Source organism: Rutidosis leptorrhynchoides, chromosome 9 (genome assembly GCF_046630445.1).
Source record: "Rutidosis leptorrhynchoides isolate AG116_Rl617_1_P2 chromosome 9, CSIRO_AGI_Rlap_v1, whole genome shotgun sequence".
NCBI lineage: Eukaryota > Viridiplantae > Streptophyta > Magnoliopsida > Asterales > Asteraceae > Rutidosis > Rutidosis leptorrhynchoides.
In genome coordinates this window covers 82,879,185-82,951,273 of record NC_092341.1, presented here as the reverse complement: position 1 = coordinate 82,951,273, position 72,089 = coordinate 82,879,185, and the positions used below count along the sequence as shown (strand labels likewise).

General features: G+C 33.8%; 4 protein-coding genes across 5 annotated transcripts; 3 read left to right on the top strand and 1 right to left on the bottom strand.

Annotated features, from left to right (window-relative positions):
* Positions 1-40,149: 40,149 nt before the first annotated feature.
* Positions 40,150-42,483, top strand: LOC139867477 (serpin-Z10-like). Its single transcript, XM_071855843.1, has 3 exons — positions 40,150-40,268; positions 40,479-40,844; positions 41,510-42,483. Exons 1-3 carry the CDS (start codon positions 40,197-40,199, stop codon positions 42,299-42,301), a joined length of 1,230 nt encoding a protein of 409 aa, XP_071711944.1. The 5' UTR covers positions 40,150-40,196; the 3' UTR covers positions 42,302-42,483.
* A 593-nt stretch (positions 42,484-43,076) lies between these two features.
* On the top strand, positions 43,077-44,222 carry LOC139868214 (serpin-Z7-like). Its single transcript, XM_071856544.1, has 2 exons — positions 43,077-43,160; positions 43,800-44,222. The coding sequence occupies exons 1-2, from the start codon at positions 43,077-43,079 to the stop codon at positions 44,220-44,222; spliced, it is 507 nt and encodes a 168-aa protein (XP_071712645.1).
* An 86-nt stretch (positions 44,223-44,308) lies between these two features.
* On the top strand, positions 44,309-48,063 carry LOC139868213 (serpin-ZXA-like). Its single transcript, XM_071856543.1, has 4 exons — positions 44,309-44,485; positions 46,091-46,147; positions 46,198-46,563; positions 47,272-48,063. The coding sequence occupies exons 1-4, from the start codon at positions 44,309-44,311 to the stop codon at positions 48,061-48,063; spliced, it is 1,392 nt and encodes a 463-aa protein (XP_071712644.1).
* A 2,955-nt stretch (positions 48,064-51,018) lies between these two features.
* LOC139866045 (uncharacterized) lies at positions 51,019-55,228 on the bottom strand. Of its 2 annotated transcripts, none has more exons than XM_071854173.1 (11): positions 54,625-55,228; positions 53,742-54,224; positions 53,564-53,651; positions 53,379-53,441; positions 53,125-53,288; positions 52,920-52,995; positions 52,734-52,793; positions 52,268-52,393; positions 51,959-52,168; positions 51,768-51,859; positions 51,019-51,642 (listed from the first exon to the last, which is right to left on the bottom strand). In XM_071854173.1, the coding sequence occupies exons 1-11, from the start codon at positions 55,077-55,079 to the stop codon at positions 51,405-51,407; spliced, it is 2,055 nt and encodes a 684-aa protein (XP_071710274.1). In that variant the 5' UTR covers positions 55,080-55,228; the 3' UTR covers positions 51,019-51,404. The 2 variants fall into 2 exon arrangements, with proteins under 2 accessions (XP_071710274.1, XP_071710275.1); XM_071854174.1 differs by having other exon boundaries at positions 52,025-52,168.
* Between the last annotated feature and the right edge of the window lie 16,861 nt (positions 55,229-72,089).

Sequence of the window (72,089 nt, the reverse complement as noted above, 5' to 3'; positions counted from 1 at the left end):
TATAGTTTTGACACGATAAGCAAAGTCTGTAATGTTAATGTTTTCAAAAACTTTGAATTGTGTTCATGTAATCAATTACCCTTCGACTATTCCCGACGATTCACGAACAACTATATAAATAGATGCATATAGATATTATTGAAATAATATATGATTAAACTGTTAGAATTAAATATGTAAAATAGCATGCGATGTAATGGAAACAATATTTATAAATATATAGATAAATATATAATTATGTATATAAATATTATTTGTAAATATATAAAGTTATATTAAATCTAATTGTTTAAAAATATCTAATATAATTGTTTTAGTAATTAAACTTACTAATTTTAAAACTGTTTTTATATAGAATGTGAATATATTAAAAATAAATGATTTCGAGCTTAATTAGTAAACGTTCGTAACACTCGGTTGACGTTTTGTTAATTTTAATATAGATATAGTACTTGTTCATGACGGATTGAAATAAAAGTTGAACTGTAAATTGATTTCGAAGATCTTAGATTTGTTAAATATATTTTTACCCTTTTAAGTTTGAATATTAGTACTCCGTACATATAAATTGGAACAGAAATTAAATATTTTTTTGAACCTTTTTGATCAGATTTCAATCAGGTAATGAGTGAAATAATTAATTACATTTAATCTAAAAATTTGAGATTTTTAGGAACACTTTATTGCATTAACTGTTTAGCATTGAACACGATATACCCATCCCCGATCAAGTGTCGGCAGAGAAAAGTCCATATGCATGTTACTGTGTTTCCAATCATTTACCTAAACAAAGATTAATTAATATAATTATTATTAAATATTAATTACTATTATATATATTATATGATAGATATATCTATATATATATATATATATATATATATATATATATATATATATATATATATCTACATACGTATGAAGGGAAGAGGGAGAAGACACAAAACTACCACCGTCCTCCTCTTCATCACCTCCGGCCACCACCACCACCACCATCACTGTAGACAACCTCGAACCGCCACCTCCACTTCAAACCACCGGTTAACCACCTTTATATATATGTGTGTATATATATATATATATATATATATATATATATATATATATATATATATATATATATATATATATATATATATTGTTTTGTTTCACGATCATAATCAAAACACCACTATCAAACCATCAATTCTGTCATGGTTGCTAATCGATCCAGATGCAAACCACCGCAACCTCACCACCCCCATCTAAATCTCTCTTTTCTGTGTTGTTAGAAAAACCCATCACCACCATCATCGTGAAATGCATACGGTTCCTGTTTTGATGTTTCCATTATGGTAAAGATGAATGATGACAGAGATATTGATGACGTATATGGTGGTAATAAAGATCATAAAAATAGTTATGAAGATGATAACGTTACACGATAAAAGATGATGATCGAAGATTAATGTTGGTGATGAAGATAATATTGATGATGATATTTTTTTTTCTTCGTGATCAAGGATTAGACGTATGATGATGATGTTTCATTGATAATAATGGTCCTGTAAAAATGATTAACGAAAATGAATTGCTGAATGAAGTCGTGATATACAATCATAATATGGGTTTATGATGAAGATGATAAACAGTTCTTATATGTTAAATAGTTAATCATGCGAGATATAACAAGAAGTAACGAGCAGTTCATTGGTTGGAAGTGTGTCTGGGAAACAAAAGGTCCTGGGTTCAAACCCAGGCAACTACATTATTTTTTTTATTAGAAGAAGAGGGACTGTGGGCCGGATATCCTGTTTGCTTGGGCCGAAGTTTATTTTCAGTAGGGCCGTAGGAAATAGATTAAATATAAACGGGTTCGTACTAAATAAAAAAAAAACTGAAATGGATGAGTGGGTTTAAGTGCTTTAGGGTTAACAAGAGGTTGCGGGTTCGATTCTTGTCTGGGGCATTTCTTTTTAGGAAGGAATTTTTAATGGTTTAAATTTTTATTTCATTTCCCTTATCATTATAATTATCATTTTTTATTATTGTTATTATTATTATTATTATTTAGTTATCATTATCAATTTATGTAGTAAATACTATCCTTACAAAAATGAATATAGTTATTATTATTAATATTAATAACATTAGTATTATCGATATTAGGATAGTTATTAATAAAAAGTATTATCTTTACAACTATATTAGTATTGAGAGAATCATTATTAGTAAAATTATCATTTTATCTTTATTATTAAAAACATCATTGTTAGTAAAATTATTATTATTATTAAAGTTATTATTTTTATTAAAATTATCATTATTTAAAATTAACATTTTTATTATTATTATTATTATTATTATTATTATTATTATTATTATTATTATTATTATTATTATTATTATTATTATTATTATTATTATTATTATTATTATTATTATTATTACTACTACTATTATTACTATCCTTAATCTAGTATTACTGTTAAATTAACAGATAAGAGATCTTTATATGAAATTATATTTAATACACATAACTTAACTATATCACTATTGTTATTTACTTAAAATAAATAAAATGAATATATGTAATTAAATAATGAAACCTATAAGTTATTAATATAAAAATTAGATCACTAATAATAATATACATATATTTTGTTCGATTACGCTTATATGATTTAATAGTTATACAATTAATATAGGTTCGTGAATCCGAGGTCAACCCTGCATTGTTCAATATAGACATATGTATTTTTACTACAAAATACATTAGGTGAGTTCATTTTGTAGTGACCCGAACTTTTCCATGTTTATATATATTAATTGAGATTGATATTTACATGATTAAATGTTTCCAACATGTTAAGCAATCAAACTTGTTAAGACTTGATAATTGAAATATGTTTCATATAGACAATTGACCACCCAAGTTGACCGGTGATTCACGAACGTTAAAACTTGTAAAAACTATATGATGACATATATATGGATATATATATATAGTTAACATGATACTATGATAAGTAAACATATCATTAAGTATATTAACAATGAACTACATATGTAAAAACAAGACTACTAACTTAATGATTTTTAAACGAGACATATATGTAACGATTATCGTTGTAAAGATATTTAATGTATATATATCATATTAAGAGATATTCATACATGATAATATCATGATAATATAATAATTTAAAATCTCATTTGATATTATAAACATTGGGTTAACAACATTTAACAAGATCGTTAACCTAAAGGTTTCAAAACAACACTTACATGTAACGACTAACGATGACTTAACGACTCAGTTAAAATGTATATACATGTAGTGTTTTAATATGTATTTATACACTTTTGAAAGACTTCAATACACTTATCAAAATACTTCTACTTAACAAAAATGCTTACAATTACATCCTCGTTCAGTTTCATCAACAATTCTACTCGTATGCACCCGTATTCGTACTCGTACAATACACAGCTTTTAGATGTATGTACTATTGGTATATACACTCCAATGATCAGCTCTTAGCAGCCCATGTGAGTCACCTAACACATGTGGGAACCATCATTTGGCAACTAGCATGAAATATCTCATAAAATTACAAAAATATGAGTAATCATTCATGACTTATTTACATGAAAACAAAATTACATATCCTTTATATCTAATCCATACACCAACGACCAAAAACACCTACAAACACTTTCATTCTTCAATTTTCTTCATCTAATTGATCTCTCTCAAGTTTTATCTTCAAGTTCTAAGTGTTCTTCATAAATTCCAAAAGTTCTAGTTTCATAAAATCAAGAATACTTTCAAGTTTGCTAGCTCACTTCCAATCTTGTAAGGTGATCATCCAACCTCAAGAAATCTTTGTTTCTTACAGTAGGTTATCATTCTAATACAAGGTAATAATCATATTCAAACTTTGGTTCAATTTCTATAACTATAACAATCTTATTTCAAGTGATGATCTTACTTGAACTTGTTTTCGTGTCATGATTTTGCTTCAAGAACTTCGAGCCATCCAAGGATCCATTGAAGCTAGATCCATTTTTCTATTTTCCAGTAAGTTTATCCAAGGAAATTAAGGTAGTAATGATGTTCATAACATCATTCGATTCATACATATAAAGCTATCTTATTCGAAGGTTTAAACTTGTAATCACTAGAACATAGTTTAGTTAATTCTAAACTTGTTCGCAAACAAAAGTTAATCCTTCTAACTTGACTTTTAAAATAAACTAAACACATGTTCTATATCTATATGATATGCTAACTTAATGATTTAAAACCTGGAAACACGAAAAACACCGTAAAACCGGATTTACGCCGTCGTAGTAACACCGCGGGCTGTTTTGGGTTAGTTAATTAAAAACTATGATAAACTTTGATTTAAAAGTTGTTATTCTGAGAAAATGATTTTTATTATGAACATGAAACTATATCCAAAAATTATGGTTAAACTCAAAGTGGAAGTATGTTTTCTAAAATGGTCATCTAGACGTCGTTCTTTCGACTGAAATGACTACCTTTACAAAAACGAGTTGTAACTTATTTTTCCGACTATAAACCTATACTTTTTCTGTTTAGATTCATAAAATAGAGTTCAATATGAAACCATAGCAATTTGATTCACTCAAAATGGATTTAAAATGAAGAAGTTATGGGTAAAACAAGATTGGATAATTTTTCTCATTTTAGCTACGTGAAAATTGGTAACAAATCTATTCCAACCATAACTTAATCAACTTGTATTGTATATTATGTAATCTTGAGATACCATAGACACGTTTACAATGTTTCGACCTATCATGTCGACACATCTATATATATTTCGGAACAACCATAGACACTCTATATGTGAATGTTGGAGTTAGCTATACAGGGTTGAGGTTGATTCCAAAATATATATAGTTTGAGTTGTGATCAATACTGAGATACGTATACACTGGGTCGTGGATTGATTCAAGATAATATTTATCGATTTATTTCTGTACATCTAACTGTGGACAACTAGTTGTAGGTTACTAACGAGGACAGCTGACTTAATAAACTTAAAACATCAAAATATATTAAAAGTGTTGTAAATATATTTTGAACATACTTTGATATATATGTATATATTGTTATAGGTTCGTGAATCAACCAGTGGCCAAGTCTTACTTCCCGACGAAGTAAAAATCTGTGAAAGTGAGTTATAGTCCCACTTTTAAAATCTAATATTTTTGGGATAAGAATACATGTAGGTTTTATAAATGATTTACAAAATAGACACAAGTACGTGAAACTACATTCTATGGTTGAATTATTGAAATCGAATATGCCCCTTTTTATTAAGTCTGGTAATCTAAGAATTAGGGAACAGACACCCTAATTGACGCGAATCCTAAAGATAGATCTATTGGGCCTAACAAACCCCATCCAAAGTACCGGATGCTTTAGTACTTCGAAATTTATATCATATCCGAAGGGTGTCCCGGAATGATGGGGATATTCTTATATATGCATCTTGTTAATGTCGGTTACCAGGTGTTCACCATATGAATGATTTTTTATCTCTATGTATGGGATGTGTATTGAAATATGAAATCTTGTGGTCTATTACAATGATTTGATATATATAGGTTAAACCTATAACTCACCAACATTTTTTGTTGACGTTTTAAGCATGTTTATTCTCAGGTGATTATTAAGAGCTTCCGCTGTCGCATACTTAAATAAGGACGAGATTTGGAGTCCATGCTTGTATGATATTGTGTAAAAACTGCATTCAAGAAACTTATTTTGTTGTAACATATTTGTATTGTAAACCATTATGTAATGGTCGTGTGTAAACAGGATATTTTAGATTATCATTATTTGATAATCTAAGTAAAGCTTTTTAAACCTTTATTGATGAAATAAAGGTTATGGTTTATTTTAAAATGAATGCAGTTGTCAAAACCCGTCCTTAACCATAAGAACGTGTTAGATAACGTATGATTTCATTGCGAGGTATTGACCTCTATATGCGACATTTTTTTAAAGAAAAACTGCATATATTATACATTACAAACCATGATCCTTATTTTTGATACAAGCTTTGGACAAAATAAAGATGATTATCGTTTAGCAATAATCTTCGACTTACAAACTTTACAAATGATAATAACAACCCGATTTCTAGCATATTTTACAACACAAGTTCTTGGATATGCAGTCTTATTTCTGACACAAATATGCGTACGCAAGATCCTGTTTAGATTCAACATGATGCAGCGGAAGCTTCTAATTATCACCTGAGAATAGACATGTTTAAAACGTCAACATAAAGTTGGTGAGATATAGGTTTAATGCCGGCAGCGATATAAATATAGACCACAAGATTTCATATATAAACATTTTAATAAAAATATTCTAAGTGGTTGAGCACTTGGTAACCATACTTAACATTTAATCACGTCGCATATTCCCTTTATTATGAAATCTTACTACACCGTACCAAGTGTAGTCACGAAACGAAGTACTGTGCAACCGTTGAATACTGGTCGTCCAGTCCGGTTGGGGTTGTCAGGCCCGATAGATCTATCAACAGGATTCGCGTTTACAATACCGCTGTAAATAACAGTTACCAAGCTACAGGGAAGTATGCCAGTGGTACAACTCAACGTAGAATATATTTTTCAGTTACTTGTGTCCATATCGTAAAACATAAAATACATGTATTCTCATCCCGAAATATTTAGAGTTTAAAAGTGGGACTATATACTCACTTTCGTCTTGAAGATATATATATAATTTGACTTGGTCTCCGGTTGATATCACGAACCTATTCATATATAATATATCAATACCTTTTCTTTTTAAACAAACGTCACATATATATACTTGTTATACTTTTAATACTTTGAATAATTCCTTAGTCCGTAGTTAGCAGTTCGTTGTTAGTAATTCAATTTTAATGGTTCATTTTTAGATGTTTAATATACCCGCAATGAAATAAATAAAACCCCCAACGAAATAAATAAAACCCCATCGTATATGTATTGGTCGAGATTAATCTTGACCCATGGTACCGGTGTTGTCAAATGACGTGTTGCGTACATAAAGTACCGGTGTTGTCAAATGACGTGTTGCGTACAATCATGGGATCTTATGATTAATCTTCTCGTGTTGTTTACGGGTGATCCTGAACCATATAAAATTGGATTATAAGTACATATATATAAAATATCATGTTAACTTAAAAAGATGTGATTTATTTAATTTTTTCCCAATTATTTTCGTGGCTAAACTAGTCTTGGATATCCGATTTTGTTTCGGTCATAGTTTCTTCGTTACAACTCCGTTTTCGTTGATTCAACTTGCCATCTCCTTGGATCGAGTCCCTCTTTAAGACTATGAACTGTAAATACCTTAGTTTGTATTCAAAATCACACGGCATAGGTCAAACTTTAGTGAAACTTATGAAGTTAATCATTTTCCATCATGTAAACAACCTCAAATGATTATTTTTCTAAAAATACTTATACTTTGAGTTAAATCATGAAATTTTTATGTGTTATCATATTCATAGTAAAAATCATTTTTCCAGAAAATAAACCTCCAATTCAAAGTTTAAGATGGTTTTTAATTATCCAACCCAAAACAGCCCCCAGTTGCACTCCGACGTCGTAAATTCAGTTTTTAAGGTGTTCTTTGAAAAACCAAGTTATACCTTGTTAAGTTAGCATATAATTAAGATATGTTACAGGTCTTGAAGTATTTTAAAAGTTAAGTTAGAAGGATCTATTTAGTTTGCGAACAAGTTTGAAATCATTCAAACTATGTTCTAGTTTATAAACTCTTATATATATAGCTTTAAATATATTAATTGAAAAAGAGTTGAAGTAGAGTTTTTTACCTCAAGTTTAAAATGTAAAGTTGCTGGAAAGAAGTAGTAAAATAAAAGTTGAGAGAGTTCTTGCAAGTGTGTGTGAAAATTGAAAGTAAAATTTGGAAAATGAATGTGTAAAAATGAGTTAGAAATGGTGCTTATTTATAGGCTTGAAAATTTGGTTTTTAGTGAAAATATCTAAGATAAGTTAAAATTTATTATGTCATGAATGACATATTATTCCAATAATTGAAGATTTCTATTGGTATATACCAATAGTAAATACTTCTAGAAGCTGTGTATAGTACCCTAGATATACGTATAGGATTATTGAGGAAACGGAACGAGAATTCAAATATAACTATCTTTTGTAAATATACTTATATTGTTTTATGTATAAAAGCCCTTTAAAAATGATTAAATACATTACTTATACGATATATGTATAAACATTATAAATCATCAGTATTTATGTCAAATAACGTTACGTAGGTTATTGTTTTGAAAACTTAAGTTAGTAGTTTCAAAATATACTTATGACTTTTTGTTATTAATACAAAATGAGATATTAAAACATCCTTAGATCATGTTAAATATGTATGTATAATTATCATATATTGTATAGTTCGTGATATCATCGGTCAAACTAGACGGTCAAACGTTGTGTAAAACTCTTTTCAAAAACATAAGTCTCAACAATTTGGATTGCTTATCATGTTGGTAAGGTTTAATTTATGTAAATATTAATCTCATAAGTATAGAACGATCGGAAAAGTGCGGGTCGTTACAGTACCTACCCGTTAAATAAATTTCGTCCCGAAATTTTAAAATTGTACCTATTTTGCGTCATCGAGAAACAAGTGTGGATACTTTTGTTTCATCTGATCCTCTCGTTCCCAAGTAAACTTAGGACCTCTTCGAGCATTCCAACGAACCTTAACGATTGGTATGTTGCTCTGCTTGAGCTGTTTAACTTCACGATCCATGATTTCGATTGGTTCTTCGATGAATTGTAGTTTCTCATCGACATGGATTTCTTCAAGAGGAATGGTGAGATCTTCCTTTGCAAGACACTTCTTAAGGTTCGAGACGTGAAAGGTATTATGTACTCCGGCGAGTTGTTGCGGTAACTCGAGTCGATAAGCTACCGGTCCAATGCGTTCAATAATCTTGAACGGGCCTACGTACCTTGGGTTCAGTTTACCCCTTTTGCCGAAACGTATTACACCTTTCCATGGTGACACTTTTAACATAACCATGTCACCGATCTAAAACTCTAATGGTTTCCTTCGAACATTGGCGTAGCTCTTTTGGCGACTACGGGCTGTTTTCAATCTCTCCTTGATTTGTACTATCTTCTCAGTCGTTTCGTGTATGATCTCGGGACCAGTTAATTGTCGATCTCCTACTTCATTCCAACAGATAGGAGATCTACACTTCCTTCCATACAATGCTTCGAATGGCGCAGCTCCAATGCTCGCATGATAACTATTATTATACGAAAATTCTGCTAACGGTAGATACTTATCCCATCCGTTTCCAAAATCGATCACACATGCCCTGAGCATGTCTTCAAGAGTCTGAATCGTTCTTTCACTCTGCCCGTCGGTTTGCGGATGATATGCGGTACTCATATCTAAACGAGTTCCTAGTGCCTCCTGCAGTGATTGCCAGAACTTTGAGGTAAATCTACTATCACGATCGGATATAATGGAAATAGGTATTCCATGCCTTGAAACTATTTCCTTTATATATAATCGTAATAATTTCTCCATTCTATCTGTTTCCTTTATAGGCAAGAAATGTGCAGATTTGGTAAGACGATCAACAATTACCCAAATGGTGTCGTATCCCCAGGCAGTCTTTGGTAACTTCGTGATGAAATCCATGGTAATACCGTCCCATTTCCATTCTGGAATTTCTGGTTGTTGAAGTAACCCTGACGGCTTCTGGTGTTCTGCTTTGACTTTGGAACAAGTTAAACATTCCCCAACATATGTTGCAACGTCTGTCTTCAAATTAGGCCACCAATAATGCGTCTTAAGATCTTGGTACATCTTTCCAACTCCAGGATGTATCGAATATCTTGTCTTATGTGCCTCGTTCAATATCAACTTCCTTAATCCACCCAACTTCGGTACCCAAATACGATTTGCAAAATATCGAATTCCATCTTCCCGCATAACGAGTTGCTTCTCATACTTCTTCATTATTTCATTTCCTATATTTTCTTTAGTAAGTGCTTCTCGTTGAACTTCTTTGATTTGTGAGTTGAGATTCATGCGAATTTTTATGTTCATCGCTCGTACTCGAATTGGTTCTCGTTCCTTTCTGCTTAATGCGTCAGCCACTACATTCGCTTTCCCGGGATGATAGCGAATCTCACAATCGTAGTCATTTATTAGCTCGACCCACCTACGTTGCCTCATGTTCAGCTGTTTCTGATCGAAAATATGTTGAAGACTTTTATGATCAGTAAACACAGTGCATCTAACCCCATATAAGTAGTGTCTCCATATCTTTAACGCAAACACGACTGCTCCCAGTTCTAGATCATGCGTCGTATAATTCCGCTCGTGAATCTTCAATTGTCGAGATGCGTATGCAATAACTTTCTTTCGTTGCATAAGAACACAACCAAAACCTTGTCGCGAAGCGTCACAATATATTTCAAAATCATCGTTCCCTTCAGGTAACGATAAAATAGGCGCCGTAGTTAACTTCTTCTTCAGTATTTGAAATGCGTTCTCCTGCTCCGAGGTCCATTCGTATTTCTTCCCTTTTTGCGTTAATGCTGTCAACGGCTTAGCTATTCGGGAAAAATCTTGAATAAACCTTCTATAATAACCGGCTAAACCCAAAAATTGGCGTATCTGCATTGGTGTTTTAGGAGTCTCCCATTTTTCAATGGCTTCAATTTTTGCTGGATCAACCTGAATTCCTTTGCTACTAACAACGTGGCCAAGAAATTGCACTTCTTTCAACCAGAAAGCACACTTAGAAAATTTAGCGTATAGCTGTTCTTTTCTCAACAACTCTAATATCAACCTTAAATGCTGCTCATGCTCTTGCTCACTCTTGGAATAGATAAGAATGTCATCAATGAAAACGATAACAAACTTATCTAAATACGGACTACAAACTCGATTCATGAGGTCCATGAATACAGCTGGCGCATTCGTCAATCCAAACGGCATGACCAAAAATTCGTAATGACCATAACGTGTCCGAAAAGCAGTTTTCGGAATGTCCTCTTCTTTGACACGTAGTTGATGATAGCCCGATCTTAGGTCGATTTTCGAATAAACACATGATCCTTGGAGTTGATCAAATAAGTCGTCAATTCTCGGTAGTGGATACCGATTCTTGATAGTTAACTTATTTAATTCACGATAATCTATACACATTCGGAAAGATCCGTCTTTCTTCTTGACGAATAAAATTGGAGCTCCCCACGGTGAAGTACTTGGTCGTATGAATCCACGATCCAGTAATTCTTTTAACTGACTCTGAAGTTCTTTTAACTCGGACGGTGCAAGTCTATATGGAGCACGGGCAACCGGTGCAGCTCCTGGTACAAGATCTATTTGAAATTCTACAGATCTAAATGGAGGTAATCCCGGCAACTCTTCCGGAAAAACTTCAGGAAAATTTCTTGCCACAGGAATGTCGTTGATGCACTTCTCTTTTTCTTTCTTTTCGACTTTATTAACATGTGCTAAGATAGCATAGCACCCTTTCTTCAAGCACTTTTGAGCTTTCAAATAACTAATGAGTTTTAGCTTTGAGTTACCCTTCTCTCCATAAATCATCACCGGCATTCTATCCTTACAAGGAATGCGAATTGCCTTCTTGGCACACACAACTTCAGCTCCTACTTTGGACATCCAGTCCATGCCGACTATTACATCAAAACTTCCTAATTCTACGGGTATTAAGTCAATTTTAAATGTTTCTCCGGCTAAATTTATTTTACAATCACGGCAAATTTTATCGGCTTTAATTAGTTTACCATTAGCTAACTCAATCATGTACTTAGCATCTAGAGGTAATGATGAACAATTCAATTTAGCGTAAAAGCCTCTACTCACGTAACTTCTATCGGCACCAGTATCAAATATAATAGATGCGGATAAGTTATTAATGGTAAACGTACCCGTAACAAGCTCCGGGTCTTCACACGCCTCTCTAGCATTAATAACAAATGCTCTTCCACGTGCAGATCCATTATTCTTCTCTGGATTCGGACACTGGCTCTTATAGTGACCTTGTTTTCCACACCCATAACAAGTAATGGTAGCCAAAGCAGTTCTATTTGCATTGGTGGCAGGAGTCTTGGTACCATTTGTATTTGTAACGAGAGCCCTACAATCTTCAGCAAGATGACCCTTTCGATTACATTTGTTGCATACCACATTACAGTAGCCAGAGTGATGTTTGTGGCATCGGTTGCATAAAGGATTTTGTCCTTTGTAACCAAAGCTTGAACCACCACCTGCACCTTGTATGGTTTCTTGTTTCTTAAAAGATTGTTGTTGGTTACCTCGATCATAATTTCCATTCCACTTTCTTTTGTTACCTGATACCTTCACATCAGTATTGGATGCTTTCTTATCCATGATGACCTGATCCATTAGCTCGTTTGCCATGGTTATAGCTTCATGAATTGTCTTAGGTTTCGATGCTGTAACGTTTGCCTTGACCTTTTTGGGCAAACCATCTTTGTACATTTCAATCTTCCGTTCTTCGGTTGGAACCAATTCAGGACATAGCAAAACTAATTCCATGAATCGCTGATTGTAGTTGGTGATTTCAGTACCAATAACCTTCAGACTTCGTAACTCATCTTCCAACTTCCTAACCTCGTTCCTTGGACAATATTCGTTGATTAACATTGTTTTGAATTCTTCCCACGGAGTATCATAAGCTACATCTCCTCCTACAGCCTTCACATAATTTTTCCACCACGTGAGTGCACTATCTTGTAAAGTACACGATGCATACTTGGTCATGTCCTTTTCAACACAACCACTGATTTTAAACACAGTCTCCATCTTTTCTATCCACCGGGTTAAACCGATTGGTCCTTCTGTTCCACTGAATGATGAGGGCTTGCAAGCTTGAAAAGTTTTGTAAGTGCACCCCACACGAGGATTTGGGTTAACTGCAGCACCTCTTGCAGCCTCGACCCATAACATTCTGTCGTTCACTCGTTGATTGATGAGTTCCTGGATTTCTTGTTCCGTCATTCGGTTCAATCGCGCCATATTCTTCTATAAGAATGAAAAGAAAATAATTATTCACATGGAATATTATAGATGTAGTGTATATTTACAGTACATTATAGCTTATTAATAATATGAACCAGGTATTATTATAAAAGCCTTTTCTTCTTATTAGCGTTTTATAATTATATCTAGGGTAGTACCTACCCGTTAATGTCCATACTTAATAGCTTAGTACAGAATCAATTACTACCATCTAAATAATACTTAACCATGGAAAATTATTGCATTTCACACTTCACTATATTACATATGCTTATCTTATATCAAACATTAAGCAAACCACACTAATAATATTATACAAAACATTATATGATCCCATGGTTTAATACGGCAGCGCATCGTTTGGTCTATTTTCTAGGACGTTTAGGTTCAAAGAATCGCTTAACGCTTATCCTGGCTGTCTGCCTATATTTTGGCTGTGGGACTGAAGAACTGGATGCCGGGATAGAACGAATAGGAATAGCGGGAATAGGGGTGGTAGTGTCTAGTGGAGTTGGTGCCACATCATCCTTATTAAACTCAGGATTTGAATTTTCTAATTCATTAGCCTTTCGTTTCTTTCCTAGTTCGAACTCGTCTTTTGTAATTTCCTGTATTTCTTCCTCGGGTTCACTTTCCTCCTCGGGTTCACTTTCCTCCTCGGGTTCACTTTCCTCCTCGGGTTCACTTTCCTCCTCGGGTTCACTTTCCGGGTTCTCTATAGTTGGTTCATCCGGAATTTGTGAGTCTTCCCCAAAGATATTATTTTCGTCATCGGATAGGTTAATGACTGGAACACCATCTGAAGATTCTGGTTCGGAGTCGCTGAACGTGATGATAAGTTTTGAGCCCGACATCTATCACACAACAACTAACCCATTAGTACTACATAATATTTACATATAAATTTTAACCAACAATGATAAGCAATGGTTTTTAAATCAAACCCGGTCAAAGTCCAGACTTACTAATGTATCCTAACGACTTATCAGTTAGACACACTAATGCAAACCTGGTTCGCTAAGACCACCGCTCTGATACCACATGTCAAAACCCGTCCTTAACCATAAGAACGTGTTAGATAACGTATGATTTCATTGCGAGGTATTGACCTCTATATGCGACATTTTTTTAAAGAAAAACTGCATATATTATACATTACAAACCATGATCCTTATTTTTGATACAAGCTTTGGACAAAATAAAGATGATTATCGTTTAGCGATAATCTTCGACTTACAAACTTTACAAATGATAATAACAACCCGATTTCTAGCATATTTTACAACACAAGTTCTTGGATATGCAGTCTTATTTTTGACACAAATATGCGTACGCAAGATCCTGCTTAGATTCAACATGATGCAGCGGAAGCTTCTAATTATCACCTGAGAATAGACATGTTTAAAACGTCAACATAAAGTTGGTGAGATATAGGTTTAATGCCGGCAGCGATATAAATATAGACCACAAGATTTCATATATAAACATTTTAATAAAAATATTCTAAGTGGTTGAGCACTTGGTAACCATACTTAACATTTAATCACGTCGCATATTCCCTTTATTATGAAATCTTACTACACCGTACCAAGTGTAGTCACGAAACGAAGTACTGTGCAACCGTTGAATACTGGTCGTCCAGTCCGGTTGGGGTTGTCAGGCCCGATAGATCTATCAACAGGATTCGCGTTTACAATACCGCTGTAAATAACAGTTACCAAGCTACAGGGAAGTATGCCAGTGGTACAACTCAACGTAGAATATATTTTTCAGTTACTTGTGTCCATATCGTAAAACATAAAATACATGTATTCTCATCCCGAAATATTTAGAGTTTAAAAGTGGGACTATATACTCACTTTCGTCTTGAAGATATATATATAATTTGACTTGGTCTCCGGTTGATATCACGAACCTATTCATATATAATATATCAATACCTTTTCTTTTTAAACAAACGTCACATATATATACTTGTTATACTTTTAATACTTTGAATAATTCCTTAGTCCGTAGTTAGCAGTTCGTTGTTAGTAATTCAATTTTAATGGTTCATTTTTAGATGTTTAATATACCCGCAATGAAATAAATAAAACCCCCAACGAAATAAATAAAACCCCATCGTATATGTATTGGTCGAGATTAATCTTGACCCATGGTACCGGTGTTGTCAAATGACGTGTTGCGTACATAAAGTACCGGTGTTGTCAAATGACGTGTTGCGTACAATCATGGGATCTTATGATTAATCTTCTCGTGTTGTTTACGGGTGATCCTGAACCATATAAAATTGGATTATAAGTACATATATATAAAATATCATGTTAACTTAAAAAGATGTGATTTATTTAATTTTTTCCCAATTATTTTCGTGGCTAAACTAGTCTTGGATATCCGATTTTGTTTCGGTCATAGTTTCTTCGTTACAACTCCGTTTTCGTTGATTCAACTTGCCATCTCCTTGGATCGAGTCCCTCTTTAAGACTATGAACTGTAAATACCTTAGTTTGTATTCAAAATCACACGGCATAGGTCAAACTTTAGTGAAACTTATGAAGTTAATCATTTTCCATCATGTAAACAACCTCAAATGATTATTTTTCTAAAAATACTTATACTTTGAGTTAAATCATGAAATTTTTATGTGTTATCATATTCATAGTAAAAATCATTTTTCCAGAAAATAAACCTCCAATTCAAAGTTTAAGATGGTTTTTAATTATCCAACCCAAAACAGCCCCCAGTTGCACTCCGACGTCGTAAATTCAGTTTTTAAGGTGTTCTTTGAAAAACCAAATTATACCTTGTTAAGTTAGCATATAATTAAGATATGTTACAGGTCTTGAAGTATTTTAAAAGTTAAGTTAGAAGGATCTATTTAGTTTGCGAACAAGTTTGAAATCATTCAAACTATGTTCTAGTTTATAAACTCTTATATATATAGCTTTAAATATATGAATTGAAAAAGAGTTGAAGTAGAGTTTTTTACCTCAAGTTTAAAATGTAAAGTTGCTGGAAAGAAGTAGTAAAATAAAAGTTGAGAGAGTTCTTGCAAGTGTGTGTGAAAATTGAAAGTAAAATTTGGAAAATGAATGTGTAAAAATGAGTTAGAAATGGTGCTTATTTATAGGCTTGAAAATTTGGTTTTTAGTGAAAATATCTAAGATAAGTTAAAATTTATTATGTCATGAATGACATATTATTCCAATAATTGAAGATTTCTATTGGTATATACCAATAGTAAATACTTCTAGAAGCTGTGTATAGTACCCTAGATATACGTATAGGATTATTGAGGAAACGGAACGAGAATTCAAATATAACTATCTTTTGTAAATATACTTATATTGTTTTATGTATAAAAGCCCTTTAAAAATGATTAAATACATTACTTATACGATATATGTATAAACATTATAAATCATCAGTATTTATGTCAAATAACGTTACGTAGGTTATTGTTTTGAAAACTTAAGTTAGTAGTTTCAAAATATACTTATGACTTTTTGTTATTAATACAAAATGAGATATTAAAACATCCTTAGATCATGTTAAATATGTATGTATAATTATCATATATTGTATAGTTCGTGATATCATCGGTCAAACTAGACGGTCAAACGTTGTGTAAAACTCTTTTCAAAAACATAAGTCTCAACAATTTGGATTGCTTATCATGTTGGTAAGGTTTAATTTATGTAAAAATTAATCTCATAAGTATAGAACGATCGGAAAAGTGCGGGTCGTTACAGCAGTCTTTGAAAAACGTCTCATATAGAGGTCAAAACCTCGCAACGAAATCAATTAATATGGAACGTTTTTAATCAATAAGAATGGGACATTTCAGTTGGTATCCGAGCGTTGGTCTTAGAGAACCAGAAAATTTGCATTAGTGTGTCTTATCGAGTTTGTTAGGATGCATTAGTGAGTCTGAACTTCGACCGTGTTTACATGAAAAATGATTGCTTAACAAATTTTGTTGGAAACTATATATTTTTAACATGTGAATATTATGTGATATATTAATCTCTTAACGCGTTTGATATTATGTGATAGATGTCTACCTCTAGAACAAGTCCCATTGACTCACCTAATAATAATGAAGAGTCAAATGTAAATTGGAATGATTCGTGGACTGATTCACAAGTTCCCGAAGAGGAACCGGAAGAAGAGTCGGAATCGGAAGAAGAATCGGAACCGGAAGAAGAATCGGAACCGGATGAAGAAATAGAACCGGTGGGGGAAATAATAAAACAGTTAAGTAAAAGAAAATCCTCAACCAACCGACCAAGGTTAATTATGGTCAATGGTGTTTCCGCCAAGGAAGCAAAATATTGGGAGGATTACCAATTCTCCGATGAATCGGATTCCGACGAGAATTCCGATGATGTTATAGAAATTACCCCAACTGAATTTAAAAAGGCAAAAGAAAATAATAAGGGAAAGGGCATAAAAATAGAGAAATCTAATTCCAACCCCGATGAACTTTATATGTATCGTCAACCCCCGAAGTCCTTAAGTTGTAACAATGACCCGGGAACCTCTAAACCACCAGGTTTTTCTAAACCGTTGTGGAAAACGACAGTTAGTATTAGGGGAACATCATATATCCCTAGAAACTTGGCAAAACGAACCAAAACCGAAGAAGAAGAAACGAGCGAGTCGGAATAAGATAGTTGTATTCGTGTGGTGTAATATATGTAATATAGTGTTCTTATGCTTTATGATATATGTAAAAATTGCTTGTATTAATAAGTATTTTTTTATGAATCTAACTCTTGTCTATTTTACAGTTTAAAAACACAAAATGGATAGACAACCCAATATTTTAAGAGACCTACCCGGAGACATGATTGATGAAATCTTGTCTAGAGTCGTCCAGAATTCCTCGGCACAACTATTTAAGGCGAGATCAGTTTGTAAGACATTCGAAGAACGTTCCAAGAATGTCTTGGTTTATAAGAGACTTTCGTTTGAAAGATGGGGGATATCACATTGGGAAACCCATAAGTTACGATGTGTTTACTTTGACGCATATATTGCGGGGAACCCAAATGCTATTTTACGCAACGGGTTAAGAAATTATTTTGACTCAATATATCCGAATATTGGACTTCGTGATTTAGAAAAAGCGGCTAACATGCAACATAAAGAAGCATGTTATGCTTACGGATTAGTAATGTTCGCTTCTCACCAAAGTGAGAACAAGAACATCGGGCTACAACTATTAAACAAAACGTTTCCACAAGTGACGGAGTCAGTAATTGGGGTAAGAAATGAGGTTTTTAGATTATTACGGGACTGTTGGACATTACGTAACCCTCGTCCCTTTGACGACGTTACAACACACTGTCTTATCAACGGCCATAACGGTTGTGTTCCACAAGACCAAGGATGGGAAGTAGTCCTAGTAAAACCAGAATGCATGACTTGTTTCTGGACGTATGAATTACGTGTCTTTATTGCCTTTGCTGAACGACTTGTGTACTAGCTAGAATTATTTTCACAACCATCTTGTATCAAATTTATTGTGTGCTATATTTCATGCTATATGTAAAATAAGCGGTATTGTAAGTTTGTAAAATATTGTGTAAAAGTTTGAACGCGAAATATTATTATAATCAGTTTTTCATATAGAATTGTAGTAGTTGAATTGTATATTAGCTACTAAGTATGAACTTAACGGGTAGGTACTACCCGAATTTAAACTTATAAAACGCTAATATGAAGAAAAAGCTTTTATAAATGAGTTCATATTATGCTACGAAATACTATTAACTACTCTTAATATTCTGTATGATTAACTTGTTCCATTTGACTATTTTGAAGGAAATGGCACCGACTACTCGACACACCGTGAATATGAATGAAGAGGAATTCCGTACTTTTCTAGCTTCAAACATAGCCGCAGTACAGGCTGCGCTACATACCAACAATAACCTTGGATCTGGCAGTACAGGAAATCGTGTAGGATGCACCTACAAAGAATTCACTGCCTGCAAACCTTTGGAATTTGATGGAACCGAAGGACCGATCGGATTGAAACGGTGGACCGAGAAGGTCGAATCGATGTTTGCCATAAGTAAGTGTACTGAAGAGGACAAAGTGAAGTACGCTACGCATACCTTCACAGGTTCTGCGTTAACATGGTGGAATACCTATCTAGAGCAAGTGGGACAAGATGATGCTTACGCACTACCGTGGTCAGCATTCAAGCACTTGATGAACGAGAAGTACCGTCCCAGAACCGAGGTCAATAAGCTCAAGACAGAACTTAGAGGGTTACGAACCCAAGGATTTGATATTACCACGTACGAAAGACGATTCACAGAATTGTGCCTATTGTGTCCGGGAGCATTCGAAGATGAGGAAGAGAAGATCGACGCGTTTGTGAAAGGATTACCGGAAAGAATCCAAGAAGATATAAGTTCACACGAGCCCGCCTCCATACAACAGGCATGTAGAATGGCTCATAAACTAGTGAACCAGATTGAAGAAAGAATTAAAGAACAGACTGCTGAAGAGGCCAATGTGAAGCAAGTCAAAAGAAAGTGGGAGGAAAACGGTGATAAGAATCACCAATACAACAACAACAGCAATTACAACAATAATCGCAACAATTATCCCAACAATCGCAACATCAATCGCAACTACAACAAACGGCCCAACAACAACAACAACAACAACAGCAACTACAACAATCATCCCAACAACAATAATAACCGCAACAACAACAACAACAACAACAACAACAACAATCAGAAGCAGCTATGCCAAAGGTGTGAAAAGTATCACTCGGGGTTCTGCACCAAATTTTGCAACAAGTGTAAAAGCAATGGTCATAGCGCGGTTAAGTGTGAAGTCTACGGACCAGGGGTTAATAGAACGAAAGGAACAAATGGTGTCGAAAGGAGTAATGGCGGAGCAAGTAGTGTCGGAGCAAGTTATGCCAATGTAGTTTGTTATTAATGTGGAAAACCGGGCCACATTATTAGAAATTGCCCGAACCAGGAGAACACGAATGGACAAGGCCACGGAAGAGTTTTCAATATTAATGCGGCAGAGGCACAGGAAGACCCGGAGCTTGTTACGGGTACGTTTCTTATTGACAATAAATCTGCTTACGTTTTATTTGATTCGGGTGCGAATAGAAGCTATATGAGTAGAGATTTTTGTGCTAAATTAAGTTGTCCATTGACGCCTTTGGATAGTAAATTTTTACTCGAATTAGCAAATGGTAAATTAATTTCGGCAGATAATATATGTCGGAATCGAGAAATTAAACTGGTTAGCGAAATATTTAAGATTGATTTGATACCAGTAGAGTTAGGGAGTTTTGATGTGATAATCGGTATGGACTGGTTGAAAGAAGTGAAAGCATAGATCGTTTGTTACAAAAATGCAATTCGCATTATACGAGAAAAAGGAAAACCCTTGATGGTGTACGGAGAAAAGGGCAACACGAAGCTACATCTTATTAGTAATTTGAAGGCACAAAAACTAATAAGAAAAGGTTGCTATGCTGTTCTAGCACACGTCGAGAAAGTACAAACTGAAGAAAAGAGCATCAATGATGTTCCCATTGCAAAAGAATTTCCCGATGTATTTCCGAAAGAATTACCGGGATTACCCCCACATCGATCCGTTGAATTTCAAATAGATCTTGTACCAGGAGCTGCACCAATAGCTCGTGCTCCTTACAGACTCGCACCCAGCGAGATGAAAGAACTGCAAAGCCAATTACAAGAACTTTTAGAGCATGGTTTCATTCGACCAAGCACATCACCGTGGGGAGCTCCTGTTTTGTTTGTCAAGAAGAAAGATGGTACATTCAGGTTGTGTATCGACTACCGAGAGTTAAACAAACTTACCATCAAGAACCGCTACCCACTACCGAGAATCGACGACTTATTTGATCAACTACAAGGCTCGTCTGTTTATTCAAAGATTGACTTACGTTCCGGGTATCATCAAATGCGGGTGAAAGAAGATGATATTCCAAAGACTGCTTTCAGAACACGTTACGGTCATTACGAGTTTATGGTCATGCCGTTTGGTTTAACTAATGCACCAGCTGTGTTCATGGACCTTATGAACCGAGTGTGTGGACCATACCTTGACAAGTTTGTCATTGTTTTCATTGATGACATACTTATTTACTCAAAGAATGACCAAGAACACGGTGAACATTTGAGAAAGGTGTTAGAAGTATTGAGGAAGGAAGAATTGTATGCTAAGTTTTCAAAGTGTGCATATTGGTTGGAAGAAGTTCAATTCCTCGGTCACATAGTGAACAAAGAAGGTATTAAGGTGGATCCGGCAAAGATAGAAACTGTTGAAAAGTGGGAAACCCCGAAAACTCCGAAACACATACGCCAGTTTTTAGGACTAGCTGGTTACTACAGAAGGTTCATCCAAGACTTTTCCAGAATAGCAAAACCCTTGACTGCATTAACGCATAAAGGGAAGAAATTTGAATGGAATGATGAACAAGAGAAAGCGTTTCAGTTATTGAAGAAAAAGCTAACTACGGCACCTATATTGTCATTGCCTGAAGGGAATGATGATTTTGTGATTTATTGTGACGCATCAAAGCAAGGTCTCGGTTGTGTATTAATGCAACGAACGAAGGTGATTGCTTATGCGTCTAGACAATTGAAGATTCACGAACAAAACTATACGACGCATGATTTGGAATTAGGCGCGGTTGTTTTTGCATTAAAGACTTGGAGGCACTACTTATATGGGGTCAAAAGTATTATATATACCGACCACAAAAGTCTTCAACACATATTTAATCAGAAACAACTGAATATGAGGCAGCGTAGGTGGATTGAATTAGTGAATGATTACGACTTTGAGATTCGTTACCATCCGGGGAAGGCAAATGTGGTAGCCGATGCCTTGAGCAGGAAGGACAGAGAACCCATTCGAGTAAAATCTATGAATATAATGATTCATAATAACCTTACTACTCAAATAAAGGAGGCGCAACAAGGAGTTTTAAAAGAGGGAAATTTAAAGGATGAAATACCCAAAGGATCGGAGAAACATCTTAATATTCGGGAAGACGGAACCCGGTATAGGGCTGAAAGGATTTGGGTACCAAAATTTGGAGATATGAGAGAAATGGTACTTAGAGAAGCTCATAAAACCAGATACTCAATACATCCTGGAACGGGGAAGATGTACAAGGATCTCAAGAAACATTTTTGGTGGCCAGGTATGAAAGCCGATGTTGCTAAATACGTAGGAGAATGTTTGACGTGTTCTAAGGTCAAAGCTGAGCATCAGAAACCATCAGGTCTACTTCAACAACCCAAAATCCCGGAATGGAAATGGGAAAAAATTACCATGGATTTCATCACTAAATTGCCAAGGACTGCAAGTGGTTTTGATACTATTTGGGTAATAGTTGATCGTCTCACCAAATCAGCACACTTACTGCCAATAAGAGAAGATGACAAGATGGAGAAGTTAGCACGACTGTATTTGAAGGAAGTCATCTCCAGACATGGAATACCAATCTCTATTATCTCTGATAGGGATGGCAGATTTATTTCAAGATTCTGGCAGACATTACAGCAAGCATTAGGAACTCGTCTAGACATGAGTACTGCCTATCATCCACAAACTGATGGGCAGAGCGAAAGGACGATACAAACGCTTGAAGACATGCTACGAGCATGTGTTATTGATTTCGGAAACAGTTGGGATCGACATCTACCGTTAGCAGAATTTTCCTACAACAACAGCTACCATTCAAGCATTGAGATGGCGCCGTTTGAAGCACTTTATGGTAGAAAGTGCAGGTCTCCGATTTGTTGGAGTGAAGTGGGGGATAGACAGATTACGGGTCCGGAGATTATACAAGAAACTACCGAGAAGATCATCCAAATTCAACAACGGTTGAAAACAGCCCAAAGTCGACAAAAGAGCTACGCTGACATTAAAAGAAAAGATATAGAATTTGAAATTGGAGAGATAGTCATGCTTAAAGTTGCACCTTGGAAAGGCGTTGTTCGATTTGGTAAACGAGGGAAATTAAATCCAAGGTATATTGGACCATTCAAGATTATTGATCGTGTCGTACCAGTAGCTTACCGACTTGAATTACCTCAACAACTCGCGGCTGTACATAACACTTTCCACGTCTCAAATTTGAAGAAATGTTTTGCTAAAGAAGATCTCACTATTCCGTTAGATGAAATCCAAATCAACGAAAAACTTCAATTCATCGAAGAACCCGTTGAAATAATGGATCGTGAGGTTAAAAGACTTAAGCAAAACAAGATACCAATTGTTAAGGTTCGATGGAATGCTCGTAGAGGACCCGAGTTCACCTGGGAGCGTGAAGATCAGATGAAGAAGAAATACCCGCATCTATTTCCAGAAGATTCATCAACACCTTCAACAGCTTAAAATTTCGGGACGAAATTTATTTAACGGGTAGGTACTGTAGTGACCCGAACTTTTCCATGTTTATATATATTAATTGAGATTGATATTTACATGATTAAATGTTTCCAACATGTTAAGCAATCAAACTTGTTAAGACTTGATTAATTGAAATATGTTTCATATAGACAATTGACCACCCAAGTTGACCGGTGATTCACGAACGTTAAAACTTGTAAAAACTATATGATGACATATATATGGATATATATATAGTTAACATGATACTATGATAAGTAAACATATCATTAAGTATATTAACAATGAACTACATATGTAAAAACAAGACTACTAACTTAATGATTTTTAAACGAGACATATATGTAACGATTATCGTTGTAAAGATATTTAATGTATATATATCATATTAAGAGATATTCATACATGATAATATCATGATAATATAATAATTTAAAATCTCATTTGATATTATAAACATTGGGTTAACAACATTTAACAAGATCGTTAACCTAAAGGTTTCAAAACAACACTTACATGTAACGACTAACGATGACTTAACGACTCAGTTAAAATGTATATACATGTAGTGTTTTAATATGTATTTATACACTTTTGAAAGACTTCAATACACTTATCAAAATACTTCTACTTAACAAAAATGCTTACAATTACATCCTCGTTCAGTTTCATCAACAATTCTACTCGTATGCACCCGTATTCGTACTCGTACAATACACAGCTTTTAGATGTATGTACTATTGGTATATACACTCCAATGATCAGCTCTTAGCAGCCCATGTGAGTCACCTAACACATGTGGGAACCATCATTTGGCAACTAGCATGAAATATCTCATAAAATTACAAAAATATGAGTAATCATTCATGACTTATTTACATGAAAACAAAATTACATATCCTTTATATCTAATCCATACACCAACGACCAAAAACACCTACAAACACTTTCATTCTTCAATTTTCTTCATCTAATTGATCTCTCTCAAGTTCTATCTTCAAGTTCTAAGTGTTCTTCATAAATTCCAAAAGTTCTAGTTTCATAAAATCAAGAATACTTTCAAGTTTGCTAGCTCACTTCCAATCTTGTAAGGTGATCATCCAACCTCAAGAAATCTTTGTTTCTTACAGTAGGTTATCATTCTAATACAAGGTAATAATCATATTCAAACTTTGGTTCAATTTCTATAACTATAACAATCTTATTTCAAGTGATGATCTTACTTGAACTTGTTTTCGTGTCATGATTTTGCTTCAAGAACTTCGAGCCATCCAAGGATCCATTGAAGCTAGATCCATTTTTCTCTTTTCCAGTAGGTTTATCCAAGGAAATTAAGGTAGTAATGATGTTCATAACATCATTCGATTCATACATATAAAGCTATCTTATTCGAAGGTTTAAACTTGTAATCACTAGAACATAGTTTAGTTAATTCTAAACTTGTTCGCAAACAAAAGTTAATCCTTCTAACTTGACTTTTAAAATAAACTAAACACATGTTCTATATCTATATGATATGCTAACTTAATGATTTAAAACCTGGAAACACGAAAAACACCGTAAAACCGGATTTACGCCGTCGTAGTAACACCGCGGGCTGTTTTGGGTTAGTTAATTAAAAACTATGATAAACTTTGATTTAAAAGTTGTTATTCTGAGAAAATGATTTTTATTATGAACATGAAACTATATCCAAAAATTATGGTTAAACTCAAAGTGGAAGTATGTTTTCTAAAATGGTCATCTAGACGTCGTTCTTTCGACTGAAATGACTACCTTTACAAAAACGAGTTGTAACTTATTTTTCCGACTATAAACCTATACTTTTTCTGTTTAGATTCATAAAATAGAGTTCAATATGAAACCATAGCAATTTGATTCACTCAAAACGGATTTAAAATGAAGAAGTTATGGGTAAAACAAGATTGGATAATTTTTCTCATTTTAGCTACGTGAAAATTGGTAACAAATCTATTCCAACCATAACTTAATCAACTTGTATTGTATATTATGTAATCTTGAGATACCATAGACACGTTTACAATGTTTCGACCTATCATGTCGACACATCTATAAATATTTCGGAACAACCATAGACACTCTATATGTGAATGTTGGAGTTAGCTATACAGGGTTGAGGTTGATTCCAAAATATATATAGTTTGAGTTGTGATCAATACTGAGATACGTATACACTGGGTCGTGGATTGATTCAAGATAATATTTATCGATTTATTTCTGTACATCTAACTGTGGACAACTAGTTGTAGGTTACTAACGAGGACAGCTGACTTAATAAACTTAAAACATCAAAATATATTAAAAGTGTTGTAAATATATTTTGAACATACTTTGATATATATGTATATATTGTTATAGGTTCGTGAATCAACCAGTGGCCAAGTCTTACTTCCCGACGAAGTAAAAATCTGTGAAAGTGAGTTATAGTCCCACTTTTAAAATCTAATATTTTTGGGATGAGAATACATGCAGGTTTTATAAATGATTTACAAAATAGACACAAGTACGTGAAACTACATTCTATGGTTGAATTATTGAAATCGAATATGCCTCTTTTTATTAAGTCTGGTAATCTAAGAATTAGGGAACAGACACCCTAATTGACGCGAATCCTAAAGATAGATCTATTGGGCCTAACAAACCCCATCCAAAGTACCGGATGCTTTAGTACTTCGAAATTTATATCATATCCGAAGGGTGTCCCGGAATGATGGGGATATTCTTATATATGCATCTTGTTAATGTCGGTTACCAGGTGTTCACCATATGAATGATTTTTTATCTCTATGTATGGGATGTGTATTGAAATATGAAATCTTGTGGTCTATTACTATGATTTGATATATATAGGTTAAACCTATAACTCACCAACATTTTTTGTTGACGTTTTAAGCATGTTTATTCTCAGGTGATTATTAAGAGCTTCCGTTGTCGCATACTTAAATAAGGACGAGATTTGGAGTCCATGCTTGTATGATATTGTGTAAAAACTGCATTCAAGAAACTTATTTTGTTGTAACATATTTGTATTGTAAACCATTATGTAATGGTCGTGTGTAAACATGATATTTTAGATTATCATTATTTGATAATCTAAGTAAAGCTTTTTAAACCTTTATTGATGAAATAAAGGTTATGGTTTATTTTAAAATGAATGCAGTCTTTGAAAAACGTCTCATATAGAGGTCAAAACCTCGCAACGAAATCAATTAATATGGAACGTTTTTAATCAATAAGAATGGGACATTTCACATTTGCTCCCTTTTACTCTTTACGTTTTTGGGCTGAGAATACATGCAAATACTTTATTAACTATTTTACAATAATTATATGCGTGAGTTTCATTAATCCCTTTTTAAATGCATTTGCAATATATATTTTTGGGACTGAGAATACATGCGCTGCTTTTATAAATGTTTTACGAAATAGACACAAGTAATCGAAACTACATTCTATGGTTGAATTATCGAAATCGAATATGCCCCTTTTTATTAAGTCTGGTAATCTAAGAATTAGGGAACAGACACCCTAATTGACGCGAACTCTAAAGATAGATCTATCGGGCCCAACAAGCCCCATCCAAAGTACCGGATGCTTTAGTACTTCGAAATTTATATCATGTCCGAAGGAGGATCCCGGAATGATGGGGATATTCTTATATGCATATTGTGAATGTCGGTTACCAGGTGTTCAATCCATATGAATGATATTTTTGTCTCTATGCATGGGACGTATGTTTATGAGAATTGGAAATATGAAATCTTGTGGTCTATTAAAATTATGAACTGATTATTTATGTTAAACTAATGAACTCACCAACCTTTTGGTTGACACTTTAAAGCATGTTTATTCTCAGGTACGAAAGAAATCTTCCGCTGTGTAATTGCTCATTTTAAAGATATTATTTGGAGTCATTCATGACATATTTCAAAAGACGTTGCATTCAAGTCATTGAGATCATCAAGATTATTATTAAGTCAATTATAGTTAGATATATTATGAAATGGTATGCATGCCGTCAACTTTTGATGTAATGAAAGATTGTCTTTTCAAAAACGAATGCAATGTTTGTAAAATGTATCATATAGAGGTCAAGTACCTCGCGATGTAATCAACTATTGTGAATCGTTTATAATCGATATGGACTTCGTCCGGATGGATTAGGATGGGTCCTTTCACCAATGATCAGCTCTTAGTAGCCCTTGTGAGTCACTTAAACATGTGGGAACCATCATTTAACATCTAGCATGAAATATCTAACAAAAATACAAAGTTATGGAGACTATATGTGTACCTCTAGTTCACGTGAACTTAACCAACCCTAAACACATTTTGATTTCAATTTTCATGCATCAAACAACTCTCTCTCAAGTGTCCTTCCATTGTTCTAAGTGTTCTTCATCATCTTCATCAAAATCTAGCTCAATCTAGCTCATAAATCCTAACCTAGATCAACATACAAAACAACAACTCAAGAAAACACCAAGAACACTTTCAAGTTTGCAAGTCTACTTCCAAGCTTTCTAATTCATTCCAAGTAATCATCTAAGATCAAGGAACCATTATTAATTACAGTAGGTTAACTCTATAAATCAAGGTAATACTCATATTCAAACTTTGATTCAATTTCTATAACTATAACAATCTTAATTCGAGTGATAATCTTACTTGAACTTGTTTTCGTGTCATGATTCTACTTCAAGAACTTTCAAGCCATCCAAGATCATTTGAAGCTAGATCAATTTTTGTCACTTCCAGTAGATTTACCTACTAAACTTGAGGTAATAATGATGTTCATAACATCATTCAATTCATATATATATATATATATATATATATATATATATATATATATATATATAACTATCTTATTCGAAGATTTAAACTTGTAATCACTAGAACATAGTTTAGTTAATTCTAAACTTGTTCGCAAACAAAGTTAATCCTTCTAAATTGACTTTTCAAATCAACTAAACACATGTTCTATATCTATATGATATGATAACTTAATGATTTAAAACCTGGAAACAGAAGAACACCGTAAAACTGGACATACGCCGTCATAGAGAAATCGGGGGCTGTTTTGGTTTGGATAATTAAAAACTATGATAAACTTTGATTTAAAAGCTATTCTTCTGGGAAAATAATTTTTCATATGAACATGAAACTATATCCAAAAATCATGGTTAAACTCAAAGTGGAAGTATGTTTTTCAAAATCGTCATCAAGACGTCGTTCTTTCGACTGAAATGACTACCTCTACCAAAACGACTTGTAACCTGTATTTCCAACTATAAACCTATACTTTTTCTGTTTAGTTTCATAAATTAAAGTTCAATATGAAACCATAGCAATTCGATTCACTCAAAACGGATTTAAAACGAAGAAGTTATGGGTAAAACAAAATTAGTTAAAAATGGTTAATTTGACTACGGGATGATTTTACAAAAATCTATACTAACCATATCCTAACTAACTTATATTGTATTGTACATGTATTCTAACATATATTATGTAATCTTGATAGACCATAGACACGTATACAATGTTTTGACATATCATATCGACGTCATATATATATATATATATATATATATATATATATATATATATATATATATATATATATATATATATATATATATATATATATATATATATATATATATTGGAACAACCATAGACACTCTATATGCAGTAATGCTTGAGTTAGCTATACAGGGTTGAGGTTGATTCCAAAATAATATATATACTTTGAGTTGTGATCGAGTCTGAGACTTGTATACACTGGGTCATGGATTGATTCGAGAAATTATATTGATTTATTTCTGTACTGCTAACTGTGGACAATTAATTTGTGGACTACAACGATGGACTGTCAACTTAACAAATTAAAATCGTTAAAACATAATAAAATATGGTATGAATATATTTCGATCATACTTTGATATATATGTATATATTTGTTATAGGTTCGTGAATCGACCCGTGGCCAAGTGTTGTTTTTCCGACAAAGGAATCTGTGAAAGTGAGTTATAGTCCCACTTTTAAAATCTAATATTTTTGGGATGAGAATACATGCAGTTTTATAAATGTTTTACAAAATAGACACAAGTACTTGAAACTATATTCTATGATTGAATCATTATACCGGATATCACCCTTTCAGCTTGGTAGCCTAAGAATTAGGGAACAGACCCCCTAATTGACGCGAATCCTGAAGATAGATCTATGGGCCTAACGAACCCTATCCAGTTTATGGATGCTTTAGTACTTCGATTTTATATACAGATGAGTGTACCTGTATATTTGGGGATATTCTAGATGCATTTGTTAATGTCGGTTACCAGGTGTTCATCATATGAATAAATTTTTATACAGATTACATGTTGATTATGAGAAATAGAAATATTAAATCTTGTGGTCTATTATTACGATTTGATAAATATATAGGTTAAACCTATAACTCACCAACATTTTTGTTGACGTTTTAAGCATGTTTATTCTCAGGTGATTATTAAGAGCTTTCGCTGTTGCATGCTAAATAAAGACAAGATTGGAGTCTGCATGCTTGTATTATATTGTTTAAAAACTTCATTCGAAGACTTAAGTTGATGTGTAATATTATTGTAAACCATTATGTAATGGTCGTGTGAAAATGCTATATTTTAGATTATCATTATTTGATAATCGTCGTAATATTTTTAAAACCTTTATCGATAAAATAAAGGTTATGATTGTTTTAAAAATCGAATGCAGTCTTTGAAAAATGTCTCATATAGAGGTCAAAACCTCGCAACGAAATCAATTAATATGAAACGTTTATAATCGATATGAACGGGACATTTCATTCGCGATCATATGTCACCCACACACACATTAGGAGGAAATCCGCAATGATGTTTGCAGTACCATTGAAGGTTATAATAAAGTTAAACTAACAATGTTATCAAATTCTAAATAAATTGTTAAACTAACAAATAAATCATTTACTTTTGGTTACTGGACATCAAATCGAGCTCTAAAGAATGTTTTTGTCATTCATGCACCACAAACAAAGCACAACACACAGTGTGTTGCCTATTGCATGATGCGTTTGGCTCGAGTTGCACTTGTGTGGTCAAAAATGAGTTTGTTGTTTATTTTTTCACAAAAACGAACAGGTAAACCAGGTCTAAACAACATCAACAACATATAAACATCAACCAAACTTAATACTTCGTATATACTACGTAAACGCTCGGAATCGATTCAAAATTCCAAAAACTTTAACGCGTGCCAAGTGTTCGATGAAATGTATTTAAGAAATAACCAATCAAACGAACAAGATATTGATTATAACAGATTGTTTGATATTGTGAAAGATGTGGTAATGTCTAATTTCTTGATCAACAACTTTATATAGGTTGGATTTGACGAGTTTATTCAAGAAAATGCGAACCGAGAGTTTTTGGTGCGTTCGTGAGTGGTATAATGTGTAAAGGGGTTTACAAATGCTTCTAGATTAAATTTATTAAGAAATCGAGTAAAGATCGAGCATCAAAATGAAAAATCACACCAAATTTGACAAATCGCACATTTAATGCGTGTTTCTGTACGTTGTGCATTCAAAAACAAACATGAGCGCCCTTTTACCTAAATCAACACGCACGGTGCATGTTGCTTGTATTTTGGTGCATGCGTTGTACGGGCTAAATATAATGTATTGGATAAATGCTTGGAAATACGCACCACATAAGAACATCTACGCATCGTGCATGGTGCGTGGTCAAGAGTCATACTGATAGTTAGGATGAATTAGGGTCATATCGTTAAAGGCATTGAAAATTAGGGGCATTTTATTCAATTTTCTTCTTGGAATTTTCTTTCGCTGGGTTGCGCCCAGTAACCATTTGAGGATTAACGAGAAACCGAGGAAACATCCGGTAAAATATAATTCATGGGCCTGTGTTGAGGATTAACGAGAAACCGAGGAAACATCCAATAAAATATAATTCATGGGCCCGTGAGGCCTCTCTTGCCTTAATTTAATTGAATAAACTTTTATTATTGGGACCGTGGTGAAATGTCCCGTTCTTATTGATTAAAAACGTTCCATATTAATTGATTTCGTTGCGAGGTTTTGACCTCTATATGAGACGTTTTTCAAAGACTGCATTCATTTATAAAACAAACCATAACCTTTATTTCATAAATAAAGGTTTAAAAAGCTTTACGTAGATTATCAAATAATGATAATCTAAAATATCCTGTTTACACACGACCATTACATAATAGTTTACAATACAAATATGTTATATCGAAATCAGTTTCTTGAATGCGGTTTTTACACAATATCATACAAACATGGACTCCAAATCTTGTCCTTATTTTAGTATGCAACAGCGGAAGCTCTTAGTATTCACCTGAGAATAAACATGCTTTAAACGTCAACAAAAATGTTGGTGAGTTATAGGTTTAACCTATATATATCAAATCATAACAATAGACCACAAGATTTCATATTTCAATACACATCCCATACATAGAGATAAAAATCATTCATATGGTGAACACCTGGTAACCGACATTAACAAGATGCATATATAAGAATATCCCCATCATTCCGGGACACCCTTCGGATATGATATAAATTTCGAAGTACTAAAGCATCCGGTACTTTGGATGGGTCTTGTTGGGCCCAATAGATCTATCTTTAGGATTCACGTCAATTAGGGTGTCTGTTCCCTAATTCTTAGATTTCCAGACTTAATAAAAAGGGGCATATTCAATTTCGATAATTCAACCATAGAATGTAGTTTCACGTACTTGTGTCTATTTTGTAAATCATTTATAAAACCTGCATGTATTCTCATCTCAAAAATATTAGATTTTAAAAGTGGGACTATAACTCACTTTCACAGATTTTTACTTCGTCGGGAAGTAAGACTTGGCCACTGGTTGATTCACAAACCTATAACAATATATACATATATATCAAAGTATGTTCAAAATATATTTACAAAACTTTTAATACATTTTGATGTTTTAAGTTTATTAAGTCAGCTGTCCTCGTTAGTAACCTACAACTAGTTGTCCACAGTTAGATGTACAGAAATAAATCGATAAATATTATCTTGAATCAATCCACGACCCAGTGTATACGTATCTCAGTATTGATCACAACTCAAACTATATATATATATTTTGGAATCAACCTCAACCCTGTATAGCTAACTCCAACATTCACATATAGAGTGTCTATGGTTGTTCCGCAATATATATATACGTGTCTATGGTATCTCAAGATTACATAATATACAATATAAGTTGATTAGGTTATGGTTGGAATAGATTTATTACTAACTTTCACGTAGGTAAAATGAGTAGTTTTTATCAATCTTGTTTTACTCGCCATTTCTTCGTTTCTAATCCGTTTTGAGTGATTCCAGTGGCCACGGTTTCGTATTGAACTTAACTTTATGAATCTAAACAGAAAAAGTATAAGTTTATAGTCGTAAATACAAGTTACAAGTCGTTTTTGAAAGAGATAGTCATTTCCGTCGAAAGAACGACATCTTGATGACCATTTTGAAAAACATACTTTCACTTTGAGTTTAACCATGATTTTTGGATATAGTTTCATGTTCATAAGAAAAATCATTTTTCCAGAAGTATAGCTTTTAAATCAAAGTTCTTCTTAGCTTTTAATTATCCCAACCAAAACATCCCCCGATTTTACTACGATGGCGTATATCCAGTTTTATGGTGTTTATCGTGTTTTTGGGTTTTAAATCATTAAGTTAGCATATCATATAGATATAGAACATGTGTTTAGTTTATTTTAAAAGTCTAGTTAGAAGGATTAACTTTATTTGCAAACAAGTTTAGAATTAACTAAACTATGTTCTAGTGATTACAAGTTTATAACGTTGAATAAGACTGCTTTTTATGTATGAATCGAATGATGTTATGAACATCATTACTACCTCAAGTTCCTTGGATAAAACTACTGGAAATGAGAAAAATGGATCTAGCTTCAAAGGATCCTTGGATGGCTTGAAAGTTCTTGTAGCAGAATCTTGACACGAAAACAATTTCAAGTAAGATTTCCACTCGAAATAAGATTGTTATAGTTATAGAAATTGAATTAAAGTTCAAATATGATTATTACCTTGTATTAGAAAGATAACCTATTGTAAGTGACAAAGGTTTCTTGATCTTGGATGATTACTTGGAATGGATTTAGAAAACTTGGAAGTAAACTTGCAATCTTGGAAGTATTCTTGATTTTATGAAACTAGAACTTTTGGAATTTATGAAGAACACTTAGAACTTGAAGATAGAACTTGAGAGAGATCAATTAGATGAAGAAAATTGAAGAATGAAAGTGTTTGTAGGTGTTTTTGGTCGTTGGTGTATGGATTAGATATAAAGGATATGTAATTTTGTTTTCATGTAAATAAGTCATGAATGATTACTCAGATTTTTGTAATTTTATGAGATATTTCATGCTAGTTGCCAAATGATGGTTCCAACATGTGTTAGGTGACTCACATGGGCTTCTAAGAGCTGATCATTGGAGTGTATATACCAATAGTACATACATCTAAAAGCTGTGTATTGTACGAGTACAAATACGGGTGCATACGAGTAGAATTGTTGATGAAACTGAACGAGGATGTAATTGTAAGCATTTTTGTTAAGTAGAAGTATTTTGATAAGTGTCTTGAAGTCTTTCAAAAGTGTATGAATACATATTAAAACACTACATGTATATACATTTTAACTGAGTCGTTAAGTCATCGTTAGTCGTTATATGTAAGTGTTGTTTTGAAACCTTTAGGTTAACGATCTTGTTAAATGTTGTTAACCCAATGTTTATAATATCAAAAGAGATTTTAAATTATTTTATTATCATGATATTATGATGTACGAATATCTCTTAATATGATATATATACATTAAATGTCGTTACAACGACAATCGTTACATATATGTCTCGTTTCAAAATCATTAAGTTAGTAGTCTTGTTTTTACATATGTAGTTCATTGTTAATATACTTAATGATATATTTACTTATCATAATATCATGTTAACTATATATATAACCATATATATGTCATCATATAGTTTTTACAAGTTTTAACGTTCGTGAATCACCGGTCAACTTGGGTGGTCAATTGTCTATATGAAACCTATTTCAATTAATTAAGTCTTAACAAGTTTGATTGCTTAACATGTTGGAAACACTTAATCATGTAAAATAATAATTTCATTTAATATATATATAAACATGGAAAAGTTCGGGTCACTACACGTGGTGCCTCTACTTCCTTATTTTAATTGAATAAGACCATTCATAGTGCAGCGTGATCGCTAGTTTTTTGCACACATCATGCCCCTGTGTGGCGTGATGGAGCAAAATTTGGCAGGCGTGATGAGTGTATCACCCCATCGAGTTGCAGACCTCAAATTCTTTCATCCAATTTTCGAGAGCCACGTGGATTTTTCAAACGGCTATATAGCTGTTAACCCATTTTCAGTTTATATTTTTTTTTATAGATACCACTCTTCTCATTTTAATTTTTCACACACTTTCTTCAATATACCACTCTTAATTCTATACTTACAAAAATTTCAATGGCAAAAGCTTTGTTTAAACTTTTTGATATATGGGATTCGGATGATGAAGACGAATTGAGTATTTTACGAGAAATGGCCGAAGAATTAGATGCTGAAGAGGCTGCAGCTGAAGAGGCTGCAAACAATGAACGAGTTACATAATCTCGAATTTACATTCGTAGAGATCATGAACTTGCAGGTGAAAACCTACACAAACACTACTTTCAAGAGCATCCAACGTATCCTGAAAATAGATTCATGAGACATTTTAGAATGAGTAGTAGATTATTTAAGCGTATCGTCAATGATATAATCAATTACGATGTCGATTCATTACCAATTAATTTTGAATTTTAAACTAAATAATGATGCTCTTGGTTGACAAGGTTTTACTACGATACAGAAATATACATCCGCTTTGCGTCAATTGGCTTATGGTACAACAGCGGACATGTTTGACGAATACTTACAAATGGCAGAAGGTACATCAATTCTTTGTCTTAATAGCTTTTGTAAATGTGTTTTGGAACTGTATGTTGATCAATATTTCAGGAAACCAAAGAGTAGCGATATAGCTCGTTTGTATAGCGTGCACGAAGAAAAACATGGGTTTAGGGGAATGCTTGGAAGCATTGACTGCATGCATTGGAAATGAAAGAATTGTCCAACTGCTTGGAAAGGGAAATATACTAGTGGTCATCAAAGTCACTGAACCATCTTTTTTAAGCGGTTGCTTCATATGATACATGGATTTGGCATGCATTCTTCAGTGTCATAGGTGCAAACAATGATGTTAATGTTTTGAATCAATCTTCGTTGTTTGATGACATCAAGAATGGAACTACACCATTTTGTCCATTTACTGTAAATGGAAATGAATACACAAATGGTTATTATTTGGTGAACGGTATTTATTCAGATTGGTCAACGTTGATGAAGGCGTATTCGACCCCAACCGATGAGCCACATGCAAATATAAAAGATTTCAATAAAGTGCATGTAAAGATGTCGATAGAACATTCGGTATTCTTCAGGGTAGATTCAATATATTACAAATGGCTAGACGACCACACAATGTCAACAAGTTGAGGCGAATATTGTATTGTTGTGTGCTCTTGCACAACATGAAAGTCGAGGGATAATGGCTACAACATTACATGGCTCGAGGAAGAATTACTTAGGACTGAAGAAGCTAATCCTAACTATGTAAGGAATCAATCTACAAGTCGTGATATAAGAGAACAAGAAATACGAGATAGAAACATGCATGACCAACTTCGACATGATCTCACTCAACACATTTGGTGTCTTCCACCAAACTTTAGAGGTTTAAATGCTTAATTTACTTTCAGTTTGTAGTACATTTAATTTGAATAAGTTGAATCAGTTGTAATTGTTGAATTTTTAATTTCAATAAATTGTGTGATTTTTAATTTGAATTTGTGTAAATTTTGCTTTATTTTTTATATAGTAATTCAAACAGATGCTTTAATTAAAGCTGTATTCAAGAGAGATGATTTAATTAAAGCTGTATTCAACCGAGATGTTTTAATTATTAAAGTTGTATTCAACATAGATGTTTTAATGATTAAAGCTGTATTCAACATAGATGCTTTAATTATAAAAGCTGTATTCAACAGTTGTATTCAAAAAAGTGCTTTAATTCAAAAATATTAGTCCAAACAGATATATTCTACCTTATTAATACAACCCCCTCATTTCTCATCAAGATGATGAAGATGACCTATGGTGCAATCTTTTAAGAAACTTCAGGGACCTGTAGTGTATTTTTGACTAACGATCGTTAATGAATTTGACGAAGATTACCTCATTTAACTCTTTTTCAAATCGTAGTCTTTTTCTTGAGCAAAAATAAAATTGAAATTCTTCTCGGGCTTAGGCAAATTGGGGGTTTACCTTAATTGTCAAATTGAATAACTTAGGTTAACTTTTCGGGCCATTTGCCCAGTTAGTCATATTGATTAAATTTCCGTTTGTGATTGAAGCCTGACTATTCAGCCGTTAAAATCAACTCATGGGTTAACAAGCAAACTAAAGGGTTGATCCCCACCATTGTTGATGGGAGTGAGGTGAAACATTCAAAAATCGTCTTAGCGAATGCATTGTATTTTAAAGGTTTGTGGTCCAAACCATTTAAAGTAGCACATACAAAGGATAAAGAGTTTCATCTTATAAATGGGGGAACAATTTCAGTCCCATTCATGACTCGCTACAAAAAGATCGAATATGGTTCCTTTCGAGAGTATAAAATGAAGATTATAAAAATTAAATATGAAAGTGAAGAAAGTAAAGACCTGTCAAACAAGTTCTCCATGTATATCTTTCTTCCAAAAAAGAAAGATGGATTGTATGATCTTGTAGAAGTGTTTGATTCAAATAATGATTTATTTCATATGGAATATAAACTTACTAAGCGGTATTTGGATGAGCTATGGATACCTAATTTCAAGATATCTTGTGAATTTAGAGCTCAAAATGTTCTGAAACAAATGGGATTGACATTACCTTTCGAACCTCTGAATATGGATCTTACTCGGATCGTGGATTCTACACATCCTGATGCTGATAAGCTTTATGTATCGAACATTTTACAACAATCTTTTATTGAAGTTGATGAGAAAGGTAGAGAAGCCGCTGCTGCAATTAGATTTAGTATGAGTGGAGGTGGTGGCCCGCCTAATCCACTGCCAGTTTTTTGTGGCGGATCATCCGTTCATGTTCATGATCAGAGAAGACACTACTCGAGCTGTTTTGTTTCTCGGTGTGGTTCTCAATCCCAAACAAAACTAGCTGGTCTCTTTACTTTTATTGCTCTTCTCTGTAATGAATCTCTATGTTTTTGGATTCGGAATATTTGTTTCTTTTTATGTAAACCCTTTTAGTGATGGGTGTAGTTGATTATGGCTATCATGAGATACCTTTTTTCGTATTTCCGTCTGTCAAGTTAGATACTTGTGGTTTTCTTGTTATTATACCGTTGGTTATTTAATTAGTTATAGTCGGTCAATAGAGAGCAGACCTATTTATAGTTCGGTGATCGACACAACCTTCGTCTTAGCGATTGTGTTGTATTTCAAAGGATTGTGGTCCAAACTTTTTATTGTAAGATTTACACAGGATAAAGACTTTCATCTTTTAAATGGGGGCACTGTTTCAGTCACCTTCATGACTAACCGTCATTTTAAGAAGATGGAATACGGATCCTTTAGTGAGTACAAGATGATAAAACTGAAATACAAAATGTAAAAGATTGAAGGAGGAGTTCTCCATGTATATCGTTCTATTGCATGTACTGGTATAAGTGACTCAGATCCGAACTATATCATATCGATTATAAACTTTTTCGGCGTTCTTTGAAGAAGCTATGGATAACTTACTTCAGGATATATTTTGATGCTCAAGATGTTATAAAACAAATGGGATTGACATTGCCTTTGTTTCTTGTCTTAGCTAATACCAGTGGCGGAGCCACACCTATTATTATGGGGTCAATTGACACCAATGAAAAATATATTGGCCTGTAAATTTTATATATTAATAGAGTAAATTTGATGGATTATTAAGGTTTGACACCAGTCCAAAAATCCATTAACAAAAAAGGATAGTTCAGAATATTTTTAGCGGCTAGGAAGTTGAGTTTAATTGGATATAATTTGTTCCACAGTAAGTAATTTGTTTTCTCTTATGTACGTATTTAATCATAATTTCACTTATTATTACTTTTTTGCAAAAAATAAAGAACGTCACCCAATACCAGGTCTCGCGCTCGGGGATCTTGATTACCCGAAGATTACCCTCTATGGCAAGTCAATGTGCTCGTTTATAGGGAGTTTCCTCAAAAAAAATAAAAAAAAATAAAAAAGATATAAAGTAAGAATTTTCATCAAAAGGATGAAAAAACCTATCAACAGAAACAATGAAACCGAGCAAGCATCGCAAATAGAAAGCGCAAACTAACGAACAACTATCTGTATAACACCAACGATTAATTTTGATATTGTAATATGACACCAACGATTCAGATTTCTGGCTTCGCCACTGGCTAATACTGTACTAACTAATCGCAGGGCGACTACCCGCTTTCCAAGAAGCCATGAGGGAGAATAACTTTGTAAATGGCAGAAATGGAACCCTTGACCTCCACATTGGAAGGCCAGGGTCTTACCATGCTACTACCACCCCCATAGTTCTATATTTTTTATTGATAGCTGTGAAATAAGTTTCTATGAATGCTAGCTCTATTGCTACTACTTCCCCGTTAACATCTTATATGCGAATGGAAAGCTAGTATAGAGCAACTCTTATTCATTGCAGCTGCAAAAAAAATTAAAAAAATTAAAAAAATAAATAGGTAAGTTTGTCCATTGTTATTAACGTCCATTCGAACAATAATAAGGTTTTGGTACATTACAATGTATTTGTAACAGGGATGCAACACTCATCATTCTTAGGAACTTCACTTAGAAACTTGGCAAATCATCACAAGATGAGTTAACCGAGCCGTCCCGTCGATTCTAATTTTTCATATTGACCTTGTTCAAATATTAAAAAAATAGGTCTTTTATATAAAAGTTTTAAATATACGTAAGGATAAGTTAAGTAAATACTAGTAAAAAATTAGGTTAAGTACCAGGATCTGGCATAACAATATTTATTTATAAGTATTATACATTGTTAAATTATATACCCCTTTGAATTATGGACCCTCTGTAACCACACATGTTACACGCCCTCAAATTCGCCCGTGTGAGTTACCATTCTATCACATGGTCTTAATGAGAAACTGAGGAAACATCCAGTAAAATCTCTTGGGCCTGTGGGGCTCTCCTGCCTTTTTTTTCTTTGGATAATATATACTCCGTAATTTATGGGCCTGTGGGCCTCTACTTCCTTATTTTAATTACATAAGCCCATTTTATTATATACAGCAGTAAACCCTAAAATTACATTACATTGCCGTAGTAAACAATTTGCAAATCAATTTCAACAATGGCTGAAGAACGGAAGAAGCGAAAAATTTCAATCTCGACATCAAAAATATCAGCAGCCAAAACAATCAATGTTCGTCTTTTATTTTCCTTCCTTTTCTGTTATAGTTATAAATATTTTATTTTATTCTCTTTCTTTCTGTACTAGTGTTAATGATCAGATGCAATTTGAAGTAAAATGACCTACTCATATAACAGTTCTGCTAATAGTGTAAAAAATGTTAATAATGACGATGATATGATATTAATAATTTGATGTACGTACGGAGTATTTCATATTCAGGTTGCAACCAAAGTTTTACTTGATGATGCAAACCATGGATTTAAGAAGGGGAATTTTGTTTGTTCGCCGTTTACAATTGAGGCTTTATTAGGAATGGTTGCAGCCGGAGCTCAAGGCAAAACTCTGAAACAGTTGCTTGAATTTCTTGGACATGAAACCCTAGACCAACTTCTTTATGAGTCACCAACTTCCAAACTTCTTCAACAGATTTTGTTCAACACTGAAAATGCTGAAGCCGGACTTGAAATTGTTGTAGCAAATGGAATTTGGGTAGATAGCCAGATGAATCGTGTTCAATCTTGTTATGAAGAGGTTCTAAAAACTGTTTACAAAACAGAGTCTATGTTTTTAGACTTTGAAAACAAGGTGCACTAATTGTTTATGATTTTAGCTTTCTTTCTTTAAACCTGTCTCCACGAGGCCGACTAGCAGAGGCGAAACTATATGGGGGCAGGGGAGGCCGCCCCCAGTGGTTTTTTTTTTTTTTTTCGGTGTAAAAATTTTGTCCTTTTCGACTTTGCCCCTGGTGGATTTTTTTTTTGTGCCCAAAACCTACATATTTTGCCCCAAAACCTACACATTTTGCCCCAAAACTTTCAAATTTTGTCCAAAATTCTCCAACTTTTGTCCCCAAAACTTCAAATTTTGCCAAAAAAAACCTTCAAATTTTGTTCAAATACCTTCATAATTTGCCTAAAAACCTCAATTTTTTGCCTCAAAACCTCCATATTTTGTCCAAAAAAATTGCTATGGTTTTAATTTTTTTTTTTTTTTTGACCCCCGGTGAAAAAAATCCTAGTTCCGCCACTGCCGACTAGTCCCCGATACTTCATCGAGGCCGACTAGTTATCAACTTGGTCGAATTTTGTCAGTAAAAGTAGGTAAAATACAGCCAAAGTTGATTAATGTCCGACTAGTCCTTGACTTGGCATTAGCCCTTACTAAGTCCGGACCGACAATCCTTAGTAGCAAATTTTAAACCTTGGTTTTGATATACTTCTATTTATTAAATTTCCATTTTTCGTTTGAAGCCTGAGGAATCAGCTAAGGAAATGAACTCATGGGCTAGCAAGAAAACTAAAGGGTTGATCCCCACTATCGTTGAAAAGACTGACTTGAAAGATGTTTTTATTGTCTTGGCAAATGCGTTGTATTTTAAAGGGTTATGGTATATACCTTTTGCTTCAAATATGACGAAGGAAAAAGAGTTTCATCTCATCAATGGGAAGACTGTTTCAGTCCCCTTTATGACAAGATCCTATAACAGGTTCTTATATGGTTCCTTTAAAGGCTACAAGATCATCCAACTTCCTTATGAAACTGAAGGCCTTTCGAACAAATTCTCTATGTATATCTTTCTGCCTGATAAGAATGACGGATTGCACGATCTTTTACAAGTGTTTGATTCAGATAGTGAATTATTTCACACTAAATATGATCTCAACTCGACGTATTTATATGATCTGTGGATACCAAAGTTTAAGATATCTTATAATTTTGAACCTAAAGATGTTATGCAAAAATTGGGATTGACATTGCCTTTTGAACGTCTTAATATGGACTTTACTCGGATGGTGGATTCTACACATCCTGATGCTGATAAGCTCTATGTCTCTGACATCTTACAACAATCTTTCATTGAAGTTGACGAGAATGGCACAGAAGCCACTGGCTTAAGTAGAGTTCGTATGGCGGGAGGAGGTGGCCCGCCTGTTTCACCGCCAGTTTTTGTGGCAGATCATCCGTTTATGTTTATGATCAGAGAAGACACTTCTCGAGCTGTTTTGTTCCTCGGTGTGGTTCTCAATCCCAAGCAAAACTAGTTCTCTTTAAACTTGTTGCTTTTGTTAATGTTGAATCTCTTTGGATATTAGTTTTTGAGCAACCCTTTTATGGATGGGTGTAGTTGATCATGGCTATGATTACTTAGTTTCTTTTATCTTTTTGTGTGATGATCATGTTAGCTGAAAAGGTTTTATGCTATGAGAAACCTTTCAATGTTATTTCTATCTGTGAAAGTACTTGCGGTTTTGTTCTTAATTTATGGTTTTGATTTGACTAGTTAGTTAGTAGAGGCGGGACCTATATGCTGACTTTGCCAACTTGTTTGAACTTTGCGACTTGTCTTGTTTACAGCTAGTTTATAGTTATGTGACACGGGCTTCGTAAGTGACTACCTTATTGGAAGTTAGCGAGTCTCTCGGTTTAGCCTATAGGGTGATATACAGGCACAGGATACAACCCGAACGGATTATCAATGTTAATGATACGTATCATTTATATCAGTCACCTATGAATGAGGTAATGTTGAAACAATGAAACATAATAGTACTTTATAGTTTCACTGATTATGTGTACTCTGTACATGTTCTCAGCTAATGATAACCTTAACCCTAGCCGGTAGTTGAATCTTATTTGGTGTCTTGGGGATCAATAATGAATTGAACCCATTCTTGAATTTCTTGGACATGAAACCCTTGACCAACTTCTTTATAAGTCACCATGCTTCAAACTTTTCAACATATTTTGTTCAACACTAACTATTCTGAAGCCGGGCTTGAAATTGTTCTAGCAAATGGGTTTTGGTTAGATAGTAAAATGAATCGTGTTCAATCATTTTATGAAGAGGTTCTCGAATCTGTTTACAAAACAGAGGCCAGGTTGTTGGATTTTGAAAACAAGGTACACTAACTGGTTAAGGTACATTAATTGGTTATGTTTTTAGCTTTCTTTCTTTACAACCTTGTTTAGATCGCGATCGTAAAATCCACCGATGAGTTGAAAGTTGAATTTATCCCTTTGCAAAAAACGATTTACTAGTGGTGTAATGTTGCGACCGACTAACAATGGGTAAAAAAAAGGGCCAAAGACTAAACGGGCAGCAACAGTAATAAAACGGTTAAAAACGATAAACAATGGTAAAAAACGGTCATAACGGTCAAAAATCTAAAAAGCGGACAACTTTATATAAATATAAAGCTAATTTTGAAATATTATGTGCAAGGTATTTGCTTTTAATTTGAAACATTTATAATATTTATATATATAAAAAGTCAACGTTGGTCAAAATCCATCTCAACCACCATTGCGACGCTCCAAGGTCCAGACCATTTCGACCCCGTTCTCTCGTCCTTTTCAACCTTGCGTGAGAGTAGGTCAAATAGTCAAAGTTGATCAACGTCCGACCACTGGTCACTAACTATTTTCCGACTTGGCTAGTTAGTTCCTACAAAGTCCGCACCTACTAGTCCCCGATTAGCTAGTTTTACAACCTTGTTTTTGATATATTTCTATTAATTTAAGTTTCTTTTATGATTGAAGCCTGAGAAATCAGCTATGGAAATGAATTCATGGGTTAGCAAGAAAACTAAAGGGTTGATCCCTACTATCATTGAAAAGACCGACTTGAAAGAAGTTTTTATTGTCTTGGAGAATGCGCTGTATTTTAAAGGATTATGGTATAAACCATTTAATGCAAAATCAACCAAGGATAAAAACTTTCATCTTATGAATGGGAAGACTGTATCAGTCCCCTTTATGACAAAAAAAACTCCTATTACTGGTCCTTGTATGGTTCTTTTGAAGGCTACAAAATCATTCAAACAACCTCACGAAACTGAAGGCCTGTCAAACAAGATCTCTATGTATATCTTTCTACCAGATAGGACTGACGGATTACACGATCTCCTAAAAGTGTTTGATTCAGATAATGATTTATGTCATGCCAAGTATGATCTCGATTGATACCTAAGTTTAAGATATCTTATAGTTTTGAACCTAAAGATGTTATGAAACAAATGGGATTGACATTGCCCTTCGAACCTCTGAATATGGATCATACTCGGATCTTGGATTCTACACATCCTGGTGCAGATAAGCTTTATGTATCGAACATCTTACAACAATCTTTTATTGAAGTTGATGAGAAAGGCACAGAATCTGTGGGCTACAGTAGAATGGCTTTGAGGGGAGGGGGTGGCCCGCCTGTTTCACCGCCAGTTTTTGTGGTAGATCATCCGTTCGTTCATGATCAGAGAAGATACTTCTCGAGCTGTTTTGTTTCTCGGTGTGGTTCTTAATCCCAAAGAAAACTAGCTGTTCATGCTGAATCTCTTTTTCTTTTTAATTTGCCTATTAATTTTTTTTGTGTAATCCTTTTATTGATAGGTGTAATTTATCATGGCTATGAGTACTTAGTTTGTTAGATCTATTTGTGGGATGATAATATTAGAGGACAAATATTATATGCTATGAGAGGAAGCTTTCTCTGTATTTCTATCTGTGAAATTACTTGTGGTTTTGTTCTTAATTCGTAGTTGTAATTTGATTAGTTAGTCAGTCAATTGTTTCGTTTGGCCTCAAGGATGATCTGATGCAATTCTCCAAGCGTACGTTGAGACCAAAGTGTGAATTATATTTTAAAAAGTAGACAATGAAGGAACATTGAAGGAAATGTCTGGTATGATATTTCTTTCGTTGAAAAACAATTCTTAGTTGCTTTATCCGTCACCGGTAGTGAATTCTTGACGAAAACTTATTAGTATCCCAAATTTTTGTGAAAACTAATTATATTTGAATGATACTTTTAGTAACTGTTTACCTCTAAAAACCATAAATTTATAAAATATATACCTCTAAAAACCATAAATTTATAAAATATATGGAGTTTACAGTTAAATTTAGACTTAGTAGTGTCCAGGGACGGATCTTTGGGGCAGGGGGTGGCAGGGGTGGGCAGTGGCCCCTCCAAAAATTTGTTCTCTTAGTGTAAATTTTATTTTTTTAGATCGAAAATATGAATATTCTATATAATAGCCCCTCCAAGATTTTAGAATTTTTCATATATAAGTTTTTGAAATGATTTTGGCCCTCCCACCAAAGTCGTTCAAGATCCGTCTCTGGTAGTGTCCAATTTAATTTGAAGAATACATTATATATAAAAACTTTCCAAAATACCCACACCAATACCCATAAACTCGCAGTCGCCACTGTCCGTAACGATATCAAGTACTTTTCTTTCTACCTTGCACTACATTCTATCGATGACATCTTCAAAAAATTTAGTGCCTACTTCTACACTACAGTTATAACTTAAATTTTAAAAAATTCGTAATGAGCAACATTATAGTCTAAAAACAATACATTATACGTTACAAATGCAAAAAGTTATCGTATATTCGATGTCTTGATGATTGCAACCAAAAATTATTAAATTTGGATTTTTCTTTTGTTGGGCTGGGCCTCAATTACTTTTTGGAGACTTTTCAAAAAACCATGGAAACATCCTGTAAAATAAAATGTTGGGCCTGTGGGGCCTCTTTGTCTTAATTTAATTGGATATATAAGCCCTTAAAGTTATATTATATATCCGCGGTAAACCCTAAAATTACCGATTACAGAGTAAATTAATTGCAAATCGATTTCTGCAATGTTTGAAGAACGCAAGAAGCGAAAGATTTCTGTCTCGACATCAAAATTATCAAAAACCATCAATGTTCGTCTTTTGTTTTTGTTTTTAAGTTATTATTATTGTTATATTATTATACTTTAATGTAATGTAATGTAATAATTATAGATAAATTATTTTTATTAATTTTTTTTTTCTGTACTAGGGTGATCAGATGCAAGTTGACCTACTAAATAAAAACTTTGCTAGTAGCTTATCAAATGTTGATAATGACGATTATATGATACTCCGTATAATGTATTTCATATACAGGCTGCAACTAAAGTTTTACTTGATGATGCAAACAATGGATTTAAGAATGGGAATTTTGTTTGTTCGCCATTTTCACTTGAAGCTATATTGGGAATGGTTGCAGCTGGGGCTCAAGGCAAAACTTTGAAACAGTTGCTTGAATTTCTTGGACATGAAACCGTTGATCAACTTCTTTATGAGTCACCAAGTTCTAAACTTCTTCAACAGATTCTGTTCAACACTGAAAATGTTGAAGCCGGGCTTGAAATTGCTCTAGCAAATGGAATTTGGGTAGATAGCAAAATGAATCGTGTTCAAATTTTTTATGAAGAGGTTCTCAAAACTGTTTACAAAACAGAAGCTAAGTTTTTGGACTTTGAAAACAAGGTACACTAAATGTTGATGATTTTAACTTTCCTTCTCCAAACCTAGTCTTAATCACGGTTGTAAAAGCCCCCAACTCGGCCGTCCTGACAAGGCCGACAAGTCACCAATGAGGCCGAGTCCCCTAGACTAGTCCCCGACGGGCAGACTATTCCCCTAGACTAGTTCCCGACCGGCCGACTTGTCTCCGACGAGGACGAGGCCTACTAGTCCCAACAAGGGACTCTCGACGAGTCCCCTACACTAGCCTGATGGGCCAACCTGTCTCTGACGAGGCCTACTAGTCCCGACGAGGCTGACTAGTCCCTACGAGTCCCCTAGACTAGTCCTTGACGGGCTGACCTGTCTCCGAGGGATACGACCTGTCTCCGACGAGGCCGGCCTGTCGCTGACGAGGCCGGCCTGTCTAGAGACGAAGCGGACTAATCCCCTAGACTAGTCCCCGACGGCCCGACCTGTCCCCGACGGGCCGAGCTGTCCCCGCTGGTGTTTGACTTGGCCGGATTTTGTCGGTCAAAGTCGACTTTTTTAGTTACAAGTTGAATTTATTCAGTCAAAATAGGTGAAATACAGTCAAAGTTATTAACGTCCGACTAGTCTCTGACTTCGCATTAGCCCTTACGAAGTCCGAATTGAGTAGTCCTCATTAGCGAATGTTAAAACCTTGCATTTATATAGTTTTATTAATGAAAGTTTTGTTTGTGTTTGAAGCCTGAGGAATCAGCTAGGGAAATGAACTCATGGGTTGGCAAGGAAACTAGAGGGTTGATCCCCACTATCGTTAAAAAGACCGACTTGGAAGAAGTTTTTCTTGTCTTGGCAAATGCTTTGTATTTTAATGGATTGTGGTATCAACCTTTTTTTGCACATGACACGAAGGAAAAAGACTTTCATCTTATCAATGGGAAGACTGTTTCAGTCCCATTTATGACAAGCTCGCGTTACAAGTACCTTTATGGTTCCTTTAATGGCTACAAGATAATCCAACTTCCTTATGAAACTGAAGGCCGGTCGAACAAGTTTTCTATGTATATCTTTCTACCAGATAAGAATGATGGACTGCACGATCTCTTACAAGTGTTTGATGCAGATAATGAATTGTTTCATACCAAGTATGAGCTCCGTTCAACGAATTTTGATGATCTGTGGATACCTAAGTTTAAGATATCTTGTAATTTTGAACCTAAAGATGTCATGAAACAAATGGGATTGACATTGCCTTTTGAACATTTGAATATGGAGCTTACCCGAATGGTGGATTCTACACATCCTGATGCAGATAAGCTCTATGTCTCTGACATCTTACAACAATCTTTTATTGAAGTTAATGAAAAAGGCACAGAAGCCGCTGCATTTGCTAGAATGCGTATGTCGGGAGGGGGTGGCCCACATTTTTCACGGCCAGTTTTTGTGGCAGATCATCCGTTCATGTTCATGATCAGAGAAGACACTTCCAGAGCTGTTTTGTTTCTCGGTGTGGTTCTTAATCCCAAACAAATCTAGCCGCACTATTTGAACTTATTGCTCTTGTTCATGTTGAATCTCTATGTTTTCCTTTGAATTTGGAAATTAGTTCTTGTACTATATTTTTTTGGGATGATCATGTTAGCTGAAAAAGTTATATGATATGAGAAACCTTTCTCTGTATTTCTCTCTGTTAATATACTTGTGGTTTTGCTCCTAATTCTTGGTTTTGATTTGACTAGTTACTAGTTAGTTAGTAGAGACCGTACCTATATAGGCCGACTTGTTTGAACTTTGCGACTTGTCGTATTTACAGCTAGTTTATAGTTATGTGACACGGACTTCGTAAGTGACTACCTTATTGGAAGTTAGCGAGTCTCTCGGTTTAGCCTATAGGGTGATATACGGGCAGAAGATACAACCCAAACGAATATATCAGTGGTAATAACATCGAAGTACTTTATAGTTTCACTGAATATGTGTACGTGTTTTCAGCTAAAGCGTTTATTACTGAATATGTGTACATGTTTTCAGCTAAGGTTGTTGTGAACCATATTCTTAGATGTAAAATTGCACCTAATCTTGCGGTTACTAACAGGATTGAGCTTTCGATTTTACTTGTTGATTCGTTTCCCATGGTGGACATGAAGGTGTCTACTTTTTTAATTGCTTGTAATCCTAGGGGTATTTTTGTCTTTTCATTTATGTCAATAAGTAAAAAGAGTACTTTTCCGCTGTACTGGGATGGGATTGAATTAATGGAAAGAAACCGATCCCGTTATTTGGAAGTATTGTACAGGTTTGAAAACATTAGTAAGATCGGTCCTTGTGGATGTGTTTTAACATGTGGTGATCCTGAAGGCTATGCAAAGATTTTAGATTCTAATTCGGATGATTGATGTAATTTGACCGTTGTTGGAAGTAGCCGAACTTTTTAGGTTCGCGTGGATTGGGAATATTGGTTCTTTGTTCATATTTATTCAATCAAAATGCGCTAAACATATTCATGGTTCAGTTGAGGTTGACATCACGACAAAGACGGTTCTAAATGTGGTGTTTGGGTGTCGGAAATCTCCCATCACTCTAGCCTTAGCGGAATTTTATTTCATAATTTCGATCGTAAGCTTCTTGAATAGACATATCATTTCTTATTAGTGCTCTTGTTTTTGTTTATCGGGATCGGAAGGTGGTTAACTTGCATCCCTATTATTCGAAACAGTGTGAGGAGGCTTCTGTTAAGGTTTTTAATTTTAAAAACGATTCTGTTGGAATTTGCGAGAATGTGCGTGATCAAAATGCAGATGGTGAAGTCGAAACACATGAATCAAAACAGACTCTTGATTTGGGGTCAAAGGTTAACAATTCTGGACAGGGTTTTGGGTCAGACTTGGTCCCTTGTAATGGATCTAGATTGGATGTTGCAAACAATTCGGTTCATGGGGCTTCAGAAGCAAATGGGCATGGTAATGAAGCTTTAGTTGCTGGCGGGCCTGAGTGCAATCTTGAAGCAGATAACGGACTGTGCAGCGGGCCCAATAGGGTTGTAGATATTGGGCCGCAAGGTGAGGGGGTTAGGGTACCCATTACCAATTTTGAAGATATCAAGATTAAATTGTCGTCTAAGAAGAGGGATGAGCAAAAGGTGGTCTCGGATGCCAACAAAGGAGATAAACTCGATGTTGATGACATTTATAAGTCGGTGGAGTTTGGTCAGGGTGGCAGGAGGTATTATGATTGTTTGGAACCAAGGTGCGAGGGGTTTTGGCTAAATCAATTTTTTGAAAGAAGAAGATGGAAGAGATTGTTTCGTGTTCGTTTAATCTACACGACAATGTTAACGATATCTATTTTGGTGATGCGGTCCAAAGGTTGTTTATTAATGATTAAATCGGCGTGAGTGGGAGTGTTCTTCGGCTGTGGGATTAAATCCGGGGTGCAAACTGGTGGTGAAAGGTTTCTTTCAAGATTTAGAAGATCATGGTGTTATTACTCCTTCCGAAGCTAATTTGTTTGGGAATTGATCATCAAATGTCTTGATAAGATTGTTAACCGGAAACGGAAAAGAATTTACAGGGAAATCATCAATGGTAAGATGATGAAAGTGGCCCCCTAGTGCGTTTGAGATATTACTTGTGGTTTTCTCTCTTGCTTTTCCGTAGGTTAATTTGTTTGGTTTTTTTAGATGCTTAGTTTGGTTTTTCGCGGTTTTTCTTAGTTAGAGGCTCGGTGATAGATAGTTTAGTATTTGTTGGTAATATAAGTTGGCTTATATTGTATGAGATCCATTATGATATCACTAAATGAATTTTCATTTGATGAATTCTGTAAATGTTCATGTATGTATGTCTTGTAGATGGTTTAGGAGTTGGCGTGTTGATATTCTTGTAAGAGGTCTTAGTTTCAAATCTCACATGCAATACATCTTGAGGTAGTCAGGATAGAATAATCCATTTAAGCCTCGTACAATTAATTAAAAATTATTGTCCCCTTATAACTACAAACCATAAAGTATTAGAAGTAAACGAAAGGAGTGGGGAAGTATAGAATATGATACAACAACTACGTAGTTGGATTCTAATTCAACACGCTTACCAAGCTTTCACTCAGTATTTGAATATTTGAATGTCAGTAGAGGAAATACTTCGATGTTATTAATCAACATGTAAGCATATTTGTCATTGAAAAGGACAGTGACCGTACAACCACCTCTATATATATTTTTGCTCATGTCAACACAATGACCAAGTCAACTTTCTGATTTTTGAGGTCTTGTGTTTGTGTTCAAAGTCATAACTCATAAATCTGAATCCGGTGATGTACTATTGCGGCTCTGTTCATCCCTCCAGCTCGTAAAGAAACGACAGGGAAAGTAGGATCGGGTATGGAGTATGCATGTTACATGTGCTTTCTTTAGTATAAGCACGTACAAATCGGTAACAACATTTATGGTGTCGTGTACCATAACAGAATTAAATAACTAATGAAATTCTTCGTTAAAAAAAAATTAGCAAGGTGCTAGAGAATACAACAGAAAAACACCAAAATCACAAAATCTAAACTACCCCTAGTAAATGGAACATCCTTCTGAAACCGTCAAAAAAAATACAGTAAACCAATCACCACATCTAAGGGTTAAAATAATCTTAGCTGCAACATCCTACCCAATTACAACGTCTTAAGTGCTTTTAGCATCAAATAATGTGTGAGCTCAAATCGGACCCTTCTTCACTGATGTACTTTGGATCTTCATCTATCGAGTACCGACAAAGAATTTTACATAGACACAAACAAATTTACATTTCGAATCTTAAAATCTATTGTTCCCTAAATTAGTAATATTTTAGGTATTTTCTGCAGTTGCCATTGACAGACATAACCTTTTACAACATGTAACTTTCCCTATTAGGGGTTGTTGGAAGCGAATATGTTCTCCCACGTTCAGATGTAACAGGTAACCGATTCCGAACTTGTGGAATGCCAAAATGGTGCATACTGTTATTTAACCCGGGTGAAAACACACTAGAAAAAACTTCAAGGGTTGACCGGGGTGAGTTGTGCTTGGCTGGTGAATGGTCTGTTTTCATCTCTGAATGTGGTTTTTGCTTTTTGGGTGTTCCACTGCAAAAAATAAAAAAAAAAAAAAATTAAATAAATAAATAAAAAAAAATAAAAATAAAAGTCATTTCGTTTGTACATTGTAAAATATTAAAACACTTCTTTGATGAAAAATAAGAAAAGCTAACCGTTGAAAATGCAATCTTCCGTGTTTGGCCCATGGGCATTGCGAGTGTTCTTTGGGGTGTGCTGGCGAATCAGTTGGGTTATACAATACTTCCTGGAATACAACAGAAGTAATAAGCTTCATCTTAAATAAAAAATTAAAGAAACAAATAGAAATAAAATGATAAATAGAAGACGAGAATTTATATCATACATTCAGTCTCAGCATACAAAAGTCTTGCTTGCAGAGTGAATAAATGGGATCAAATGAATGACATACAAAAGGATGCTCAAGTAGCGAAGCAGCCGATGAACGTTTTTCTGGATTTCTCTGCAAACACAGACTCAAAAAATCCTTCCCTTCTGGTGATAATGTTTCAGGTATAGGGGGAGATCTATTCAATACATTGAACATTGCTTGTACCTAATCATCATACATCAATAAGAAAGCAAATAATTTAAAATACAAAACGTCATGTAATTGAAAATTTTACTCCGTAGTAAAGTTAAAAAATCAACTTACACCATTGAACTCGCTCCAAGGAGGTTTCCCGATCACCATTTCAATTACTGTACAACCCAAGCTCCATATATCCATAGAAAACGTATGTTCTGGATTGCTATCTTTTCGCATAACAGCTTGCAGAACCTGTGCACGAAATAGCTCATGTTCACCATCATCATGACTCTTAAAATGAAAAAATTATGTGGTTGGTCCCTCACCCTAACGCCCGTTAGAAAATTTCCGTTGAGAGTCGAATAAACATGAATTTAACGGAATTTTTACCTCGTGTGCGTTTGCACGTGACTGAATTTTTTTCTAACGGGCGTTAGTGTGAGGGACCAACCGCGTAATCTATGATACTTGGGGACCAATCAAGTAAAAAAAAACAAAAGTGGCAGATGTGAAATATAAGACAAAAGCTTGCCACTTAAGTTTTTCTTCTAAGAATGATGTAAAAACTATAAGGTGATAATTCAAGAGGTACCTCTGGAGCCATCCAATGTGGACTGCCCTTTAACGAAAGATCAGTTATATGTGTAGTAAGCTGTAAAAGATTAAAAAGTTATTTATTTAGTGAAAGATCAGTTGCAAGACATAAAGCTCGATACCAATGGTGGTTAACAAGAAAGTGATGTCGGAGTGTATAAATATTTACTAATATTCAGCTTACATGTTTTGCCAATCCAAAGTCGGCAAGCTTAACCACTCCGGATGCATCAACAAGCAGATTTGCTCCTTTAATATCCCTATCAAAAGCCCGTATACTAAATATAATTACTATTATAGTTACAACGTTAATTGACTTTACTCTATTGCGTCAGTTATTCAGTTATGGTTATTGGTTTTTATATGATTTAAAAACAGAAAAATCCTACCTGTGAACTGTTCTTTTACTGTGCAAATAGGCCAACCCTGAAAGAATATGACGTGTGAAGTTTCGAATTACAGATTCTGTTACAGCTGCACAGTGATCACGTACATACTTATTCAAGGATCCAGGGTGAACATACTCCAAATATATGCAAAATTGATCATCAACCTGCATAGAAGACAGTAAAAATATTCTGTTATTATATATTTTCAACAAATTTGGAAGGTAACAATATAGATGAAACCTTAAGAAACTCACCACTTCAGAACCCAGATACTGTACAATGTTTGGATGTTCTAAATTCCGTAAAACTTTAATTTCCTGAAAAAAAAAAAAAAAAAAAAAAAATTTCATACCAAAATTATGGACTTCTATTCGGATACAGAGTAATGTATAATGTAGACCAGCAAACATGGACATGAAAAGTTGTTAATAAGAATTACCTGTTCAAGCTGCCTTATACATTCAGATGATTTAGGATCATCTGGAATAATATCAACTTCCTTCATTGCGCACAAACTCCCAGTTTCACTAAAAGAAACAAACATAACATAAATCAGTTTCTTCATTTTCAAAAGAAAATTTCACACAGTTTGTTCAGCTCACGGCATATAAACATACCGATTGGTTGCTTCGTAAACAGTACCAAAAGTACCACGTCCCAGAAGTTTCCCTTTCTGCCATTGACCTTTCATCATCTTCCCATCTGATTTTTCTAAACTATGACGCTTAGTAACAGGTCGTGAAGGTGGAAGAGGAAGGGGAAGCGGAAGAACACAACCATTGTTGTTTTCGGTTCTGTTATTAACATAGGGACTGTGCAGATGAAAGTGTCGTTTTGATTCCTCGGGAGGTGATAAATTACTTTGGTGAGGAACAGCAAACGCAGAATCAAAAATATGGACTGTATCATTAAGTGATCTTTTGGGGCTACATGTAGGACTAGTTAAAGTGGTAGCAGGGGCACTTCTTGCAGGAACATCTAATCTGATGTCACCATTTGTTTCTTGAGGATTACCTTTACGACGACTGTAAGTTGACGTTTTAGATGGTATCGGATCACCACAACCCTTAGTTTTCATCCCAATTCGGCCGAAACTACAACTACAGTTTTCAAATTCAATTGAATCTTAAAATGCATACTCAGAACTAACACTTAATAAGATAATTGCTAAGTTCAATGATAAAGTTTAAATAGATTATTACACTATTAATATATTCTCATTCATTTTACTATGTACTACCGTATATAAATATCTATCTAAGTTTATAATATTTTGCTAATAATATACACTAATCTTAAATACTGCATATGGTAAAATGTAGACTTATATCCTCAATATTTAGTTTAATTAATATTAATATTAATACTGATATTCAATTAACAAATCACCATTCACTATTTAGTCATTAATATCTTTTCACAGAAAAAAAAAAAAAAATCTAAAATTAATGATTAACAGCTATGTTTATAGACTCTGTACTACTAATAACAGAATCATACCGTCCATTTCCTTCCGCCGGAAACCGTGATTCTTCGTTCGGAAGCGGCAACGGTTGTGGCACGGCGGCCAACGACCAGTGTTGCTGCTTCTGCGGCGGAGAATTCGGCAACGATTTTGACCTAACGCCGTCATCTTCCTCCGGTGCACAATAGTCTTCTACCGTTTCATGCCGGAGTCTACACTGTCTAGTCAACTTCTTCAATTGCGGTGAAAACGGACCTCTTGTTATCGAATTACGGCACGGTGACGACGACGATGAACACGGCGAAGATTTCGATGAATTATTGTTATGATTAGAATTAGAATTAGATTTATTAGAATTAGAATTAGAAATGAAATTAGAACTAGAACTAGAATTAGAATTAGAATTAGAATTAGAAATAGAATTAACAGAATGTGTTAAATCAGACGGAGAAGATATATGGAACCTCCGTTTATTGAAGAATTTACTCATGATTAAGCAAAAATGGAATTAGAATTAGAATTCATCTAATTAGATGATCGGGTGAAATAGTTGATATATGAAATGAGGAATTCAGGGTTATTAAGATGATTTATTTGAGCATCGTCATTCTCATTCACTGTGTGTGTGTGTGTGTGTGTGTGTGTGTGTGTGTGACTGTGTAAAATGGCGATAACTGAAAAGTCAAAAGTCAATACTCGTGAGCATACTTGGTCATATGCGTATAAGATTTTGTATGTATAGGTGGCGGGGAAATGTTTTTACTTTTCCTTTTTTATAGTATTATTTTTTAATTTAATAAAATAAAAACTTGTGTAAGACTTTTTTCATTGATCGATTAAAAGGTGAAAAAATGATAAGGAACAATCTCAAAATACCACACAACTAGACAATGAAACAAAACAAAAAACTAACCATAAGCGGTTTGAATCTAACAAACAAAACAAACAATATATTATAATGAAAACATACTCATCTAAAGCAACCAACAAAAACACAATTCTAACAAACAAGAGACATAAACAAACAAAACCAACTAAACTAAAACTAACACCTGAAATAAGAAAAAATGGGCACCGAAGCTTTTAATCGCTGATGGTGGGGAATGATGTGCGAGTTTTTGTAGGGTATAGTGGTTATGTGGTAAATGTGAGGGTTAAAGCCATAAATTGGCTATATACTTTCTCAAATGTCCCGATGTCGCCCATATACCCATTTGCGTCTCACTGTCGTCTACAAACTTTCAAAAAATGTACCAATGTTAACATTTCGTTACGGGTTACCTGCTGAACCGGTAAAGTTAATTATTTAACAGTTTTTTCATTTTATATGTCCTGATGTCGCCCATATACTTTCAGTTGTGTTCCGATGTCGCCCATATACTTTCAATTTCTGTTCCGATGTATCACTGACGTGTCATGACTACCCAGAAGCCACCTCATCAATTGTTTTCGTTACAGGTAAAAAAGTATAGTGGGCGACATCGGTACATTTTTTGAAAGTTTTTAGACGACAGTGGGACGCAAATAGGTATATGGGCGACATCAAGACATTTGTGAAAGTATATATAGCTAATTTGTGGCTTTAACCCTAAATGTGATTGAAAGAAATACTTGTAGTGGTGATGGAGTGTAATGAAGAATAAATCCATCTTTTTATTTAATTAAATAACTGATACCTCAAATTTTATAAAATGAAACACATATAAAAACATAAAAGATTATCAAATTAATAATTACAATAATCTAAAAGTCTTAAAAATAGAAAACTACAATAATTTAAAGTTCTAATAATACAAAAATGCAATAACTAAAAGTCGTAAATATTAAAACTAACGCAAATAATAAAATACTAAACTACTAAAATTATTCCTCGTCGCTAGAAACTTCTAGCAAATTTTTGTATTGTACAGTCATTTTCTTTTTCAACTTGCTAAGTTGTCATCTTTCACGCTAATCAACAATATCGTCAACATTAATTGTAAATAATTTACGGTGTCTATTGCAGACCGACACCTTCCTTCCTTGACGATAGGATCAATAATTCAAGGCTTCCATTACTCTTTTTGTCCAAATTCATCTCCTTTAAATTGTTTAATTTTTCTATAAACTCTTCCATTATTGAAGAGTTTGTACCTCGAGACGAAGTCGTCACTTTATACGAAGCAAAATTTCTAGCCGTTTTCTTTGCTCATTCTCTTCTTATTGCACGTCGAAGCGCATCATCACCAAATAACTCGGTGAAACTATGCATGATAAAGGAACCATACCTCTCAACTAATAACAATAAATCTTGTCTACTGTTAAAATGCAATGCAAATTTGATATTATAAAATAATATGGAATTAGTAGATGTATATATGTAAAATATCTAGATATTAATATATATATAAGAAAATATCTAGATATTAGAATATAAAAGAAAATTCTAGATAATTTAGATATTTATAAGTGAAGAAATATCTAGATATTTATCCATGGAAATATCTAGTGTGTAGAAGTTTTCATGGAGTAGTATAAATAGGGGTGAGGAGTTCATTTGTAAGTTGTGAAGTGAAGTAGAGAAGTGAAGAAGAGTTATGATAATGCTAAAAACGAACATATATTTCATAGCATTATCCCTCAAGAAAGACAAGCTTTTAGTTGCAGTTGTCATATTTACAAGGAATATTCGTTTAAATATTAAAAGGTGAAGACAAAAGGCAGATTCGACGAATTGAAGACGCAAACGATCAAAAAGCTCAAAAGTACAAAGTACAATCAAAGTTGTTCCAATTATTGATGAAGAAACGTCTCAAAATTACAAAAGTACAAGCCGCAAAACGCAAAGTACAAGATATTAAATTATACGAAAGGACGTTCGAAAATCCGGAACCGAGACATGAACCAGCTTTCAACATACGACGCAACGGACCGAAAGTTACAAATTAATTATGTATATAAATATAATATAATATATAATTAATTATATAAATTATATATTTATATTATATTTATATAATAAAATCCGTCGGCAAGCTAGGAGCCAAACTTATGTTAGCTGGAATCAGGGGCTCCGCACTCGCGGAGCTTTGAAGACAAAAACCTCCGCACTCGCGGAGGTCAAACAGTATTACGTGGGCCTATAAAAGGCCGAGCATTCGGCCGATTTTTACACATCTTTTTCTCCTCATTCATCAACGTATATGTATATATATTTATATTTTAATTTTAATTTTAATTTTAATTTCTAATAATAAGGGTATGTTAGCGAATGTTGTAAGGGTGTAAGTCGAAATTCTGTCCGTGTAACGCTACGCTATTTTTAATAATTGTAAGTTATGTTCAACCCTTTTAATTTAATGTCTCGTAGCTAAGTTATTATTATGCTTATTTAATACCGAAGTAATCATGATGTTGGGCTAAAAATATTAAAATTGGGTAATTGGGCTTTGCACCATAATTGGGGTTTGGACAAAAGAACGACACTTGTGGAAATTAGACTATGGGCTATTAATGGGCTTTATACTTGTTTAACTAAATGATAGTTTGTTAATTTTAATATAAAGATTTACAATTGGACGTCCCTATAAATAACCATATACACTCAATCGGACACGATGGGCGGGATATTTATATGTACGAATAATCGTTCATTTAACCGGACACGGGAATGGATTAATAGTCTATGGAATTATTAAAACAGGGGTGAAATTATGTATAAGGACACTTGGCATAATTGATAACAAAGTATTAAAACCTTGGGTTACACGCAGTCGATATCCTGGTGTAATTATTAAACAAAGTATTAAGACCTTATTACAGTTTAAGTCCCCAATTAGTTGGAATATTTGACTTCGGATATAAGGATAATTTGACGAGGACACTCGCACTTTATATTTATGACTGATGGACTGTTATGGACAAAAACCAGACGGACATATTAAATAATCCAGGACAAAGGACAATTAACCCATGGGAATAAACTAAAATCAACACGTCAAACATCATGATTACGGAAGTTTAAATAAGCATAATTCCTTTATTTTCATATTTAATTGCACTTCTAATTATCGCACTTTTATTTATTGTCATTGTATTTAATTGCACTTTTAATTATCGCACTTTTTAATTATCGCAATTTTATTTCATCGCACTTTTATTTATTGCAATTTCATTATCGTTATTTACTTTACGCTTTAAATTAAATCTTTTATTTATTTAATATTTTACATTAGGTTTTAACTGCGACTAAAGTTTTAAAATCGACAAACCGGTCATTAAACGGTAAAAACCCCCCTTTATAATAATAATATTACTTATATATATTTGTATTTTTATAAATTAAAACTAATATAGCGTTAAGCTTTGTTTAAAAGATTTCCTGTGGAACGAACCGGACTTACTAAAAACTACACTACTGTACGATTAGGTACACTGCCTATAAGTGTTGTAGCAAGGTTTAGGTATATCCATTCTATAAATAAATAAATAAATATCTTGTGTAAAATCGTATCGTATTTAATAGTATTTCCTAGTAAAAATATAAGCTATTTCATATACACCTCTACGCACATCAAGTATTTTTGGCGCCGCTGCCGGGGAACTTAAACGCCGAAAGCGCAACGCTAATGATATAAAAAAAAGTATTTTTACTTTTGAGTTTAAAAATAAGTATTTTATTGTTTTATAAAAAATATTTAGTTATATTTATATTTTATATATATTTGATAAAAACAGAAAAACATAAAAAAAATAAAAAGAAAAAAACTGAACCAGTGCAAAAATGAACCCCTTTTCAGCCTAAATTTGACCCTCCGCGACTCGCGGAGCTTTTGAACTGGACCTAACTGCACTCGCGGAGGTCAATCTGACAGGTTAACCTAGGACTGCAATTAATACGAAATTAGGGTTTAATTAATTTAATTATTTAGTTTTTAGGGTTTTAATTAATTATTTAGTTTAGTTTTAATTATTTAATTTGTATTTTTAAGTTTTAATTAGTTTTATTAATATATAAAATTAATAGTTTTATAAAATAAATAATATAAAAATAATATTTTTATAAAAATTGTACTTTTTACAACTTTAAGTATATTTTTATATTTTGTATTTTTTTATTTATTCGTTTTAGCGTAATATTTGTATTTTTCACTCGTATTTAGTTTTAAATCATAGTATTTGCCATAGTTATTTTTATTTCTAGATTTTTAGGCTTTTCCGTAAAATCTCTTAAGTGCTTTTTCTTTAGACTAAGATTTATGTGCTTTAGAATTTTGCGACGCTGTTCTAAATTTTTAGTACCTTTTTATGATATTGCCATTTGGGATATAGAATTCCTTGTAAGCTTTAATATTTTTAGACGCAACTTTTAATTCTTAGTTTTTAGTTCCTTTTTAAGTTTCGACGCGCTACTTTCTTATTTTTATTTTTCGACGCCTATTATTTTTCAATCTTTTATTTTTCGACGTTTTTCGACGCGCTCTTTTTCTTTCTTATTTCTCGACATTCTAGTTTTTAGGACTTAGAATTTTCTCTATTTCTTATCTAATATTTCTTTAAATTTCAAACGAAAAATTGTTTTAAGTGGTTAAATTGATAGACATCAAAATTTTCTGGTTCGTAGTAATAGTTGGATTTGTACGTGGACCGGGTTATTGGAGCCAAACAGTACTCAATTATATTGAGACCAAACGAATCCTGCCCCTCTGCTGCATCTTTTGGCTATTCGAAACGTGGGCAAAATCAGAAAAGTCTATTAATTGGATAACTTATATAATTTTTCTTTCTTTTTAAAAAACTAATAGGATATTCAGTGAATGCACCGAGCAAAACGTTCACCACCTTTTGTACGTTCACCACCTGTAACTCGATCAAGACATCTAGCAAATATTGTCGCCGTTGATTATTCTTTAGAATCGTCATCCAGTCGACCAAGTACTCCAATTCAAATTTCCGATAATCCATTTTTTGAACCCGACCTCACAATTGAGAATCCGGAGAATATTCAGGGACGATTTCGAGATCCTGAACCATTAATTTTTCCTTCGGAACCACCAATCATTCAAACAGAGATTGTTGAGGAACGAACCATTAAATCAGAATCCTCTAGTGATTCAGATTCAACAAATTCAATCATGGAAAATCTGGAACCTTTAAGTATGGAAGACCGAATGAGAGCTAAACGCACTGGCCAAGGTCACGCAATTACTCATCCAGACATTAATGCGCCAGATTATGAAATCAAAGGACAAATTCTACACATGGTAACTAATCAATGCCAATTTAGTGGTGCGCCGAAGGAAGATCCAAATGAACATCTTCGTACCTTTAATAGGATCTGCACTCTATTTAAAATAAGAGAAGTGGAGGATGAACAGATATATCTCATGCTATTTCCCTGGACTTTAAAGGGAGAAGCCAAAGATTGGTTAGAATCGTTACCTGAAGGGGCGATTGATACATGGGACGTTTTAGTTGAAAAATTTCTTAAACAATTCTTTCCGGCATCTAAAGACGTAAGACTTCAAGGAGAAATTGTTACGTTCACACAAAAGCCAAATGAAACTCTATATGAGACATGGACAAGATTTGGAAAGTTATTGAGAGGATGTCCGCAACATGGTTTAGACACTTGTCAAATAGTACAAATATTCTACCAAGGATGCGACATCACTACAAGGAAAGACATCGATATAGCAGCTGGTGGTTCCATTATGAAGAAAACAGAAACTGATGCTTACAAAATTATTGATAACATTGCTTCCCACTCACATGAGTGGCACCAAGAAAAAGATATCGTTAGATCATCTAAAGCAGCTAGAGCCGATTCTAGTCATGACTTAGATTCTATTTCCGCAAAGATAGATGCTGTCGAGAGACGAATGAAAAAAGATGACTAAAGATATACACTCAATACGAATTAGTTGTGAGCAGTGTGGAGGACCACATTTGACAAAAGATTGTCTCAGTATTGAACTAACAATGGAACAAGGAGAGAATGTTTCATACATAAACCAAAGGCCTGGAAATAATTATCAGAATAATTATCAACCGCCAAGACCGATTTACAACCAAAACCAGAATTATAACCGAAATATTCCATACAACAACCAACAAGGTCCTAGCAATTAACAAGTATCCAATAATACTTACAATCAGCAAAGACCTAATTTTCAAAACAAACCACCACAAACCGATGATAAAAAGCCGAATTTAGAAGATATGATGACGAAGCTAGTTGAATCTCAAACGCAATTTTTCACATCTCAGAAACAAACAAATGAACAAAATGCTCAAGCATTTAGAAATCAGCAAGCTTCTATTCAAAATCTGGAACAAGAAGTAAGTAACCTAGCAAGGTTAATAGGTGAAAGAAAACCGGGAAATCTACCTAGTGATACAAATGCTAACCCCCAGAATGAAACAGCTAAAGCTATTACCACAAGAAGTGGTATTACACTTAAACCACCGGAAATACTTGTAATTTCTGATGAAGCTATTCCTACTCCACAAGAACCACAACCTGAACAAAATAAGGAAAAAGAACCGGTAGTTGAAAAGGTTAATGAAGATAACACAGTTAAAGCTAAACCTTATGTTAAACCATACCAACCACCACTTCCTTACCCGAGTAAAATGAGAAAGGAGAGACTTGAAGCCGAGCAATCCAAATTCTTGGATATGTTTAAACAGATAAATGTAAATCTTCCTTTCATTGATGTGATTTCAGGAATGCCTAGATATGCTAAATTTCTGAAAGATCTAATCTCAAATAGAAAGAAAATGGAAGAACTCTCGGCTGTTACTATGAATGCTAATTGTTCAGCAGTGCTGTTGAATAAGATACCAGAAAAACTATCTGATCCAGGAAGTTTCACAATTCCATATTTTCTGGGTAGTCTTAGTTCAATAGAAGCATTGGCAGACTTAGGTGCTAGTATAAATTTAATGACGTATTCACTATACACTAAACTAAACCTTGGAGAATTGAAACCAACAAGAATAAGCATACAACTAGCCGATATATCAGTAAAATATCCTAGAGGGATAATGGAGAACATGCTAGTTAAAGTTGGTACTTTAGTATTTCCAGTAGATTTTGTTGTTCTGGACATGGAAGAAGATTCTCAAGTTCCTCTCATATTAGGAAGACCATTCTTAAACACGGCTAAAGCAATGATAGACGTGTTTGGTAAGAAACTGACCCTAAGTATAGAGGAAGAGAGTGTTAACTTTTCTGTTGATAGAGCAATGCAACAACAGCAATCTGCAGATGACACATGTTATTATATTCAAACTATATAATCACATGCAGAATTGTTAGAAGAATTTTCAGAATTACAAGGAACAGGAGAATGTTCTTTAGGAGAAGGAACTGAACCAATTGATGAAACTGAAATGTTAGCTACACTTATGGCTAATGGATATAAACCAACAACAGAAGAAATTCAAATGCTAAAAGAAGAAGACAGATATCTATATAAATCATCGATAGAAGAACCACCGAAATTAGAGTTAAAGCCACTTCCAAACCATTTGGAATACGCTTATTTACATGGTGAATCTGAATTACCTGTAATCATATCGTCTTCTCTTACTGAAAATGAAAAATCTCAACTCATTTCTGTGCTAAAAGCTCATAAACCAGCTATTGCATGGAAGATTCATGATATTAAAGGAATAAGTCCTTCGTATTGCACACATAAAATCCTTATGGAAGAAGGTCATAAAACGTATGTGCAACGCCAACGAAGACTAAATCCTAATATGCAAGATGTTGTTAAGAAAGAAATTATTAAACTGCTAGATGCAGGTTTAATTTATCCAATTTCTGATAGTCCATGGGTAAGCCCAGTTCAATGCGTGCCTAAGAAAGGTGGCATGACTGTTATCACAAATGAGAAAAATGAGCTTATTCCTACTAGGACTGTAACAAGATGGCGTGTTTGTATTGATTATAGAAAATTAAATGACGCCACCAGAAAAGATCACTTTCCCTTACCTTTCATTGATCAAATGTTGGAAATATTAGCCGAAAATAGTTACTATTGTTTTCTTGATGGTTTTTCCGGATATTTTCAAATTCCAATAGCACCCGAGGACCAAGAAAAAACCACGTTCACGTGCCCTTATGGTACTTTTGCTTACAAACGCATGCCATTTGGACTTTGCAACGCCCCTACAACCTTTCAAAGGTGCATGATGGCGATTTTTCACAACATGATAGAAGAATGCATGGAAGTTTTCATGGATGACTTTTCAGTCTTCGGTGATACATTTGAATCATGTCTAGTTAATCTTGAACGAATGCTTATTAGATGTGAATAATCAAATCTAGTACTTAATTGGGAGAAATGCCATTTCATGGTTAAAGAAGGCATCGTTCTTGGACATAAAATTTCAAAGGAAGGAATTAAAGTGGATAGAGCTAGAGTAGATGTAATTGCTAAACTTCCACATCCCACCAATGTTAGAGGAGTTAGGAGTTTTTTAGGGCATGCCGGTTTTTACCGACGTTTCATAAAAGATTTTTCTAAAATTGCCACTCCTATGAATAAACTCCTAGAAAAGAATGCTCCATTCATCTTTTCAGATGAATGCATCAAATCTTTTAATATTCTTAAAGAAAAACTCACTAATGCGCCGATTATGATAACTCCAAATTGGAATCTACCATTTGAACTTATGTGCGATGCAAGTGATTTTGCAATGGGAGCCGTTTTAGGACAAAGGATTGAAAAACGATTTCAACCTATATATTATGCTAGTAAGACGTTACAAGGAGCACAAACAAATTACACAACTACTGAAAAAGAACTCCTTGCTATTGTCTTTGCTTTTGACAAATTTCGTTCATATCTCGTTCTAGCTAAAACGGTGGTCTATACCGACCATTTTGCTCTTAGATACCTATTTTCGAAACAAGATGCTAAACCACGATTAATCCGTTGGATCTTACTCTTACAAGAGTTTGATATTGAAATCCGAGATAAAAAGGGAGCAGAAAATCTCGCCGCTGATCATCTTTCTCGTCTTGAAAATCCCGAATTAGAAATTCTAAATGAATCGGCCATACAAGACAACTTTCCTGATGAATATCTATTGAAGATAGATTATAATGAAATTCCATGGTTTGCAGACTATGAAAACTACTTAGTATGTGGATTCCTTGAAAAAGGATTATCGTACCAAAAACGAAAGAAATTCTTTAGTGATATAAAACACTATTTCTGGAAAGATCCACATTTGTTTAAAAGTTGTCCCGATGGAATAATACGCCGATGTGTATTCGGAGTTGAAGCTAGTAAAATCTTAAACCATTATCACACAGGACCAACAGGAGGGTATTATGGGCCTCAACTAACAGCAAGAAAAGTTTACGATGCTGGATTCTATTGGACTACAATTTACAAAGACGCACACCTTCTTTGCAAATCCTGCGATGCTTGTCAAAGGGCCGGAAAAATAAGTCAACGTGATGAAATGCCACAAAATGTCATTCAAGTATGTGAAGTATTTGACATTTAGGGTATTGACTTTATGGGTCCATTTCCAAAATCTCATAATAATCTCTATATTCTCGTAGCCATTGATTATGTATCTAAATGGGCGGAAGCACAAGCTCTCCCAACTAACAATGCACTAGTTGTAGTCAACTTTTTAAAACATCTTTTTGCAAGGTTTGGAATACCGAAAGCTTTAATAAGTGATCGGGGTACTCATTTCTGTAATAATCAACTTGAGAAAGTTCTCAAAAGATATGGAGTAACTCATAAAATCTCCACTGCATATCATCCACAAACAAGTGGACAAGTTGAAAATACCAACCGAGCTTTAAAACGTATTCTGAAGAAAACTGTAGGATCAAATCCGAAGGAATGGTCCATTAAATTGGAGGATGCACTCTGGGCTTTTAGAACAGCCTACAAAACTCCAATTGAAACCACACCTTTTAAACTCGTTTACGGAAAAGCATGTCATCTTCCAGTAGAAATTGAACACAAAGCATTTTGGGCTTTGAAGACATGTAATCTTGATTTACATGAAGCTGGACGTCTACGGTTAAGTCAATTAAACGAATTAGAAGAATTAAGACAAGAAGCATACGAAAATTCGTTAATCTATAAGGAAAGAACGAAGAAATGGCATGATAAAAGAATCAGAAGTTCCAAAGAATTTAAAGATGGAGACAGAGTTCTTCTTTTCAATTAACGATTCAAGCTATTTCCTGGAAAATTGAAATCAAGATGGTCTGGACCATTCATAGTCGAAAGAGTTTTCCCGTACGGAACAGTATAATTAATAAATTCAAATGGGATTGAATTTAAGGTTAATGGTTACAGAGTTAAACATTACATAGATAGTCCGATGGAAGTTGACAACGAAGTTAATCACAATTTCAACACCACAGCTAACTAAGTGTTGGGAGAATCAAGTCTTTTAAGGATAATATGTATTTCTGTTAGAGTTAAATTTTCTGTTTTCGTGTAGTTCTCGAAAATGGAACCTGAATGGTCTTTCCCTAGCAGACCCTAAAGAACTAGTCTTCTCCCCCCATTCTGAATTTTTATTTTTTTTAGGTTTTACGAGATGAAGACTTCCTGTGAATTAAACCATGGTCTAATGCTACACGCTTTGATCACTAAACGTAATAATGACACACTTTCAAGTGAAATAGTATCATTAATCAGAGGTAAATTGGACGGAGTAGGAAAAGAATCCAGATGCGAAAATAATAAGTTACAATTTGGTAAAGGAAAATCAAAATCCGCAGCGAAAAGAAGAGCACGACACCTTGAAAGATGTCATAAATGCAGAAAATGGTCACACGAAGGAAAATGCTCGACGAATCAGACATATTCCAATACCGAATTTGTTACGCTATGCAGAGATGGACCGTTCATATGTTTAGAAGGAAAAACGTTGAATGCTCGAGGTTACGCCTATGTAGCCATGGAAAACCAATTAGTCCGACTATCTTATGAGTGGGCTAGAGCATATCATTAAGAAATCTTTCTCACAGGTAAGTATGTACATTTTTCATTTTTATTTTTATTTTTAACCTTTTGATAATAAACGCTAATTTGTTCGCTATAAAGTATTAAATTGGTATTCGATAAAATTAGGTCTTGCGACTGAAATTATTGATATCATACAAAAATTTATTACATCACTGCGAAATTTAACGTTTATTCTTAAGGTATAAATATCTTTAATCAATCAACCAAAAATATTTCAAAAATTCGTCATGAGTTAAATTTGGTCATGGAACCGAAATTACTTTACCGAAAAGAGGGGCGCATATTTTTGATAATATTTGATTGATTAAAGTGGGATAAAAGCCAAAAAGATTTTTAATTTTATTTTTACCATGTTTTTAAAATTAATATATAAATATTAAATTAATATTGTGAATTTTTTTTTAAAATCAATATATTTAAGTTTGTAAATATTTGAAAATTTTAATATTTTTAATATAAGTTTGTATGTATAAAAACAAAAATATAATATAAGTTTGGTGTGAATTTTTAATTATTAATATGAATTTTCAATTTTATGCATTTTAAATTTAAGTTTGGTGTGAATTTAAAAACAAAAATTTACTTTATTTCGCTAAGTTAAAAATATGATTTTTAAAATTCGTCGTGAGTTGAAGACTCGGTCGTTGAACAGAAATTGCTTTACCCTAGGGAGGGACGAGAATTTTTATTATCATTATTTTTAATCTTATTGAATTAAAGTATCCCAAAAACATTAAAAAAAAATCCAAAAATCTTTGCTTTTAAAACCGAGCTTAAAAATGACAAATTTTAAAATTTTTGTCGAGGGACGGACTAGGACATCGATCCGAAACGCCCTCATCCTAAAAAGAAACAAATTTAAATTTTTAAATTAATTTTATGTTTTATAAAGTTATAAGGTTTTATTAAAAATATATATATATATATATATATATATATATATATATATATATATATATATATATATATATATATATATATATATATCCACGCGACTCGCGGTGCTTTGTGGGTTCCCACCACCGCACTCGCGGAGCATCAAAAATCCAGAAAAAAATATAACTGGTCGAACAGACCAGTTTGCACACTCACACCCATTTTTCTGCGAAAAAACACACAAAAAAATTGCCCAAATTCGTGATTTTTCACCATTTTTCATCAAATCTTTCATAAAATCACAATGAGGAGACTATTATCAAGGAATTACTCAAGGAAATCGGTAAATTTCTACACCTAAACACCATTTAATCCGAATTTTTAGTGTTCTTGAACAATTTTATGCCTAATTCGATTTTGATGCTTTCTAGTGTAATAATGCTTCAATTGTTTGTGTATTATGCTTGTATAACCTAGATTGATGCTATTTAACATGATTAGAAGCTTTGAACTTCAATTTTTGAATAATCTAGGGTTTGTGTTCTTGAGCAAAATTAGGACTTTTTGATATAAACAGGTTATGGCCGAATTTTGTTGTTAGTTTATGCTAAATTGAGTAGTGTAACATGTTTAGGTTGCTAAATGATCAAAACTTTGATCCTAAACATGATTTATGAAGATTAAAGTGGACTTTTTGAACCAAAATTGCATAAACTTGATTTAATTGATATGAATGCCATGAGGAACTTGTTTAATTGTTATAATGATTGTTTTTGACATGTTTTAAAAGATAAATGCGAAGGAACTTTGTGTACATTTTTGTAAAAGTATATTTGTAAAAGTGTAGAATTGTTAATATTTTGAAAATGTGTATAGAGTTTAATATGGATTAAACATGTCATTGTAATTGTTTAGATTTATGATTTTGCTAAAACTAATGCATATTTGGATGCACAAAAATTGTGTTTATTTTGCAGACTGAAAGGGGTGAATCTTCATCCCAGGCTCACAATGCTCCTCCGGAAGATGCAAATCAACAGGAAATTAATAACCAATACCGACAAGATATGCCTCACCCAATTGTTTTATATTCAAACATTCATGAGGCAGATTTACATCCGAATTTGAGATTTGATAGATATTGGATAGACTATCCAAAATATCAAAAGAACCTGCACAACCTTGTGTCTAATAATGTTGAGGTACCCAGAGTTATAGATTGGGCACCATTAGAGGTAGTGGAATTGGCCGAGCCAATCAGGGAATTACTTACTCAAAGGTATGGTAATTCTACTTTTAGTGATTGGGTACATTTATTCAACATGCGTAGACCTGTATATAGAGAATGGTGTATAGAGTTATTGTGTACTATTGAAATAAATGATCGGGTGGATACTTTAACCGATCGTAGTTTTATTAGATTTTTATTAGGAGGGGAGATGCACCATATGTCCTTACTAAACATGGCTCGGGCTTTAGGTATATATACGCCCGAGGAGCTAGCATCTTATGATTGCCAGAGGTTAATAGTTTATGGTAGGAGGGTGGATGAGAATTTTGATACAAATGATGTATGGAGTAGGATGACTAGCCATCGCCGATTCCAGGGGGGATTATACTCTTATCTTGATATTGATAGAGCTGAATTAAGAGTAATCCATAGGTTTTTAGCCAATTCGATTACACAATGAGGTAAATAAAAGGAAAAGGTAAATGAACAGGATTTGTTTTACCACATGTGTATTCGAGACCCACAGAGCGCTGTAAGTATACCTTTTTGTGTGGGTTATTATTTATTGACTATGGTTAGGGGTATGAGGCGTGGCAGCATAATAGGAGGTGGTATATTTATTACTTTAATTGCTGAATATCTCGGTGTGGATAGAAGTCGGGGGGAATATTAATGGCAGAACCAAAACCCCGCGATAGAATAGATTTGCGTGTTTATCATGGTGCTAAGGTCTTAAAGAAACGAAACAATGCGGCAGCACGTTATGATGGCAGGCATCCACAGGTTGAGAGACATCAACAGCAAGGTTAACCGGGAGGGGGTAATCTAATGACGAAAATGCAAATTTTTATGGCTCGACACGAGTATGAAATGGCTAGACAAAAAGCATTTCAAGATTGGCAATATCATCAAAGCCAAATCATAAGTCATTGTACACACGTAGGTAGAGACTACATTCCTACCGTTATGCCCGAATTTGCTCCTTGGACTTTAGAGAGCCGACCACCATATCCTACATATGACCCGGCCCAAGCATTTTACAGCATCTATGGATACGCTTGGGACCCATACTGGAACCATCCTCCTCATCCGTAATTTTATATTTTTGTTTATTTTATTGTAATGTTACTAATTCTTAATTTTCTTATTTCTTATTTTATTATTATAATAGCTTTTATAATTTTCTAACTTTATTAGATTTTAATAATTTTTGAATGTGGTGTGAAAACCCAACTTCAAAAATATGTATATATGTGTTTGTAGTTTATCTCATGTACAAAACAGGGTAAAACGGCGCATTTTCAAATACTGGCATTAAGTTCAGCAAAAGCTATTAATTTTGACGATGAAACGAAAAAACAAATGTGATGTACCAACAGACGGAATGAACAAATGATGTGTACCATTTATCATTCAGCAAACAAACGCCAATATGTTTGGAAACTTTGGTAAAATTTAATCATTTTTCTACGCTAATCACCCTCAATAATTTAAATTGTTACTGATTTCTTGCAAATGAGGGCATTGCAAGATCTTAAGTGTGGGAAGGGGTTAAATTCTTTCGGATTTTTAAAAATTTTAACTTAAACACTTGGTTATCATTAAAAATACTAGTAACGTAGTAGTTGTATTAGAATCTAGTGCTCTCTGATAACAAAGAACAACCCTGGTCTTATATACTGACTACCCACTTCTAGTAAAATTTTTCAAAATTTTCAATTAAATGAACTCAAAATCATGTTTATACATATTTATGAACGATAAAACTAGGTGTTAACACCGAAATTATTGTTACCTCGGAAAGGATATAAATTGAGAAACAAACCAAAATGTTAGAATTCATTTAAAATGGAATAGAGGACAATAAAAAGGCAAATAAAAGAAAATAAAAGCCAAGTGTGGGAAAATTTACCAAGTTATTTTAAAAATATGTCACATGTTTCTGTAACAAATAATTGAAGATACTTTTGCTTTGGACTAAACTAAACAGTTTTACCCGATTTACTGTAAGAAAGATGGATCTACATGATGAATCAATTCCATCGTTAAAAGGAAGTAAAGTCTTCCGAAAAAGAAACGCGCTTCTTGATTTAGGTCAGGAAGTTGTCGTCCAGACCAGCTGTAGGTTGACGAAAAATCTAGAAAAGTCATCTGTAAAATCAGCAGGAAATCCACGGACCTCAGCATCAAACAAGGTCGCCAAGTGGTCAGACTTATCCTAACCATGAGAGGATTTGTCTTGTAAAATGGGGAGGACGCCGTGCAAATTAGCTGGATAAGACTAATGAATCAGATCCCCAGAAAGGATAATCTCCTTTAAAGATCAAAAATTAGCTTTTAAGACTGATATTACTCAATCCTTGAGATTAACCTTAAAGATTGAGAATTACAAACTCATGGAATTCGATGATATCTAAACTCGAGCTTGAACGAGAAAATATTTTGATCAAAATTTCAAACCGATTTGTTTTCTGAAAACTCATTTTTCAATGCGTTCATTACCATTGAACGTAAAATCCTAGGAATTCACCTGGAATTCATTAGGTCACCTGAACCAAATCGGGTGTCAACCGTAAGAACGGTGGTTGCATAGCATGGTCAAAGACAGGACCTTGTGCCAGACCGGAAAATTATAAGGGTGAGCTTTACTATTGCTCCTACAAAGGATAGTAATTGCATCCGATACGTTATAGACCATAATTAAAAGCATGTCAGGGGACATTTCCTTAACAGTTGCTTGTTCAACGCTTTCCTTTACAACCGAACGGTAGTTTATCGAAAGGTAATATACGGAACAAGTATACTGGACGTGTTGCTTTCCCAATACAAGGTTAGCAAGTGGGTGACACAAAACCACAAGTTTTGAGCTAAAGTTTTCAAATCTGAAACCCACGAAACCCACCAAAACAATTTACAAACACCGGTGAAGGGTTATCCCGGAAAACTTATCTAGGGTAAAAGCTAGATTTAATTTTCAAAAGATCAAATGTTTTCATAAAGATCCAATTTCCTTAAAGGATCTAAAATTTTTATAGTCATGTGGGACTGTAAACCATAACGTTACTACCATTGTTCATACCGCCGTAATGAAATCACTGATGTACAAAGTGTGAAGAATAAAAAAGTGATTCTAGTATATTTCAAGACTATATTGCTTGAAGACAAGCAACGCTCAAGTGTGGGAATATTTGATAATGCTAAAAACGAACATATATTTCATAGCATTATCCCTCAAGAAAGACAAGCTTTTAGTTGCAGTTGTCCTATTTACAAGGAATATTAGTTTAAATATTAAAAGGTGAAGATAAAAGGCAGATTCGATGAATTGAAGACGTAAACGACCAAAAAGCTTAAAAGTACAAAGTACAATCAAAGTGGTTCCAATTATTGATGA

Bases quoted from the DNA above. Each gene is read 5' to 3' on its own strand.
- LOC139867477 (XM_071855843.1), top strand. From the start codon at position 40,197: ATGGCTGAAGAACGGAAGAAGCGAAAAATTTCAATCTCGACATCAAAA. The intron at 40,269-40,478 runs GTTCGTCTTTTA...TTTCATATTCAG, and splicing joins CAGCAGCCAAAACAATCAAT to GTTGCAACCAAAGTTTTACT. The intron at 40,845-41,509 runs GTGCACTAATTG...TTTCGTTTGAAG, and splicing joins TTTTAGACTTTGAAAACAAG to CCTGAGGAATCAGCTAAGGA.
- LOC139868214 (XM_071856544.1), top strand. From the start codon at position 43,077: ATGAATCGTGTTCAATCATTTTATGAAGAGGTTCTCGAATCTGTTTAC. The intron at 43,161-43,799 runs GTACACTAACTG...TTATGATTGAAG, and splicing joins TGTTGGATTTTGAAAACAAG to CCTGAGAAATCAGCTATGGA.
- LOC139868213 (XM_071856543.1), top strand. From the start codon at position 44,309: ATGGATCATACTCGGATCTTGGATTCTACACATCCTGGTGCAGATAAG. The intron at 44,486-46,090 runs GTAGATCATCCG...TTTCTGTACTAG, and splicing joins TTTCACCGCCAGTTTTTGTG to GGTGATCAGATGCAAGTTGA. The intron at 46,564-47,271 runs GTACACTAAATG...TTGTGTTTGAAG, and splicing joins TTTTGGACTTTGAAAACAAG to CCTGAGGAATCAGCTAGGGA.
- LOC139866045 (XM_071854173.1), bottom strand. From the start codon at position 55,079: ATGAGTAAATTCTTCAATAAACGGAGGTTCCATATATCTTCTCCGTCT. The intron at 52,169-52,267 runs GTAAGTTGATTT...TATGATGATTAG, and splicing joins CTTGGAGCGAGTTCAATGGT to GTACAAGCAATGTTCAATGT. The intron at 51,643-51,767 runs GTTAGCTTTTCT...TATTTTTTGCAG, and splicing joins GGAAGATTGCATTTTCAACG to TGGAACACCCAAAAAGCAAA.